This window comes from Dreissena polymorpha, chromosome 15 (assembly GCF_020536995.1).
Source record: "Dreissena polymorpha isolate Duluth1 chromosome 15, UMN_Dpol_1.0, whole genome shotgun sequence".
Taxonomy (NCBI): Eukaryota; Metazoa; Mollusca; class Bivalvia; order Myida; family Dreissenidae; genus Dreissena; species Dreissena polymorpha.
In genome coordinates this window covers 14,390,427-14,457,926 of record NC_068369.1, presented here as the reverse complement: position 1 = coordinate 14,457,926, position 67,500 = coordinate 14,390,427, and the positions used below count along the sequence as shown (strand labels likewise).

At 34.2% G+C, this 67,500-nt stretch overlaps 2 protein-coding genes and 1 long non-coding RNA gene across 3 annotated transcripts in view; 2 read left to right on the top strand and 1 right to left on the bottom strand.

Annotated features, from left to right (window-relative positions):
• Positions 1–19,461: 19,461 nt before the first annotated feature.
• LOC127860566 (fumarate hydratase class I, aerobic-like) lies at positions 19,462–39,997 on the top strand. The gene is made up of 13 exons (XM_052398686.1): positions 19,462–19,534; positions 21,279–21,451; positions 21,764–21,891; positions 23,128–23,266; positions 23,909–24,009; positions 26,090–26,296; positions 27,495–27,621; positions 28,046–28,236; positions 28,979–29,089; positions 34,037–34,243; positions 37,299–37,418; positions 38,340–38,457; positions 38,928–39,997. The coding sequence occupies exons 2-13, from the start codon at positions 21,286–21,288 to the stop codon at positions 39,026–39,028; spliced, it is 1,716 nt and encodes a 571-aa protein (XP_052254646.1). The 5' UTR covers positions 19,462–19,534; positions 21,279–21,285; the 3' UTR covers positions 39,029–39,997.
• A 16,950-nt stretch (positions 39,998–56,947) lies between these two features.
• LOC127860741 (uncharacterized) lies at positions 56,948–58,993 on the top strand. The gene is made up of 3 exons (XR_008039912.1): positions 56,948–57,108; positions 57,675–57,805; positions 58,593–58,993. It is a non-coding gene; the product is annotated as an uncharacterized LOC127860741 (long non-coding RNA).
• An 8,198-nt stretch (positions 58,994–67,191) lies between these two features.
• LOC127860909 (uncharacterized) overlaps positions 67,192–67,500 on the bottom strand; it is a 7,728-nt gene continuing 7,419 nt past the window's right edge. The window contains exon 6 of the mRNA XM_052399221.1: positions 67,192–67,202. Within this exon, the coding sequence (XP_052255181.1) occupies positions 67,192–67,202 (11 nt within the window). The remainder of the gene's footprint in view (positions 67,203–67,500) is intronic.

The window sequence follows — 67,500 nt, the reverse complement described above, 5'->3', positions numbered from 1 at the left end:
CAAATTTTATTAACGCGATTGAGGAGGTATTTAATTTGGGTCTTGCAATTTAATAACATGTTTTAAATTTATTGCAGTTTCTACTGAACACAAATTCAAAGTATTTTAGCATGAATAAGGATACTGTTTATTAACATATGTATGTTGTATTCATTCTTGACCTAGAGTGAGTTGTGGCTCATCTTCCAATTGGTTAAAACCCCAAATTATTTTAATTGACAAATCATGCATGTTTCTGGAGTTTATTTTTTCCTGTCTTTTTGCATTTTTTCACACTTTAATTGCCATTGAAAAGTATTGTTCGTGTAATAAATAAGTTTATGTATATCTTAAATCAAAAAGGGCGCTTCAATATATGACCCCGTTAAGCATCACTTTAAGCGCGATTTTGTATGTCCACATATTTTGCTTTTGACTTTAAATAATTATAAATAACGTTCAAATTGCTATTGCACGGTACATTTGATGAAGCGAGCTATTCATATTCGATAATTATTTATATCTTAGTTACAAATGCTTTTATTTGTTTTTGTGTGTGTGAAGAGTATATTGATAAATGTCTTATATGACTTAATAAAATGTGTCATTTATGTTAAAGTGTCTATATCTATACGGAACAGTTTAACTCATATAAGGTCCATATTACGTTATTTAATGACAAATATTATACTACTAAATAATATGATATATTATGGTAATTATTAGCTACAATAATATATAATAGTATTTATTTTATCCCGTATAAATGCTACCAATTTTTGGTGTATATCAAAGATTCTTCATGAATAAAAACAGAAAATCTTAAAACGCAATATTGATCTTTAAATTACCTAAATATTGCGATAGTTATTTAGATAAGAAAGTGACTAACTTTTTCCGGATTCCTTTAGTGAGCCCCACACGATTGTCTTCGTTGCAAACACAGTCGTTACTGTCGGAAATTAAATACAAAAACGATCCACCCACTTGTATTGTCATCTATTATATCAACCAATCGCATTAATGCACATAAATCATGCCGACCACTCGGTAGATTGTTGTGTATTTATACTAATGAACGAGAATGAAGATAGTTTCTCTTGATAATCTGGCAATTCATTTTAACCGTCAACAAAAGCATACATCATGATGTCTCACAAATAGATAAGTCATCAGTTTTAGTTATGACAGACCCGCATTTGACAGTTTTGCAAGCAATGTAGGAGTAACTTGCCTGGGGATAACACGATATAGTTAAAAAGTATCCATTAACTTCACATTAAACGTAAAATGCATGCATGCGTAATATCTCGTTTCCCTTGCTCTTGATTACCAAAACTAAATCGTATGTTGATTTAAACAATTTGAAGTTATTTCGATGTATGACCGAATGCCACGAGTTCTTAGAGAAAAGCAATCATTAAGGGGTGTAGCCACGATAAGAAATGTATTCTTTGTATAACTATGCCTTAAAATTGTTTTTGTCAAAATATTTATCAAAACAATAAAAGTGAGGAAAAGACGCTCAAATGTCATACGTCTGTGTACAATGACGTCATCACAATGTATGTGTCTTAACAACACCATAAATGCGTATGATGAGAAAAAGGTAAACGATGAATGTGCTTGTTTATGATTAAATGCTACATTTTAAAAACATCTTTTTTAAATTTATGGGAATCACATTATTGGATATTCGTCATACATTAAATGTTGTTGGGAAAGGTTACTGACTATGTAAGACAGAAACAATAAAAATAAACATATTGCGATTTTTGTTTTACTGATTCTACTTTTGGAAGATTTTAGTAATAGACACCCGATATTCGACTTCTGCAGATATATGGAGGTGATGCATACTGTTCTTATCACATTAAATATGTACCGGTATACCAAATGTTGTGATCATTTATTTTCTCACCCACTTTTCAGTCATGAATATATATGGTTTTGTTACAATTTTATTTCTGCGAACGATCATTTGGCCTCTGCTGCACTAAAGTTTCAGGCATAACGCTTAACACGTCTATCGATAAGTATAGTAAGTTTCTTTTATGTATAGTTATTGTACGTTCATTTCGAGTTACGTCCAATCGTTCGGACATGCACACGGATATGAATACGGACGAAAAGAGGATGGAAATGACAGAAATATGGAAATAGGTATTGCAATTACCTTGATAATACTTTAGGGTGACCAAGGAATAATTCTGTGTGACACATGCAAAGTTGGAAAATCAACAAGAGATGATATATGATGCGAAATAATGCATTTGATACCAAACAAATGTACACCGAATGTTTGATTCATTGTACTGTGTCGATCGTCCACGAAATTGATCTTACACAATCGTAGTAAAGATAATATTATTGCTAACTGCGTGGTATTTAAGATCACATTTGCAAAATCAAATACCAATGAAACTAATTCTTGCTACTTGATAAACATTTTTTTATAAACGATACCTGAGTAGTATAATCACTGTTCATCTAAAGGCCAATACCTAAAACGTGTACGGGTCTATGTAAATCGAAATCATTTTTACAAGCCCATTGTTTGTATCGTTAATCGTTAAAGGGCTGTGTGTTGGCCATAAACATCCGATTTTTTATACTAGATTACTGGTCCCATAATAAATTAAGTGTCACTAAACTGGTAATTTAGCATACACAATAAAACACTTACCGGGGTATGTCGGTATTGCCATGGCCTGAGTGTTAACTCAGTAAACATACGTTATAAGCATGTAAAAATGCTCCTTTAACTTTTATTTATGAGATGATTACCCATGATCTTGTAACTGTAAATATCTTTGTACAAACAAAATCATCCACTTTACTTTTACATTACTGGCCCAACAAATTAGGCAGAAACATGCATTTGTTTCCACTAACATTGCCAAAAAAATGACGGTAGGACGGCTGACCTGTTGTGTCTTTCAATTAAATAAAGATATGCATGACATGCAGAAAGATTCCAAATGTCTATATAGACGCATGTCCTCATTTTCAATCTTAAAACAGACATGCACTGGAAAAGCGGATAACCTACCCCGAATAATAATAAAACGTTTTTAAATGAAAAACCCAAATTATTGTTTTCATTCTGCGTTTAAAAGACAATTTCTATATCCAAATTTGACACATGAGTTGACAAAGATTTTGTGTCATGGCTTGTGAAAAGTTTATGGCGAGAGTGTGTTATTGTCTTTACGAAGCTGCACATAACCAACTCTATCACTATGATTACGCAATAGTGATTTTAAAATGACCATGTACTTTATGTTTAGCCATAAGGGCATGATTGCTTTATCAAGTAGGCAATATTTACTTAAACCAATATAAAGTTATAAAGCTTAAACAATCAAACTTTTCTCGACATTTTTAATTCACCAAAATAAATCACATTGAGATTTAGAACGATCTTGAAGAAATGTTAATTTTGTGTTCAATAAAATGTGCCAGCGCCTATATTTGTGTCGCAATGAGTCTCATATAATAGCCCGTAATCGATGCCATTTCGTCCAATGATACCATTGACAACTCAGGGGCGTTTTAATATTGGTCATATCTCTTTGCAAAGAGGTTTAAACTCGTTGCAGTATTTATTCAAAGGTGGTTTTTAAGTACAATTTCAACAAAAATCGTGTATCTCGGCAGTGCCATATTTTTCCCAAATGAGGCGTAAATATTATTAATGTTAAGTCAACCACCAAATAGAGATATGACTTTTTATGATCTTAGCCCTGTCAAATACCTGTCGCCATTGCGCACCATGTGATGATGGTCGATTTTTTTTAAATATCATTTCAAGTGTCTGCCGTAAACCTGCGTTTTGAGGTAACCACTTCGAGAGGTATATCTTAATGTTATAGATCGGTCAGATATTACCACTGTTTCTGACTTGTTTTTGCAAAACTAACTAATGTTAAAATTACTTCGATTGCAACCCGGATTTGTTGCAAGAATTTTCCCAGTTTAAAGTTTTGTTTTTTTGTTTTATGTGTATAATGTTTACCTGATTTATGTTTTGTGTTTTTAAGTCGGAAAATAAAGTAGCTTTTACTGAAGTTTCTAGTTGTTTGTGCTTTAGTAATTCGAAGACGTTATTAAAAAAACGTATTTGTTGTTAAACTATTTTTTAATTTAAGTTCGAACAACCTCATTTGTATTAGTTACTTCAATACATATAATAATAATAATAAAAATAATAATAATAATAAAAATAATAATAATAATAATAATAATACTAATAATAATAATTTAGTTTACATTTTTAGATGCATGTTCCATTAATAAACATGTCTTTAGATTAGATGACATTTTATCTTACACGTGATATATTAGTAGACCGATACAACACAATTATTGATTAATCAGATGGAGGAATAGTTAAGAATCGAACCCACAAATGCATCAAAAACTGACAAAGTATTTTAGGCGTTATACATTGTACACTTGTATAGCAAAGTATTCAAAGCCTTAAGGTCTTTATTATTTGGGCATCAATTTTAACTAAATTTTATTTGAACGGAAATGACATTGACGTTAATGTTGTTCTGCACTTTCATGTCAATACGCGCAATTGTTGTCGTCTCTTAATCAATAACGAAATTGAACTGGTACCCAGTAATCTGTCAATAAATGCACAACGTTTCACATATCGTTTAACTTGAAAACGAGTGATCGAGCAGTAATTCTAGAACTTGAACATTTTTAAATGCGCAGTTTAGACAAATATAACAAAATAGTTATCATTAATTTATTGTTATTGAAATGGCTTAATATTCTGATATTTACACGGACTGAGTATCAGTTCAGAAGAACGTTCTGTTTTAGAGCGCATGCCAAATATGATTTATTTTCATAATTTACTTTAACCACTTTTGTCAAATATTAAATGATTATAAACGCCCACAAGTATGAAATATTTGTAGTTGGCATACTTAAAGCCACAATTGCAAGCCTGCATTTCTTGAAATCAGAACAAATGTCTTACAAGTCAAAGTGAGCTTAACAACAAACCATACTGATTTTTGTAAATATAGCTAATTCAAATAACATATATTTAGATGTGTTGCACAATAACTCGGTGTATAGAACAAATGCTATCTTTGTATGATGTATTGAAACAAGTAAGGTGTAATAGATGACTTTCAATATACCAATAATAAACACACAAAAAATGGGTATTTTAAGTACATTTATAGTACCTAAAGTGGTCATCGCTTGCTAAGATTGCGATTTCAAAAGCAAGACGAAAAACACAAACTAAGAACAAAGTTTTATTTCTGATAAAAAAAGTATTACACACGTGTCAGTTGAAAACAGATCATAAAACAGGTAATACACATTAGCAGCCATATACTTATCAAATAATGATGGACAACTATATCTTACAGGTCATGTGATCATATAAGCCATGTTTGCAATGTCACGATGCATTTTTTGTTTATTGTTGAATACATACATTTAAGGTTTATTAACAAGAATTATTTTTGTAGCCCTGACTTGTCAAGCAAACGAATACTTATTTCATCCCACATAAACCTGTCGTTTTCAATTAAACAATACTTGCACATAAAATACTATGCGCCTTTCTTTTTGTGCAGAAGTATAAATATATCACACGAAATAAAACAAAACTGTCTCTTACATCTTTCTTATGGATAACTTGCCGATCAAAATTCGAAACAAACGTATTCAAAAATTGACAATTCAATATAACAAATTGAATTTCGTTGTAAATAGTTTCGGTATGTTATAGCTGGTGTAGACTGTGGAGAAAACGGAGATTCGTTTATACTCCGTTCATAGAAAGCAATGCATTGCAAACATATATTTCGTATATTTCGTATATTTTGTATATTTTGTATGCATTTCTTAAAATTAATGTTATTAACTTTCTTTCATTAGAACCCTCCGGTATGTCAATTTCGAATAAATTGATTTGAATTATATGAAATATGATCTGTTTAAAACATGGTTCATAGTTTTGTTGTTTAAATAAACACACAACGGCGACAAAAGAAAAACACATTAACAACAAAACTACACCAACAACGGACAAGTGATATTGTTGCACGCACTTAGTACTCAACAAAACCATGTAGCTTTGCAAATAGATTTGGTATTTGAATAATTTGTATATTATGTTTCAAAATTTAAAAATAAAATAGTAAACCCTTGCATCAACCTCCTCAATATTTTCTAAAACTTTATAAATACAGATTTGAATTCAGCAGAGTTGTTTTAGATTTTTTTATCAATTCAATCAAATCTATAAATAAAAGCTAAAGTTTGGAATACATGTACAAAGATGCACTGTTCTTGGTCTAAATATAAAATATTGATACAAATCGATACAAACAGCAATAAAAACAACAAAAACAACAAAAACAGCACTAACAGAAGTAACAACAACTCGCTGAAAATAGAATGTTAAAACAAAAACCAATGTAATGTGCTATAATATAATTTTGGTGAAGTAAAGTAGTATCACTTAATAAATAATACCTGTAAACAAAACGAATTTACCGAAGTATTGAATTGTAATAATAAAAGCATTTCCACCGGAAAGTGTTATGTTTTTGATTTACTTAAGATTGAAGTTCTATGATTGTCATTACTTTTTACTTTTGATGTATGGTCTTGTAAAGTTAGCTAATGTTGTAAGTTGATCTAGTGTTGTCAGGTATGTTTTAGAATTGTGCCGATAGGAGGCAGACAAGGAGCAGTACCATAGAGGCAACACCACCAGCTGCACCTGTCAAAAAAGGACATGTGTAAGTCGCGAAACCTCACCTTGGTTGAAATTGAACTTGTTTTTTGACACTGAATGACAACAATTACGTAGGTACATGCATTATTCGGTAATTAATTTATTCAAACTATTTTATGAATGACTGTCCAAACTCAGGTAAGCAATTATAAAAAAAATTGCGGTTTATTATCTGAATATGAACTCAAAAAGTAATGTAAGGAAGTGAAATTTTTAAAATTATAATTACTATACATACGAATATTTAAATGAGTCAAATGAGGAATTTCTTACTCACTTCAATGTATATAGTGTAACTAGTTTTATAGTTCCAGCATTGCATATACATTTAAGAGATTTACATGCAAACTGTATTTAAGTAGATAAACAGAAACCATGCTTATTGAAGTGGGGAAAATATTTTGTATTGATTCGTACATGACGAATGAATATGTCAGTTATTTATAAAATCTACAAGAACTAGCTCTTCTATAATGTTCAATTTACCGCTACAGTAATCATTGTTAAATGTTATTTTTTGTTGGATAAAGTGGAATTAGGATTGTCTGTATACTTATATATTTGATTTGTGGTATGCTATTTGACCAGGGAGGCGGAAAACTACAACGGGCGAGGCATGGTATGGTATTGCGCAAGGGGGGGTTAGAGGGTTAGGGTTAGGGTTTGGGTTAGTGTTATGGGTCGGGTTAGGGTTATGGGTTAGCCTAAACCCAATCCTAACCCTAATCCGACCCCTAACCATAACCCTTACCCTAACCCTTTTTTGGGGTTATCACCCCTGACCATGCCTCGCCCGTTGTAGTTTTCCGCCTCCCATTTGACCACTATTGCTTAAAGTGATATAATGGGCATCTAACAGTTTTTAGGTGTCTATCGCAACCGTTGATTATTTTTTGTGTTTTTTCACTTCATATACACTTATATTTGTTAATGCATCATCAACATACTAAAACAATATCATGGAAAGATAAAAATAATGCATTTGAATATCAACCGTACTTTCGTTTTGACAACTGACAACAGAAATGATTCGATTTACGATGTGTATCTTATTTTAGGTTTAGTGCAGATTCGTTCATACGACACAAAGACACTTTTTTGTTGTACGGATCATTTCGGCTTAGAAGACTCACCAGTCATGTAAAATATCGAATATAATATATATTTTGTATAAACAACTGGTAGCAATATGAGTTACAGATAATTGGTCGGTAACCACATTTTAACTAACTCTTTTGACCTGTTAATTCTGTTCAGGTCAATTCAACAGTGAAAAATGCCCCTACTATCACTTTCATTATAAGCAAGAAGTTTGATTGACAAGCGGTCCTTTAAACTTGTGTTCATATTGAAGCATGTTTGAGTTTTAAGTACGGATATGAATAACATTGATCATCAAAAACGAAAAAAATACCGACCGGAATCGGGACTAGCAGAACACTTTCCACTGCTTCCAATTGTCTGGCCCGTTTTGCATCGACATTTGGTGCCAAAGCATTCAGAGTTGGGGTCGAGAGATGTGCACGTGTCGTTAGCAGTGCATGCTGAAATCCAAATAAAACATTTTATGTTGTTCGTTGAATTTTTTTTACAAGTGAATACAAGCATTCATTAACATCGTGTTTTTCTCGGATATCTATAAATAATCGGGAATGTTAATCAGTCATAAGATCACAATGATTATGATGTGTGAAAAATAAGTGTAGATCCTTTACCTGTGAATGTACAAACGTTGGTAGTGACCGGTGCTACAGCTGGACATTGGCATTTCAATGAGGTTGCGTCACAATAGCTGTCGGTGGCCGTAGAACACTGAGATCCCGTGACGGTACAAACTGTTGTTCCAATGGCTGCAATGCAGTTTACATGATCAAAATACGCTTTTAAAGGGGCCTTTTCACGTTTGGGTAAATTGACAAAATTGAAAAAAAATGTTTAAGATTCGCAAATATTCGTCTTATTTATGATATTTGTGAGGAAACAGTAATGCTGAACATTTACCATGCTCTAAAAAAGCCATTATATTCATACTTTGCCGATTTAAAAACCCGAAAATTATAAAGCGTTGCAACGCGAAACGAATTAATAATTTTGATAGTTATGTTGTTGTCGTTATATTTTGGGAAACTACGAGGATTGCTTATATAAAGTATAAAATAAGTGTGTTATTGTATTTAGAAGGATGGTCGAGTGGTCTAAGTGGTAGACTTTTTACTCCAGGACTCCAGGGGTCAGAGGTTCGAGTCCTGCTGAGGGTTGCCTTTTTAAAAAAAAATCTTGATTTTTTACTGGAGCATTTAATAACCCGCTTCAAAACATGCCAAAATCTGGTAAACGGCCACTTTAAATATCCCTGTTTCTGCGGCACTATGAATATTTGTTTTACTGTAAATATGAACCTTACACAATAAAGAAATATTAATATATAACAAATATCGTTAAAACATTATCTATTCAAATGATTAATATAAACCAGCGTTTGTGACGCAAATCGCTGGAATTGAATATGTTTATATGGTGTAATTTGTTTTCAATGATTGGAAACTACTTACATACATGTAATATGACAAACATAACACGTCTCCAAAGGAGAATTTGCGAATACGTCGGGTAAAAACTAATGATGAGAAGACTTCAGGTATATTGTTTCATGTTCTTGACAGGGTTCTTAAAATAATTTAATACAGCTCAATGTGTTCTAAAAACGCTTATCGTAATAATTATCTATCTATATATATACTGCCAAGCGCCCTTTAGAGCATTATAGGCAGAGGGACATTATCGAGTCCGTTTCCTGGGAAGAACCAGTACTAGGTGTCTATGGAGTAGATAATGAGAATGCTCCCCGAGTGGAGAGCGAACCCACGAACTCCCGATCGCTAGGCGGACACCTCATCCACTACACCACCGCGATCTCGGTTATTTATTAAAAATAGTTATAAAAACGTTAACTGTAAAGAGTTACTGAAGTATTCTATTTTTCTATGTACGTTATTGCTATATTAATTACTAATAATAAAAAAACATTGTTCTACTGTGTATATGCATAGTAATTATTTACAATCACACTAGAAATACGTAATCGGAAAACTTACTCGCTCTACACGTAGATGCATCAAGAACATATGTCGGTGCACACACGCATGCTTTCGTCGTCCCCGTATTCTCGACCCAAAAGCCCTTCGCATCACACACGCATTCTGTCTTTTCCGCATTCTCGACCCGATGGACCTTCGCATCACACACGCATTCTGTCTTTTCCGCATTCTCGACCCGATGGACCTTCGCATCACACACGCATCCTGTTCCTCCCTCATTATCCACCCAGTGCTCATTAGTTTTGCAAAAACATTTTGTTTCTGAGGTTTCCGTTCTACATTCTGTTCCAGGGGCCGTGCACGTATCCGTGGTAATTACACAATCATCCTTATAACCTTCTGAATGTACATAAAAACACTTCCTCGCATGTTCATAAACATAAATTATGATATTGGTATATTGAAAATTTAATAAAACAACTACATGTATATGGTTGCCCGAACTCTTTGTAATTCCCTTGTTAGACAAAATTATTTTCGCGATTGCACTTTTAATACAAAAGCAATACAATTTTTACAGGTGTATATACTGACTAATAACTAAATAATTTCTCTCTAAATAAACACATGGATTATGATATTTTTTTATTTTTATATATTTTTTAATTTTATATATTATACCGATGAATATTATAAAGGAACTCATTTTGCTTTGGTAAAATTTTATTCCCATATACGCGTGCTGTATCATAAGTTTTAAGCATTGTAAAAGGGTATTTAACCTTGTATGATAATTATCGGCCATACAATTTGAATACCTACTGTCAGCTCCTTTTATTGCTTGCATACTGCACAATGCTATCCACGAAGTTAAAACAAACTTGTAGTGCATCTAGAATAGAAACAAACTAATACTATATGAAACGAATAAAATATAACATATGTATAGCGAAGCGAATAATTATGTTCGTGTTCATAGATACGTACATGGTTAAAAAAGAAACATTTGGGAATTTTTTATTCGAGTTATTGTATTCAGAGACAAAATAAGATAGATATTACAAATTGAGAAAGATGAAATTTTAATATTACATTTTGAGCAACAAAATAATATTGAATAACCTTCCAATAAAATAACAGTATGTCAAAACAACTCAAAACAAGTATGTGTAATTATCATATCAAAGACCTATATCTTTATTAAGTTCCGAACTTATCAACAGATATACATCCAAACAAAAATAATAATTGTAATTAACGTTGATGACAATTAAATAGAAATATAGAAAGCAAAACGGAGGTGCACGTATATTCATTAATTATATTATTAAAGTGCTGACATATGAGGTAAACTAACAGTCTTCAACCACAAAGATTATAATTTGTTAGAATTAAAGTAAAAAAACTAAACTATTTCAAATTCAAAACATCAAACTATTTACGTTATAAAATATGCATTTGTGCGAATCGTACTACATGTCACTTTAAACCTTTACTATTAAAACATTATTCTGCACACGTGTATTGCCGTTCTTTAGTTGATAGCATAAGTTTCTAAATGTATAAAACTATATGCATTTTTTTCAGCGCTCGTTGATACAACAATTGCAATTTATGTGGAAAGGGACATATAAACAAAAGTATGGAAGTCAACATTGGAGCTTTCGTTGTGTCTTGTATGTGGTATTTATTTAATGTGTTGACAGAAATGAGAACAATTCACTTGCGAACATAACATATGGCTTCATTCAACCTCAGCAAATAGTTAACCATGAATCAGCAATCTGAATAAAATTGGAAAAACACATTGAAATAAATATATTAAGCAACAGCGTATACCTTTGTTTGAATTTTGTGAACTGCGACATAATGATTTGTTTAAATGACTGAGTATGCTTAATGTAGTATCATAATATTACCTATGTCACATATTTTCATAATTCATGTATCGATGTTTCGAAAATCGTAAATGTGTGCTCTATTTATTATACATTAATTTCATTTTAAAATCAAGGTTGATTATTTAATAAGGTTTCAATATTGAAGAAAAATTGCTCACTTCAATAAATAAAATAAATAAGTGTCCTTATCCTCCTTTCTTCCCAACTCGCTCCCATATCTTTTTTAATAATATGTTGACAAAGTAGTGAATTTTGTTTGGCCTTGCAAAGAAAGCACAATTATTAAATTTATTGAATTTACTTTGTTTCAAAGTCCCCATATTTTGCTTTTAAATCGGAACTATTTGTTGTAATGTTTATTCAAACGTGTGTGAGTTGTGATGAATGCTGGACTATTTAAATGGTTTGGAATACCGTTCAATTGGTTTAAACCACCCTCTAACTTTATTAAGTCTTCTCCTTAAAAACGTTTCTGGATTTAATATATTCCTATTTTATTAATTCATGTATTTTATCAGTTACTTCAGTTATTGCATATCGTTAGTATGAATTTCAATTTCGGTCTTACTAAATCGATCATGGTTCTTATACTACCTTTTAGGCAATTTATAAAAACATTCAAATGTTTATTGTGACGAACATTATATAAAGGAAAAAAATCGATCCTTTCTTATTTATTTTTATATTATTTAAATGTTACACATTTCTTTGTATTCATTGTTTGTGATATTTTGATAAAAAAGTATATAACTAAATAAAATTGGTGAAATATATGTTAAGTAAATGTTCAAAAACATATTCAACTAATATATGTGCCGTATTAAATAATTTAAAATGGTAATATTATTATACCAAATGAAAAATATTCATATTGAATTAATCCTCTTGGTATACTGTATAATATGTACACTAATATATTGAAATAAAACAAACTATAATAATTCGCTTTATATACCTTTACATCGCAACAGTATTAAATTAAAAACTAGAAATAAAACTTACTTTTTCTGGCTGTTCTAAGCTACGTTGTTTCTTAACGCCCTCCTTTGAAAAGTCAGTCGATACTGTTTGCCATTATATGCAAATAAGCCCATCCCTCTTCCATGTCATCTATACCATCAACCAATCGCATATATGCCTTCAATTCAAGCACAGCCAAATAATGCATGATCTCGTATGTTACTCTTGTGCGTGTATTGATACTATTAAGACCTCAAATACTGATAAGTGCGCAAATCTGTTTGACTGTAAACAACATACAATATATCACGATGTGTCATATTTAAATATTTAGGCTATTCATTTTCAATAATGAAAACCAAGGCAATGCCATTATTTAAAGCAATACAGTAATTCCCTACAGGCAATTATGAAATTGTACATTACCATAATACTATACTTTAAATATATATTATACACGTGTAATATCTCATAATTAAAGTCAATGTCCATTTGCCACAACAGCATTAAGATTGTGTTTAACCTTCCAGAGGCGTTTTACCTCTAGTGCCGAAATGATGTATTTAAACCACACGTAATTTGTTCGCGAGTGTTAACTACTTCATTATTTTCCGTGAAGCCACGAGTTATATTTTGTTTGTTCATAACCACGAGTTATTTGAATGCTCGACCATTTACCAGAATCATTTTCTTTTTATATTATATACAAACATACACAATAGAAAATAAGTTTATAGTCTAGGGTTGTGTATAATGACGCTACTAAAATGTGTTGGACAAACTTCATAAATGATTTTGAAAATGTGGACACATACTATGTTTGTCGTTATTAACTAACGGTGTTTTTATCCCGATTGATGCAGATGATGCGAAATAAATTCATACCCAATATTTGTTTCATAGATTGTACTGTGAGGTCCACGGTATTGATATTCATACAATATTCGAAAAAAAAAGCTTTCTGCTAAATGATTATTTTAAGATCGCTTTTGCAAAGCAAGTGCCAAGGGAACTTTATGAAAACAAATTTTGTAATTAATCTTAAGACGATACGCGAAAGTTGCTACAAACTATCACTAGCCCACTTTGTGTGGTGTACCAATCGTTAAGGGCGGTCGGTTGGTCATAAACATCCGATTGGTTTATACTGTATAACTGGTCCCACATCATTATCATTATTTATAAACTGGTAACGTAGCATAAACAATAAAAATCAATCTAACGTTGGTACCGCCATGGAGTGCGTGTTTATTCAGTAAACAGAAACTGTAAGCAAGTACAAAGTTCTCCCTTGACTTTAATTTATGAGTTTACCAATGATCTTGAAAATGTAATTACACTTGTAGAAACAAAATCATCCACTCTACTCCTCTATAAATTGCCCAACAACTTAGGCCAACTTTTCACTTAAATGCAAAACAGATATTTATTACGCGAAAGAACGATTATATTGACAAACTATTCGACATTTTTGCAAGAGGCCAGTACATAATTTTAAGAGTTTCATGCATGTTGGTATCAAACGAACATAAGATATATTTTCACCATTTTAAAATTATCCATGATTGCAATTGCATTGATGTCTATTTCTAATATGCAGATATTTCACAACGACCTTGTGTTAAGAATTGTGATAAAATAAAACATGCAAGCAACAATATGATATTGATTGTACTAGGCTCCACATAGAGGTATACATCGCACTATGATTACGCAATAGTTACTTTAAAACGCCCATACATGTTAGGTTGAGCCTCAGTCATAAGGGCATAATTGCTTTATAAAGTAGGCAATATTTACTTAAACCAAGAACACGTTTTAAAGCTTAAACTATTCATTTTTCATGACATGTTGAATTCACCAAAATAAATAAAATTTAGATTTAAAACGATCTTGATTATATAATGTTCATTTTTTGTTCAATAAAATGTGCCAGCTTCTAGTTTTGTTTCGACAATAAGTCTCCTATAATGGTCGTTAATCGATACTTAGCCTCGATGCCATTTCGCCCAATGACAACTCAGAGGCGTTTTAATATTGGTCATATCTCTTTGCAAAGAGTATTAAACACGTTGCAGTATTTATTCAAATGTGACTGTTAAGTACCATATCAACACAAATCTTGTATTTCCGCTCGGCCATATTTTTCACAAATGTGTCGTAAATATTATTACTTTAAAATTCATGTCAACAGAGATATAACTTCGTACGATCTTGGTACATGTAGATCGAATTTCTGTCGCCATTGCGCACCATGTGATGATGGTCGATTTTTTTTTTAAATTTATATCATTTCAAGTGTCTGCCGTAAATCTGAGTTTGGAGGTAACCACTTCGAGAGGTTTACCCTGCAAGGGGCCTTTTCACAAATATTGTTATGTATTGAAGTTTGTCATTAAATGCTTTTTATTTGCTAATATAAACATTAGATCAAAAACGCTCCAGTAAAAACACAAGAATACAATTAAAGACAGAAACAAAGTTACCCTCAAACCACTGACCCCTGGAGTAAAAGTCTATCGCTTAGACCACTCGGCCATCAGTTCTCCTACAATGAGAAATTTTATACTTTATTTTATACTATATATTTAGAATTCTCCAAATTTTTAATCGTTCGCTTGGCAACGCTTCATACTTTTGAGGTTTTTAAATCGTCAAAAGATGCATATAACGGATATGTTAGAGCATGGTAAATGTTCAGTATTACGGTTTCCTCACAAATATCATAACTACATCGAAAATTTGCGAATCTGAAACATTTTGTTTTTGTTAATTTACTATAAAACGTGAAAATGTTTTAGATCGGTCAGTTATTACCACTGTTTCTGATTTGTTAATGTAAACATAATTAATGTTAAGTTCACGACGATTGCAAACCGGATTAGTTTCAAGAATGTTCCTCAGTTAAAAGTTGTTTTTGTATTATGTGTATAATGTTTACCTTTTTTATGTTGTGTGTTTGACAAGTCGCATAATAAAATTACTTTTACTGAAGATTCTAGTTGTTTGTGTTTTGCTTATTTGAAGTCGATATTTAAGTTCGAACAACCTCATTTTTATTAGTGAATCCAATATAATTATCATTTACACAAAGAGACGGTTCAGAAGAAAAGAAACCCTTTGATATAATGCGGTGCTTTGTCTATAATTTCAAGGGACCAAGAAATAATGTTCGTTGTTTATGAAGAATTTTCTTTTGTAAGTCAACTTTGGGCTTTTGTTGCCGTTGTGATGACGAATATGAATTCAGACTGCTTATCCCGTGTATGTATTTTAAGTATACATATGTCATATGGTATTTTGCAATCTAAGACTGAAACCAAAGAGAATATTACACGGAGTTTATTACCAAAGAGAATATTACACGGAGTTTAGTACCAAAGAGAATATTACACGCAGTTTTTTTTCAGTTAACATTTTACTATGCGTGTTCATTACATAAACATGGCTTTGACCTCAATGACCCATTGTAAACTTACAGATGATCTAAAATAATATTTGGTTATTTTAATTATTAAGTAAAAGCTAATGAACAGGAATTCAGCATTTAACAGAGCGAAATATGTTCCGCATTCAACGGAAAGAAAAAACACACACTAATTTTGTGCGTAATGTATCGCAAATATTCGAAGCGTTTCAAGCGATATTAATTTTAGTCACGCACATTTCCCTTCTGAATTGTGTATTTCATACCAAGCATGCATGCGTGTCTCTTTTTGTGCACATGATCCGATAAAACAAATCCTTAATTAAAGACGCCTTTTCGCAGATTTTGGAATGTATTGAAGTTTGTCATTAAATGCTGTATATTGATAAATGTAAACACTGGATCTAAAAAGCACAAGCAAAAAAAAACAAGAATAAAATTAAAGAAAGAAAAAAGTAACCCTGAACTGGGCTCGAAACACTGACTCCTGAAGTAAATGTCTATCGATTAGACCACACGGCCATCTGCGCTCATACAATGAGTGATGTATTTTATACTTTGTATAAGCAATCCTCGTAGTATCACAAAATATAACGACAACATCAACTCTCTATATTATTTAATCGTTTCGCGTTGCAACGCTTTATAATTTTCAGCTTTTTAAATCGTCAAAAGAAGCATATAATGGATATTTTAGAGGATGGTAAATGTTCAGTATTATTGTTTCCTCACAAATAACATAACTACAGTGAAAATTTGCGAATCTAAACATTTTTTTCTTATTTTGTCAATTAACCAAAACGTGAAAAGTCCCTTTAAATAATAAGTTTTTTGGGTTTGTATCGTTAGGAGATAAATAAATGAAATATTGTATGACGGTGGCGTTCCTTGGTATTGTATCGCACTCGGTGATTACGTGACACCGCTTTTCATTCGCCATGTCAGCCCGTTGGATTCACATAAAACACATTTACAGGGATATATTTAGTTCCAAATACTCTGAAAAAGCATAAATTCAAAAACAAAATATGTCATGACGCAAGTTTTAGCAAAGCTGATAAACACACTTCTCATATTAACAAAAAAATACCTAGATAAAAATGGAATTGAACAATATTTTTTGACAACCCTATCTAACTATTGTACGTAAATACAAATATGAACAATAACCACGGGGTAATATATAAATTAAGCTTGATATAATACTAGATCGATATAACACAATAATTGAAGATCGCCGTGGCGGATATGGTGTCCGCCTAGCGATCGGGAGGTCACGGGTTCGATCCCCACGGTGGGAGCGTTGTTTAGATCTCCCCCAAAGACACCAAGGAAACTGACTCGAAAACGTTTCATATAAGCTTAGGCTTGTTATGCAATCGAGCTTAAATAAATAGGTTTAAAAAAAAAATATCAGAGGTAGTTAGCCGTCCAGGCCTTAGAAGAGTCCGTCATTTAATGAGAATGACATTTATCATGCCCATTTTGATACTGATACTTTTAAATCTATATGCATTTATATACAAGCAAATTTCTGATTTCAATACCCATACCTATACTTAGATGCTCAATACAGAATGAGTGAATGTAATGTAACCGTCGTGCAAGAGATTGCATATTTCGGTCAAATCCTTACCGTTATAACCAACAATGTGATGGCAGCCGAGTCACGTGTTACAATAATTTTTCCGTTGGTATGTTTACATGTTTTTAAGTAAGGTATTGTTTTATTATTAACCTAAATGTATACACTCAAATTATCTACTTCAAAGATCATGTTATAATGTTATAATATGATACTTAAACAAATACAAACTCTTTCCAGATCTTGAATTATTTTCGTATGATTGCAGGGATTGTATGTGAGAGTGGAACGACAGCTCTGTGTGGAGATTGCTACAGTGGTTATTTTTTCCACTGCACGAGGTCACATAACCCCAAACCGGAACTCCTGTTTGCAGTGTTACATGCAGTCAGTTTGATACATAACACACGTTCGTTCACGTTCAGTGCCACTCCCTTACACTGCGGTTCATGGTGAGGAAGGTCATACTATTTGAGCCCAAAATGGTCGCCTGCACAGCTGTCAAAACCACAGGTGGTTAGCGTGTGGCTATGATATTAATTAGTGAAAACATCATTTTAAATGATAAATAATCATATTATAACGAAAAATTAACTTTTCTGAAAAAAAAAATTCACTATCATATATATATATATATATATATATATATATATATATATATATATATATATATATATATATATATATATATATATATATATATATATATATATATAACAAGGTATGCAACTCAAAATCACCCCAAAACGGTGTGCATCGCTTTGAACAGCCATATCTTCATCAATTGTGCAGCGATTTTCACGCTTGGTCTTATTCAACGCAGAAATGAATTTCCTTTCTGGAAATGTATATGTCTTGCAATATTTTTACAAATGCTGGGTCAACTTTTAAGAAATAACACGATACACAACTCGCATGACCCAGTTGACAATGATCATGCAGTCTTTATGAATGAAAACTCCAGTTGTAAAGACACACCTCCGCATTGGACCAATGAAATCACTCGTGTGTTTAAAATGTCAGTTAGTTGAAATGTATGTAAACAAAGGTTTCAAACGGCGCTGGACAGTTAGTCTTGATGCATTATGTAACGACAAGAACGGTAATAATGTTTTTTCATACGTTTTATTGAATTATGGTATCGAGGTACATGAACTTTGTAGGGAAGTTGCCCTTTACTCCGTGAAGATTTTTGTCTTAAAGACTGCATGATCATTGTCAACTGGGTCATGCGAGGTTTGTATCGTGTTATTTCTTAAAAGTTGACCCAGTATTTGTAAAAATATTGAAAGACATATACATTTCCATAAAGGAAATTCATTTCTGCTTTGAATAAGACCGAGATCGTGAAAATCGCTGCACAATTGATGAAGATATGGCTGTTCAAAGCGATGCACCCCGTTTTGGGGTGATTTTGAGTTGCATACCTTGTTATATATATATTTGATAGTGAAATTTTTTTTTTCTCATTTTTTTTAATTTTTCGTTATGATATGATTATTTATCATTCAAAATTATGTTTTCACTAATTAATATCATAGCCACACGCTAACCATCTGTGGTCAAAACCTGTTTGCCTGTACTAAGGTGAATATTTTGAATTACAACGTATAGAATTTAATGACATCATTTTTTTTAAAAAGATTATGCATTTATCTTTCCAATGATGTATTATGATATAATGGGTCATTGCTTTATCATGGTAAAAATTGATATCGAACTTCAACTATTTTATATGTAATATAGAAGGAAATTAATTGCGCATGCGTAACCACGAGGCGACTGTGGTACGAGTCGAAAGGTGACCAATACACCGGCGTCCTTGACATTCATGAACAGTTGACTAGTAAACTTGACCTTTCGGTTTGTATTGATATTGAAATTTGAACTGTTAAAATGTTAAATAGTAATACAATTTCGAAAATGTGATTGTTTAAATGATACTTTAATCGAAACAATGTGTTTGCTAACGTGGTACATTTCAAACTAAGAAGTTAATGTCCATATACATGTTTTCGGATACCTTTTTTCGGACATGACTTTCGAAAACGTTACGTCAAATGATGAGTGTTTAATACACAATGAGTAATACTGTTATATATTGTCAACCCGGATCATTCGGCAAATGTTTATCAGTAATGTCACCGAAAGAATGTTTTTTTTTAATATACACAAAATTTCACAATATGGTTCTGTGCTAATTGTTTTATATTTTTCAGACTCAGACTGTAGTCCAACTTGTTGACGCTCTCAAATATTAAGCTACTTTTTATATTGGTAATATTTGGAGCGTACAACGGTTGAACCATTCGAATAATGTTGGAAATTTTTCCTTTGTCCATATTGTTGCGCAAGGATTTTGTGCGCAACATTCAAGCCCCGATATCAGACTTAATATCAACTGATTGCAATAACATTTACATACCTGTGTAGATAATTCATTTCTCGATAATGTTCCGTAAAAATTATGTAATGACACTTTGAATTGTGCATGCCTGAGCAATTTAAATCCAACCACTATTCAATTTTTCAATATCTCTCGATTCGCTCGCTGTGTAGATATAAATTGATAACACGACCTCAATGTAAAGCATCTGGTTTAAATGTGGGAGAACAAATGGCGTAAAATACAGTTTACGTTCGTCTGTTGTGGTGCATAGTAAACAAATGTTATTATACTTTTCTGGATTAATTAAGCATTGTTTTTTTTTCTAAAGTGACAATTAAAATGTTCTGAAATAAATTACATCTTTTATTTTTTGATACAGTAAATAAATAATATTGATACAGATCGTACAGTATACTGTCCTATGTAATGTAGAATGTAAGTACATAAAACAACACAGACAGAGGTGCGAAAAAGAAGTGCTTAAAAAGTTGCTGATACTTAAAACAGTGACTAGAAACTGCACGGTGCACCATATCTGTTTTTGAACATATGCTTATTAAATCTACAACGATGAGCATACTAGATCTAGTTAGGTAAAAGTCGGTGTTAAAAGCTCATGTTCAATAAAATTACACGTACACGTTACACTGTAATGCCTTCTTCTGATTGGTTGTCGATATTTCAATCTGTTTCATAATATAGCAAGAGGTCAGTGATATTGATGCAATTTAAGCAGAAGTTTAACTGAAGAATTAATGCCTTTCTAACTTCAATTCGACAATATTCGAGGTAAAAATGGACTTCTGAACTAAAACTGAATGAGTTAGTAATGTTATTTCGCAATTTTACGCAAATTGATGAAAATTTAAACTTTCTGGTGTCCAACATATAACAGGTCATTCACCGTTGAGACGTTCCAAAGAATTTAGCCCATATAAAAAGTATCTCTAAATTCTTTGCGTGTCTTATAAATGAGACTAACTCAGACTGTGTATTGTTTATGGAATAAAGTTTTGTTCTATGTTTGTTACTCACATTTAATAATTGGAGGAATTTATAAAGCAACTTTCAAAGAATGATTGTTGTTACTTTAAATAATTCTGTATAGCATTTTAATTATGTTGTTAATGTTATAACATTTAATGTTTGCATGATTTGAAAATTTTCCTTTACATGTTTATAATGTTGATACCTGAGAAAGAACTTTATGACTTTCAGTAAAGGGATGTTGTCAATCCGGTGCCAGAATCTGTTGCGACTGGCACAGAGGTCTAGAGCTGCCATTGAAAAACATCTTGCTGCTGCCGCCTCCACGGATGTGAATCCATTTAAATACCAAGACATTCTTGAGTTAGAAAAGAAGCCAGATATAAAATGGAGGAAACTTACAGGTTGGCTTAATTTTCAACAAGTTTGAGGTTATATTTTTCTGCGGACATTATATTCCCTGTTTAATGTAATTTAAAGCTTGTTTTGAACTTAAGCATTTATATACTTATATAATGAGATCAACTATATATTTGATTTATACTGTAAGCTGTACCTAATCCTGTAACTTTAATTATCTGCTTCCATATTAAAAAGCTGCTTGGTTAGTTACAGAACAGCTAAAACTCTTGTTCTTTTGTGAATTTGAAGATTTGATCTGAAGGGCCTTTTGAAGGTGATTAGTGAAATCATCTACTTGATCATAAATTTTGCAGGGGATTTTGTGTCATCTTTCGAGGTGAAAGGCCGCAAGTGTATACAGGTGCAGCCTGAAGCCCTTACACTGATAGCTGAGCAGGCTATGATTGATATTGCACATCTTCTTAGGCCTGCACACTTACAGGTATTAACAGACAATTTGGACATTATGATTGAAGTAGGAAAAGTATGAAACTTTAGTGCCATTGAAATTTTCATTTACATGTAATAGATATTTGCAATTACTGGTCTTTTGCGTGGGTGATGTTATCATATGTAAATGTTTATATGAGATTCAGAAATGCTGTCAGAGTGAAAGTGAAATGGTGACTGTTATTGATTATTACAATTTTAAACTTTTTTATTAAGAAACATGTGTCTCATGTGATTTATATATACTACAACTGTAGTTGCATAACATTGATGATTTCTGATGTTCTCATTTTTGTTGTTTGATTAGTTTGTTGAAGTGTACATTAATTTATTGGACTGGGCAACACTGCAGTTATTAACAAATGAAATTTTCAAAATTCTTGAAAAAAGGGTATAATTCCACCACAGCCCAAAACCAGACTGTGCATTGGTGCAGTTTGGTCAAGAGCTGCCCTTTCCGCTATAAAGTCACACTTGGTGTTCTGGTCTCATTTATGGACATAAGGACTCCTCATGTATACAGATTCAAAGGTATATCAGGAGCTACACTGTTCAGATATGTACTTAGGTCCATATGTCAGGAGCTACACTGTTCAGATATGTACTTAGGTCCATATGTCAGGAGCTACACTGTTCAGATATGTAATTAGGTCCATATGTCAGGAGCTACACTGTTCAGATATGTACTTGGGTCCATATGTGAGGAGCTACATGTACACTGTTCAGATATGTACTTAGGTCCATATGTCAGGAGCTACATTGTTCAGATATGTACTTAGGTCCATATGTCAGGAGCTACACTGTTCAGATATGTACTTAGGTCCATTTTTACACAATGCAAGTTAATTGATTTATCTTTTTTTTTTTTAATGACAGTATCTACATGTATGTTATGGTCGTATATTAAAGATAACAATGAAAGACTGTATATGAATTTATCTTGTCACATGATGACTGTGTATTTTTCCATATAAGTTGGGTAGCTTTTCATATTAAAGGTTTGTAATGCTAATGTAATTGAAGCAGACAAGGTGTTACTATATAATGCAAAATAGCAATATTTCTTTTATTTATTAAGGAGAATGAATGACACTTGTTAAGATAATTTTGATGCATGTCTTCTTACTTGCCCAAAACGGTGTGACTGGGTAATAGATAAATATTGGGCCCAAGCTGTGCTCTTTAATGGTACTGGTTCAGTAAGAAGCTCAGCTGAGAATTATTACAGCAACTGTCCAACATATTGAAAGACCCCGAGGCGTCCAGCAATGACAAGTTTGTGGCCCTGGAACTACTGAAGAACGCCTCTATAGCGGCCCACATGATACTGCCAGGGTGTCAGGACACAGGCACTGCCATATGTGTGGGTAGGTGGATCTGAGCAGAAATAACATGAGACTTGCTTTGGGAAAACTGGGCTTAAAGCATACAAGTTTAGTGTAATCCCAGATTAGCCTGTGCAGTCTGCACTTGCTAATAAGGGATGACACTTTCCGCTTTTATGGAATTTTTCTTTTAAAGGAAAATCTATTTTTTGAGGATAGTATCATCCCTGATTTTCCTGCACGTACTGCACAGGCTAATAGGGGAGACCCTTTACGCACATGCATAAGCCCGGTTGTTTTAAAGAACTGGGCTCAAATGTCTTTCACTCTGCTTAATAGTGATTTTATTGGCCAACTTGACATATGAATTTGTTAGCATGACCTTTTCATGTTTATCTTCTAAAAGTGCCATCAGTCTCTTTCTATACAACAATTCAACGCTATAAAATACATGGAATATCATTGAATACTTTAAAATATTGATAATACAATGTTAACTGATGAACAAGCTATTGCAATTTGTCTTCTCAAATTATTCGAAGGAACTTAAAATGATAATAGTCTTATGAAGTGAACCATATGACTCAAAGGAAAGAAATATCGTAAATGAAAATTACCATGAAGCATGACTAAAGCCTTCCACTTTAGTCCATCACTGACATGTGATTGGTTTGCATTTTTCAGGAAAAAAGGGTCAGTATGTGTGGACGGATGGCAACGATGCTGAAGCCATATCTCGCGGTGTATACAACACCTACACACAGAAGAACCTCCGCTACTCCCAGGTAACACTGGAATTGAAAGGCATTTGACATTAACCCTCTACCACCTAAATACATATTTTGATGCATTTGTAGTCCCTTAGAAAGTTACATTTTATTAAATACCATTTTTACTAAATTTAAGTTTTAAACGCTTAATTTCCAACCCTTAGTTACCAATGAGCAGCAAACAGCATAAAACTTGAGCACACTGCAAGTTACTTGCAGTCTGTTCTGGTTTTATGCTGGTAGAAATAGCTACATTCACTTTGCTTCTCATGGGGGATAGGGTTAAACTAAAAACAATGGGGTTCAATATTACAAGCTTAACTTATTTAAAAATTGTATTTGAAGATTGTTTTGATCATACTGTAAAGTTATTAATATCTGTATTAATACAATAAAATATGATGATTTTTAGCTCAACTATTATATATGAAATATATATAGTGGAGCTATCCTACTCACCCTGGCGTCGGCGTGACCGTCTGCGTTACCGTTAGCGTCTGCGTTAGTGTGCAAATGTTAGAGTTTTCGTACTACCCCAAATATTTTTTTTGTCCCTTGACATATTGCTTTCATATTTTGCATACTTGTTTACCAACATGCCCCCTACCTATTAAGAAGAGCAGACAACTCTATCAAGCATTTTGTCATAATTATGGCCCCTTTTTCACTTAGAATATGCAGCAAATGTTAAAGTTTGCGTACTACCCCAACTATTTTCTTTGTCCCTTGACATATTGCTTTCATATTTTGCATACTTATTTACCAACATTACCCCAACCTATAAACAAGAGCAGACAACTCTATCAAGCATTTTGTCATAATTATTGCCCCTTTTATACTTAGAATATGCATATTATTGATAAATCTTTGTTAAAGTTTGCGTATTACCCCAAATATTTCCTATATCCTTTGACATATTGCTTTTATTTGTTGCATACTTGTTTACCAACATGACCCCAACCTATAAACAAGAGCAGACCACTGTATAAAGCATTTTGACATAATTATGGCCCCTTTTACCCTTAGATAATTTAACATTTTGCTTAAATTGCCATAACTTCTTTATTTATGATTACATTTTATTATTACTTTGGCAAAACAACACTTACCTGAATACCATAATGGATTCCTCCAAAACAATACCCCACGCCCCTACCCAGAATCTCTCCCCCCCTAACCTACCCCCCCCCCCCCAAAAAAAAACATTTTTTTTTTTAAACATCATCTTATAAATGACCCCACCCCACATTATACCCCCCTCTCACCCCCCTACCCCCCCCCCCCTTTTTATTTTTGAAAGATCGTCTAATAAATTATTGAATATGAACAATTTCCCCATGATGGCTTACGTTATACTGTCAAGCACTTGATAAGTCGAGCGCGCTGTCCTCTGGCAGCTCTTGTTTGTTTTTCTGTATCAAATTAGTCATTTAGACTTAAAAGATTGACATTGTTCATTCACTTTCAGTTACAGTAAACATTTTGGTTTGCATATAATGGAATGGTATATAAGAGCAATTTACACAATATAATCAAAGCCCGTGTTTTAAATTCAAACTATTTTCACAGGTGACCCAAATGAATATTTTCCATCCAGTCACTTTTAAGTAACAATATTCATTCTGGTTTCCTTATAATGGTAAAGCATTTGGCACAATTGTCATACTACAGTGAACACATTCATTCCAACTATTGCCAAAAGTGGCCTAAATCAACTGAACATGTCTATTCACTTTAAGTTACAATATTAATTTTGGTTTGCATATAATGATATAATGAATTTTTCATTTTGGCATAATTTGTTCAATCTTAAAGAAAGCCCATGTTTTACATTCAAACTATTCCCGTAAGTGGCCCCAATAAACTGTAAATGTTCAATTTGCATTCATTTACAATATATATTTGAGCATATGGACTGTCATTATATAAAACACCACATTAATTGGTGTTCATTTTCACTATATGTGCTGAAATTGTCAAAGTATGGAGAAAACAATTTTTCTACCTTAAATCTATTCCTGCAGGTGGCACCATAAAAACAATGGTTCCCCTTAGGTAGCCACAATAAATTTGTAAATTCAAACTTTCCCCTTAGGTGGCCCCAATGGACATGTACAAGGAGGTGAACACACGGACCAATCTTCCCGCCCAGATTGAGATCTATGCCACGCCTGGTGGCCAGTATGACTTCCTGTTCATCGCCAAGGGTGGAGGCTCTGCTAACAAGACCTATCTGTACCAGCAGACAAAGGCCTTACTAAACCCAGAGAAACTAATGAAGTTTGTGGATGAAAAAATCAAGGTAAAATTTAAAAACAAACATTGAGTTTGAAAAATCTTGGTTATTTTCTAGAATCAATGTCATGTTTTAGAATCAATCTTGAATTTAAAGTATAACATAAAGGTTAAGAATAAACGAAAACTTGGAAAAAGTCAGAGATTCAAGGTCATGTTCAAAATTTAAGTTTGAAAATCAGACTATAAAAAGGACAAGTTTGAGAATGATGGTAAAGGTAGGCGGGTCAGCAGAGCAAGACCATGCTTAATCCGGACAAACTTGTGAAGTTTATGGATGGAAAAATCAAGGTAAAGTTTAAAAACAAACACAGTTTGAAAATCAGGGAAAACTTTGAGAATCAATCTTCTGAAATTCAATATTAAGTTTGAGAATCAAGGCAAACTTCAAGTTCTTGAATCAAGGTTGAGTTAAAAATCAACATACAGTTAGAGATCAAAGTAAAGTAAAGAACTATAAATGTCCAGTTTGAAATCAAGGTTAAGTTTGAAAACCATTTAAAGTTTAAGAAACAAAAAACATATTTTAAAATAAAGTTCAAGTTTTAGAATTTATGACGATTGTAAAATTCAGGGTAAAATTCCAAGATCAGGGTCGTTGTTAAAATCAAATTTAGGACAAGTTGAGAATCTTTGTAAAAGTATAAAATATGTCTCAAGTTTGAATGTCTAAGGCAAGTTGTTTTTAGAAAGCAGATGCAATACAAATTAAGTAATTGCATCAGTTTGGGCATGATTATAGCCCTCTGTCTGTTTTCTTCACTTTTAATTGGGCACTCAACCAAGTCCTGTTGGTGTATTTTGAATAAAGCATGTGCTCCATCAAATATGTATTTTATACTACTGTATTTTTTAATCCTAGCAGGCGAACTTGACCTTCAGGTGAAAATGACTGCAATTTGCTGAATAATGCTCTTTTGTCTTTTAGTCCAATGTTGAATGTAAAATGACTTGGTCTTTGTTCAAACATGTGTTGTGGGTACAATGGTGTCCCTGACACATTTCTAGTTTTCCCTTTAAAACCATAAACCATTTACCATCCTTTGGAAAAAGGAATATGTTGCCCCTGAAAAGTCTGTGCAGACTGCACTGGCTAATCTTAGATGACACTTAATGCACATGCATTAAGCCCAGTTTTCACAGAAAGAAGACTGTGTTTATCATCCTTTATATCATACTAGCCTGTTATTCTCCTTGGTTTGCAGACCCTGGGTACAGCTGCCTGTCCTCCATACCACCTGGCGTTGGTTATTGGAGGTACATCAGCAGAGTTCACACTGAAAACGGTGAAGCTGGCCTCCACCAAGTATCTGGACACTCTGCCTACCACTGGTAAGGTTAGCCCTTTCCAGCTCAGAGACAAAGTAAAATTGCTTTATGCAACCAGCAACCAGCATAAAACCAGAATAGCCTGTGTTTAAGCATGTTTATATCATGAACTTATGCAAAATGCTTCCAAAGACTAGTAGAAGCAATGATTTGGAACTCAACAGAAAAGAGTTTTGTCTTATTAAATCATTATAATTGTAGTCTTAACATGCATTTTTGTGCTTTGATCTTTTTGTGGAACCGTATATAATTATGTATATAACTTCTGTTTTTATGTACATGTACTAATTTAGACAGATATGTTTTGTGGTATTTTTTCCTACTTTTTTTTATAACTGTTACTAAATGCTTGTAGTTACGTTGTATTTTTAATCAATTAACACATATAAAAACATCACTCTTCAGTCTAAGTATAAAATCCTTGCAGGTAACGAGCATGGCAGGGCATTCAGGGACCTAGCCCTTGAGTCACAGATCCTAAAACTGACCCAGAAGATGGGCATAGGGGCCCAGTTTGGGGGCAAGTACTTCTGTCATGATGTGAGAGTGATTAGACTCCCCCGCCATGGGGCCTCTTGTCCAGTGGGACTCGGCGTGTCCTGCTCTGCTGATAGACAGGTTGGTTGTTTTCGGCATATAAAACTTAGTCCTCTTGTATCGATTTACAAAATAAAATCCCCAAAGACACCAAGCACTGGTTCTAATTAGTCCAAGGAAACAGACTCAAGAGCCTTTTAATTAGCCTTAAGTTTTTGATGCAATCAAGCTTTAATAAATAAGTTTACACTAAAAAAAACACTAAATCAAACAAGCATTTTTATTTAAAAAAAACAATGCCTGTTAAAAACTGAATAAACTGATCATGAAGCTTGGTGAAGCAGTCCATACCTTATTGCAATTGAGTAATATCAGATGTTTCTAATTCATAACTTGACATAAATAATTTAAAAACAATCATTTAAAGTTATAATCAAAATTTCACAGATTACTTAAACAATAATTAATTTAAAAATAATTGAAGAAGTAACTGTTTTGTAAATAATTAACTGAATAATGAAATTTATTAAGATACACTTAACAACCAGAGATTTTTCATATTGGTGAACATATTAAAAAGCAATTTCTCTGTGATGAAATACAGTCATATAGTGTTGATAAAGATATATAGTAATGTATATTAATAATAGTTTTTACTAAAAAGCTGAAACATTTTGAAAATCCAAAATAATATGTTTTACTGGTCAATTTTTCTTCTATATGTTTTGTTTAGATAACACCTTCATTGAGAAAAAATTAACAACATAATTATAGTGTATTGAAAAGGTTAATAACAAAGCTAATTTGCTTAGCACATGTTCAGATTAACGGAAAGATCACAGCCGAGGGGGTGTTCCTGGAGCAACTGGAGACCAACCCAGACAAGTACCTGCCGGAGATAGAGGCCAAGGATCTTGGAGGGGAGGTTGTCAAGGTAACCAAGGGTCTGGGAGGGGATGTTGTCATGGTGACCAAGGGTCTGGGAGGGGATGTTGTCAAGGTAACCAACGATCTGGTAGAAGATGTTGACAAGGTAATGAGTATAGAGGCCAAGGACCTGGGAGAGGATGTTGTCAAGGTAACCAAGGATCTGGGAGGGGATGCTGACAAGTTAATCAGTATAGAGGCCAAGGATCTGGGAGGGGATGTTGACAAGTTAATCAGTATATAGGCCAAGGATATGGGAGGGGATGTTGAAAAGTTAATCAGTATAGAGGCCAAGGATCCGGGAGGGGATGTTGACAAGGTAATCAGTATAGAGGTCAAGGATCTGGGAGGGGATGTTGACAAGTTAATCAGTATATAGGCCAAGGATCTGGGAGGGGATGTTGACAAGTTAATCAGTATAGAGGCCAAGGATCTGGGAGGGGATGTCGACAAGGTAATCAGTATAGAGGTCAAGGATCTGGGAGGGGATGTTGACAAGTTAATCAGTATAGAGGTCAAGGATCTGGGAGGGGATGTTGACAAGTTTATCAGTATAGAGGGCAAGGATCTGGGAGGGGATGTCAACAAGGTAATCAGTATAGAGGTCAAGGATCTGGGAGGGGATGCTGACAAGTTAATCAGTATATATGCCAAGGATTTGGGAGGGGATGTTGACAAGGTAATCAGTATAGAGGGCAAGGATCTGGGAGGGGATGTCAACAAGGTAATCAGTATAGAGGTCAAGGATCTGGGAGGGGATGCTGACAAGTTAATCAGTATATAGGCCAAGGATTTGGGAGGGGATGTTGACAAGGTAATCAGTGTATAGGTCAAGGACCTGGGAGAGGATGTTGTCAAGCTAACAAAGGATCTGGGAGGGGATGCTGACAAGTTAATCAGTATAGAGGCCAAGGATCTGGGAGGGGATGTCGACAAGGTAATCAGTATAGAGGTCAAGGATCTGGGAGGGGATGTTGACAAGTTAATCAGTATATAGGCCAAGGATCTGGGAGGGGATGTTGACAAGGTAATCAGTATAAAGGTCAAGGACCTGGGAGAGGATGTTGTCAAGGTAACCAAGGATCTGGGAGGGGATGCTGACAAGTTAATCAGTATAGAGGCCAAGGATCGGGGAGGGGATGTCGACAAGGTAATCAGAATAGAGGTCAAGGATCTGGGAGGGGATGTTGACAAGTTAATCAGTATAGAGGCCAAGGATCCGGGAGGGGATGTTGACAAGTTAATCAGTATAGAGGGCAAGGATCTGGGAGGGGATGATAACAAGGTAATCAGTATAGAGGTCAGGGATCCGGTAGGGGTTGTTGACAAGGTAATCAGTATAGAGGTCAAGGATCTGGGAGGGGTTGTTGACAAGGTAATCAGTTTAGAGGTCAAGGATCCGGTAGGGGATGTTGACAAGGTAATCAGTATAGAGGTCAAGGATCTGGGAGGGGATGTTGACTAGTTAATCAGTATAGAGGCCAAGGATCTGGGAGGGGATGTCAACAAGGTAATCAGTATAGAGGTCAAGGATCTGGGAGGGGATGCTGACAAGTTAATCAGTATATAGGCCAAGGATTTGGGAGGGGATGTTGACAAGGTAATCAGTATAGAGGGCAAGGATCTGGGAGGGGATGTCAACAAGGTAATCAGTATAGAGGTCAAGGATCTGGGAGGGGATGCTGACAAGTTAATCAGTATATAGGCCAAGGATTTGGGAGGGGATGTTGAAAAGGAATTCAATGTAGAGGTCAAGGACCTGGGAGAGGATGTTGTCAAGCTAACAAAGGATCTGGGAGGGATTGCTGACAAGTTAATCAGTATAGAGGCCAAGGATCTGGGAGGGGATGTCGACAAGGTAATCAGTATAGAGGTCAAGGATCTGGGAGGGGATGTTGACAAGTTAATCAGTATATAGGCCAAGGATCTGGGAGGGGATGTTAACAAGGTAATCAGTATAAAGGTCAAGGACCTGGGAGAGGATGTTGTCAAGGTAACCAATGATCTGGGAGGGGATGCTGACAAGTTAATCAGTATAGAGGCCAAGGATCGGGGAGGGGATGTCGACAAGGTAATCAGAATAGAGGTCAAGGATCTGGGAGGGGATGTTGACAAGTTAATCAGTATAGAGGCCAAGGATCCGGGAGGGGATGTTGACAAGTTAATCAGTATAGAGGGCAAGGATCTGGGAGGGGATGTTGACAAGGTAATCAGTATAGAGGTCAGGGATCCGGTAGGGGATGTTGACAAGGTAATCAGTATAGAGGTCAAGGATCCGGTAGGGGATGTTGACAAGGTAATCAGTATAGAGGTCAAGGATCTGGGAGGGGATGTTGACTAGTTAATCAGTATAGAGGCCAAGGATCTGGGAGGGGATGTTGACAAGGTAATCAGTATAGAGGCCAAGGATCTGGGAGGGGATGTTAACAATGTAATCAGTATAGAGGTCAAGGATCTGGGAGGAGATGTTGACTAGTTAATCATCATAGGGGCCAAGGATCTGGGAGGGGATGTTGACAAGGTAATCAGTATAGAGGCCAAGGATCTGGGAGGGGATGTTGACAAGTTAATCAGTATAGAGGCCAAGGATCTGGGAGGGGATGCTGACAAGTTAATCAGTATATAGGCCAGGGGAGGGGATGTTAACAATATAATCAGTATAGAGGCCAAGGATCTGGGAGGGGATGTTGACAAGGTAATCAGTATAGAGGTCAAGGATCTGGGAGGGGATGTTGACTAGTTAATCAGTATAGAGGCCAAGGATCTGAGAGGGGATGTTGACAAGTTAGGCCAAGGATCCGGGAGGGAATGTTTACAAGGTAATCAGTATAGAGGCCAAGGATTTGAGAGGGGATGTTGACAAGTTAGGCCAAGGATCTGAGAGGGGATGTCAACAAGGTAATCAGTATAGAGGCTAATGATCTGGGAGGGGATGTAGTCAAGGTTACCAAGGATCTGGGAGGGGATGTTGACAAGTTTATCAGTATAGAGGCCAAGGATCTGGGAGGGGATGTTAATAAGGTAATCAGTATAGAGGCCAAGGATCTGGGAGGGTATGTAGTCACGGTTACCAAGAATCCGGGAGGGGATGTTGACAAGTTAATCAGTATAGAGGCCAAGGATCTGGGAGGGGATGTTGACAAGGTAATCAGTATAGAGGCCAAGGATCTGGGAGGGGATGTTGACAAGGTAATCAGTTTAGAGGCCATGGATCTGGGAGGGGATGTTGACAAGGTAATCAGTATAGAGGCCAAGGATCTGGGAGGGGATGTTGACAAGGTAATCAGTATAAAGGCCAAGGATCTTGGAGGGGATGTTGACAAGGTAATCAGTATAGACGTCAAGGATCCGGTAGGGGATGTTGTCAAGGTTTCCAAGGATCTGGTAGAGGATGTTGACAAGGTAAGCAAGGATCTTGGAGAGGATGTTGACAAGGTAACCAAGGATCTAGGAGGGGATGTTGACAAGGTAATCAGTATAGAAGTCAAGGATCTGGGAGGGGTTGTTGACAAATTCATCAGTATAGAGGTCAAGGATCTGGGAGACAATGTTTTCAAGGTAACCAAGGATCTTGGAGGGGATGATGTTAAGGTAATAAGTCTGCAAAATAAATATCTTGCTGGATGGCTGATATGGTGAAATCATAACTCATGTTATAGAAAAACTGGATTGATTGCATGAATTGCAGTGAAAAGAAATCTGAAAAGACGGCTAGATTGAACTTTACCGGTACGCAGTTGTTTACCACTATCCACAAAGCAAGGGTTTTTGGGCGGTAGCCCCCAATGCTTAGGAAATATATAGTATAAAAAGGATTATTAGATGTTCCCTTAGGTGTTAGGTGTTGGGCGCTTAGCAACGATAAATTATACGCTTTTCCATTCTGATTTACGTTCCGGTAAAGTTAAATCGTCCTGAAAAGACTTAAAGAAAATTAAGCAACAAACAATCTGTAAAAATATTTCAGAAGAAAAAGTTGACAGTAATATTGTTTGAAGTTACTTCGTTACCTATTTTCTGTCAGGATTGGTCTGCCATAGATCTTTGAGAAAGTGTTAAATCCCGCTCAGTGCTTTCAAATTAACGTAAATGTTTGATACGTCACCTTTTATTGCTCACCATTACACAAAATAAAATACAAATACAAGTGTTAGGTTTTTAATAAAATAAGTAAACAAGTTGTCATTTTGTTTTTTTGTGTCAAAGAACTTATTCTAACTTATTCTGAACCATTTCTCCCGTATTATGTCCACATCAAATTGATTAAAGAAGCAAAGTGAAAATGGCTATGTGCACACAACATAAAACCTGAATAGCCTGCGAGTTTGTCTGTTCAGGTTTTATACTGTTTGCTGTTCATCAATAACTAAAGGTTGGGAATGAAGCCTTTTAAACTTGAATCTAGTAAAAAATGTATTTAATTAAATTATTTTCTAAGGGACTACAAATGCGTTAAAATCCATATCTAAGTGATACAGGGTATAACAATAATAAGACAATAAGACTTTTCTTAGGTTATTTGACATTATTTGAATGCTTCTAGTACAGATTGCAAAAAGGCAATAAGCAAGTTTACCCTTGTTTATTTCCATTTCTTATAATATAGCACATTTCATTTCAATATTATCCAGATTGCCTTAGGGAGACTGATACAACCAAAGTATTTAATTACTAAGACATCAATTTATTGTGTGGCTTCTTAACCCATTTATGCCTAGCGTCTAGAAGAAAGGCCTTGGCAAACAGCGTAGACCCAGATGAGACGCCGCATGATGCGGCGTCTCATCAGGGTCTGCGCTGTTTGCTTGAAGAATTTCTGAAAGAAATATTCTAAATATAGAAATAAATACACTAGACATCCTTAATTTTTTAAATAAATTGATCCAATTTAGAAGGATGGGAGAGTCCACTAGGCATAAATGGGTTAAGCTGATATAACTAATATAATACACAGGTGGACCTGAACCAGCCGATGTCTCAAGTGCTGAAGCTCCTCAACAGCTACCCAATCAAAACTCGCCTAAGTCTCACGGGGACCCTGATAGTGGCGCGAGACATTGCCCACGCCAAACTCCAAGAGAGGCTAGACAAGGGGGAGGCAATGCCAGAGTTCATGAAGAATCACCCTGTGTACTATGCAGGGCCTGCTAAGACACCTGAGGTAAGCATTTTTCGGGGCTTAATGCATGTGCGTATAGAGTGTCAACCCAGATTAGCCTGTGCGAATTGTAAGATGAGTGTCATGCTTTGAAATTTATTCATACAATTTTCACTATGTCCTTTAAAAATGAAACTTTTGCACAATACATCATATACAGAAATTAAGCTGATAAATAGTTTAATGCAATTTTCTTGATATTTACCAGTTTATCCTAATATTAAGATAAATCTTGAATTATGCTTTTATTATGCCCCCCTTCGAAGATGAGGGGGTATATTGTTTTGCACATGTCGGTCGATCGGTCCGTCCACCAGATGGTTTCCGGATGATAACTCAATAACGCTTAGGCCTAGGATCATGAAACTTCATAGGTACATGTACATTGATCATGACTGGCAGATGACCCCTATTGATTTTCAGGTCACTAGGTCAAAGGTCAAGGTCACAGTGACTCAAAATAGTAAAATGGTTTCTGGATGATAACTCAAGAATGCTTAGGCCTAGGATCATGAACCTTCATAGGTACATTGATCATGACTGGCAGACGACCCCTATTGATTTTTAGATCACTAGGTCAAAGGTCAAGGTCACAGTGACTCAAAATAGTAAAATGGTTTCCTGATGATAACTCAAGAATGCTTACGCCTAGGATCATGAAACTTCATAGGTACATTGATCATGACTGGCAGATGACCGCTATTGATTTTCAGGTCACTATGTCAGAAGTCAAGGTCACAGTGACTCCAAACAGTAAAATGGTTTCCAGATGATAACTCAAGAATGCTTTCGCCTAGGATCATGCAACTTCACAGGAATATTGATCATGACTGACAGATGACCCCTTTTAATTTTCAGGTCACTATGTCAAAGGTCAAGGTCACAGTGATTCTAAACAGTAAAATGGGTTCAGGATGATTACTCAAGAATGCTTACACCTAGGGTCATGAAACTTCATAGGTACTTTTATAATGACTGGCAGATGACTCCTATTGATTTTCAGGTCAATAGGTTAAAGGTCAAGGTCACAATGACTCAAAAAAGTAAAATGGTTTCCGGATGATAACTCAAGAATGCTTACGCCTAGGAGCATGAAACTTCATAGGTACATTGATCATGACTGGCAGATGACCCCTATTAATTTTCAGGTTGCTAGGTCAAAGGTCAAGGTCACACTGACTTGAAACAGTAAAATGGTTTCCTGATGATAACTCAAGAATAATTAGGCCTAGGATCATGAAACTTCATAGGTACATTGATCATGACTGGCAGATGACCGCTATTGATTTTCAGGTCACTTGGTCAAAGGTCAAGGTCACAGTGACAAAAAACATATTCACACACTGGCTGTCCCATCAACTGACAGCCCATATGGGGGGCATGCATGTTTTACAAACAGAGTTATTTAACACTCTCAATAAATCTTGTAAATTGTGACCCATAAATGATGGCAAATGGTATGTTTACCTGGAAAGATCTCTATTGATACTGCATCAAAATAAACAAAGCAAGAAAACAAACAACATGAACATTTCCTGAATTTTCTGTAGAAAAAGAGCACACTTGCTATTGTTTAACTGTCCAATTATACACAAAAACAGTTCTTGTCCTTAATGCAGCTTAATAGTTTCATGCTACTTATTTCAAATGCAAAGCAATAAGTCAAAATGTGTAAGAATAACTTTTTTTGGCATTATGATTGTTCATTTAGCAATAGAGCTATATAACTAACTCTTTTTGCTGGTTTAATCGATGAGCATCTAAGCAGCCAACAGTTGTTTATTGGCTTTTTAGTTATAATAATGCAAGCAGTTTTTCTTTGATAAGCATTTAATGTATGAAGATATGCTTGGTCCTGTTAACTTTATCCCTAACCAGGCTATTGCTTATGCAATCTTTTTAAAACATGTCCATTCAGTTAGCCTATTCATATTGATAATTTCCCTCAAAACTCTTTGCCAATGGCTCAATTCAGCTCTAACATGACCCAGCATATGGACAACTTTGTTATATATACAATGTACTGTGAAAGCAGTATGATTTGCCTGACACTTTTTGTGTGGATTTGTGTCCCTCCTTTCAGCCACCAAATGAAATGTTCAAGACCTAAGTCTAACATCACACATTAAAAAAAATCTACTATTTTTAGTTAGAACCAAGCCATGAAATTTCATGTCCATGAAAAAAATGGATCTAAAGTATTCAGTTATTATGCTTAGAGCAGTGTTCTGAATCCTTCATGTAATACAAAGAGACCCTTATTCTACTCATGCATTTGCTTGTTGTTCACTTGGACCGCCTTGATGGGCAGCTTTGAAATATTAACCACATTCTAGGAAAACGAGGCTTAATGCATAAGAGTAGCGTCATTCAAGATTAGCATGTGCAGTCTGCACAGGCTTTTCAGGGATGAATCTTCAAGCTTTTATAGATTTTTGTTTGTTTGGAGGATTTTTTTTCTATAAAAAAAATACAGTTGGGGCGAGGTGTGTTTTCCCTGATAAACCTGTGCAGACTGCAAAGGCTAATATGAGACCACACTTTAGGCACATGCACTAAGTCCAGTTTTCCCCACTTTAGGCACATGCACTAAGTCCAGTTTTCCCCACTTTAGGCACATGCACTAAGTCCAGTTTTCCCCACTTTAGGCACATGCACTAAGTCCAGTTTTCCCCACTTTAGGCACACGCACTAAGTCCAGTTTTCCCCACTTTAGGCACATGCACTTAGTCCAGTTTTCCCCACTTTAGGCACATGCACTAAGTCCAGTTTTCCCCACTTTAGGCACATGCACTAAGTCCAGTTTTCACAGAAAGATGATCATTGTATGTTTATTGTCTTTGTCTAACAGGGCTATGCAAGTTGTTCTTTAGGTTTGTGGGGTTCCACCACTGCAAAAGGTAAGGACTGTCACATTATTATATGATATTAAAATTATGTTAATGGTCTGTTTCCCAGGGCTATGCCAAAGGCTCATTTGACCCGACCACTGGTGGGCGTATGGAGAACATCAAGCTATTATATGATATTAATATTATGTTAATGGTCTGTTTCGCAGGGCTATGCCAGTGGTTCGTTTGGCCCGACCACTGCCGGGCGTATGGACAGCTATGTGGAGACCTTCCAGGCAGCCGGGGGCAGTATGATCATGTTGGCCAAGGGAAACAGAAGCAAACAGGTCAGAAATTATATAAAATATACAAGCCTTGCTCTGTAAAAAGGGGTTATTGTGTGTGCGTATAGTGTCCCAAATTAGCCTGTGCAGTCCAACACTGTCTTTTGTATGATATTTTTCATTTGAAGAAATTCTTTACCTTGAAAAAATCTAGTTTAGGCAGAAAGTGTTGTCCCTGATAAGCTAGTGCAGACTGCACAAGATGATATGGGGTCATACTTTACCTACTTGCTTTAAAGTGATTTTTCCCTGAACAAGATTGATTGTCAAGTTGCCAAGGGAAACGCGAGCAAGCAGGTTAGAAATTTTCAGGTTTTGAGGGCTGGAATGAGGCCGATATTTTAGTCCTATTCCCTTGTTGAAAAATGTATCCTTACATTTTCTTTTACATTTTGCACAGAATGTAAGCTATTTAATGTATTAAATCAGGCCTAAATCAAATGTGATTTCAGTTTTTTTAAATATGACCAGCTTTGTTCTTGGTACAAAGCTATTATATGTCAAAACAAGCAGTTGTTTTCGAATATTAATACTGGGTTAATTTCTTCAGAAAGTTCTTGCCGCCCATGTTGGTTTAAAAAGCCATACTTCACTTCAGACTATCAGTCAGATTATCAAAAATTACTTTTATTAAAGTAAAATACTTGTGTTTCAAAAATAGCCTTATCAAGAAAATTAAAGGCATAAGAATTTCATTGGACGACTGCTAAAGAATGGTTCAAGATCATTCTTTAAACAGTTAATCTTTATTTTCATAGGGAAAATATAAAACTGTAGAATTTCTTTGTTTGTAGAAATAAACCATTTTCATTTTTCTCCCCCAACCTCCTGGAAAATAAATCAATAACAAGTCCCCTTCCTTAAACAATGCTTGTAACAACTAGAACAAAGTAAATCTTTAAGAAGGTCCATGTTTGCCTACAGGTGACAAATGCCTGCAAGAAGCATGGTGGGTTCTACCTTGGCTCCATCGGTGGCCCTGCAGCCATTTTGGCACAGAACTGCATCACAAAGGTGGAGGTGTTGGAGTACCCAGAGTTAGGTATGTGTAACTGATCTTAATCATTTGCGATGAATGTCATCCCTGATAAGCCTGTGCAATGTGCACAAGTTAATCTTGGAAAACATTTTTTTTTAAGCAAGATCTTGTAAAAGCGGAAAGTGTCGTCCCTTATTAGCCTGTGTAGACAGGCTGCAAGGCTTATCGGGAATGAAACTTCAAGCAAATGCATTAAGCCCAGTTTTCCAATTTCATGTACTACCGGTACCTCTTACCTGGCAGTCAAGAAGACAGGGTTGTGACCACTGCTCTTTTCAGCCCATTTCCTTCTTTAATGTGAAAGATTGTTTAATACACAAGTTAATTTTACTGTATCATCTTAATAAAGGAGAGTTTAAGTGACCCCAGTAAGCTGGGTTGGTTATTTTCCAACCAAGATACACCCTTGAGTACAGGGGGTACTATACTGGATTCATTGTGAACATCCATCACTTCTGTTTATTATATTTAAGGCATGGAGGCCATCTGGAAAGTGGAGGTGAAAGATTTCCCAGCTTTCATTGTGGTCGATAACAAGGGCAATGACTTCTTTAAAGAGTGGCAGGTGGAGTAACTGTGAAGAGAGCCAGTTTGAAATTTGATCTACTGGTATTTAAATTTTGTGGGCAGTGAATTAGCTAAACTCAAAGGCCATGACTGTTAAAATGTAAATAAAAATAGTGCCTTTGCAAGGCTATATGGATTAATTAATTTGGGTAAAGAAGCAACAAAGATAAAGAAGCTGAAAAATGTATTTGTTTCATGATTTTGTTTATTGTTAATGAAGTTAATTATTGTTCAGCTTCTTATACACATATGAGTTATGTATGGATAATATAATAACATTCTTGTTTATGGATTTATTATATGCTTCTATTGTCTATTTTGCTTAAGAATCTATATTTATAGACTTTGCCATTTGTTTTAAGTTTCAAAACATATGTATGGGCTGTTCAATGCATAAGGGATAAACAGGCATGAAGTGAAATCAGTTATCTATAAAAATAAACATCTTTATCAGTAGATTGTTCATCTGGATTAGCTGTCAATATTTCACCCTGTATATACTATAATACATTGTTTAGGCTATATTTATATTATGTTGTTTTAGAATGTAAAAACTGTTAATGGATATTGTCGGTTGTTGCTATTCATTAAAAAGGCATTGTATACTTACTAAAATATGAAGAGGGGTGATTTACTAGATTGCTTTTGTCCATGGAATAACTTCAAATCATGGGGTGTTTGAACTTAACTTGAACACGGATTTGTGTTTATATTTAAATGTCCAAATGAAAGATATTTGTGTACCTTTCAATGGATTTTGCATGTATTTACATTGATTTGTTTACAATTTCTTAGTTGCCTTATAAAGTATGTTACTTTGTAGTGCTTCAAAGCTGGTATTTACTTTTTAAATATTTTATTTCATGTTATCATTTCTCTGGCATAGCAAGTGTGTGTAATCTATGCATTGAATGAAAATTGCAGAAAAATTTATACTTTGACGAGACATTGAGCACATTAAACATGTTGTATTACATGCTTGCATACTTTTTTTATGACCCTGAAGGAGGGCATATAGTGATCGCACTGTCCGTTTGTCCGTCTGTCTGTCTGTCTGTCACACTTTACGTTAAGGTTTCGAAAAATGCTCATAACTCCTATGTTGCTTCAGATGTAACATTCATATTTGGTATGCATGTGTAAATGGACAAGGCCTTTCTATATGCACACAAATTTTTACCCCTTTGACCTTGACCTTGAACTTGGGGTCCGTGTTTAGGTTTCGAAAAATGCGTTTAGGTTTCGAAAAATGCTCATAATTTCTACCATAGTGTTTACCGGGGGCATATGTCATCCAATGGAGACAGCTCTTGTTTTGTTTGCAATAGTTAAGTGGTTTGACATTTCAATTCGTGTGTCCACTTTGAGTTTTAAATAAAATCAATACATGTAAGAGGATAATACAATTTGATTAATGTAGTAGTTATTAAAAAACCTATAGACAGTAGATCTTTAAAGTTCCCGTTCATTGCTATGTTTATGAGCAGAATAGTAAGAAAACGTGTTTTTATTGAGGATATCACTGAAAATCCGGTTGAAATCGGTTGAAAACAAACAATATAGCGATATTTATCATGGGGTCGAGTACGGTAAAGTACGAAAACCACCTAATTAATATTCATGATTCGACACGTTAATTCAAACCTAAACAAACAAAATTGCGGATAAGGTAAGAACAAATGCAAATACATCTGGTACAGACGAAAACTGAGTTGCAACGCTATGTTTTTGCTAAATCTATGTATTTATCTTCCGTACGCTAATAATGTATAGCAAAAGTTAAATATAGACATAATTTGCATAACTCGCGACGCTGCAATGATTTTTGCCTATTGCATGTATTTATGGACATTTATATATTTATCAAATCAAAACCGATTTTGATTAGGTTTTGGTGTCAACCTTGATACAAAATATATTTCAATGAATTTATGTAAAGTTTTTTTCGCTATACGATTTATATGCACATTAACGATCTATTCTGCGAACTGGGACATACGTTTTGTATTGGTGGAATATTTGAATGAGACTGATTGCTCAAAGAAAAGGAGCAATTCAGCTAATGATGGATACTTAAGAAACATATGGACCGCGTTTTGTGAAAAAGGGGTTTAATGCATGTGTGCACAGATTTATCAGGGAGGACACTTTCCACTTTTAATGATGTTTATGTCCCCACCACTATAGTGGGGGACATATTGTTTTTGCCCTGTCTGTTGGTTTGTTGCTTTGTTTGATTGCACAAACTTTAACGTTTGCCTTAACTTTTGCAATATTTAATATAGCAACTTCCTATTTGGCATGCATGTGTATCTCATGGAGCTGCACATTTTGAGTGGTGAAAGGTCAAGGTCATCTTTCAAGGTCAGAGGTCAAATGTATGGGTCAAAATCCCTCATTTAATGTTAACTTTTGCAATATTGTAGATAGCAACTTGATATTTGGCATGCATGTGTACTTCATGGAGCTGCATATTTGAGTGGTTGAAAGGTTAAGGTCATCCTTCAAGGTTAAAGGTAAAGTATATGGGGACATTGTGTTTCACAAACACATCTATATGCAATTAAAACGCAGAGGAAACTCAACCTGTTTTGGAAGTTTTATTGCAATGTGTTCAGTTAACACCTGCAGGAAATTGTTAGACTCTTAAAGGTGGAAATAGCAGGTGTGAACGCTAAGAAATGAAGGCTATGCGATGTTTGAAATGAAAAAAGTGTAAGCGCTATATAATGTTGGTTATAAAACTGTGTAAACGAATGAATTATAAGACTATGAAACCACTATGAAGTTTTGACATGAAAATGTGTAAACGCTAAAAAATGCTTGCTATGAACATGTGTAAAGCTATGAAAGGTTGGTCATGAACATGTTACATTGTGTAAACACTAAGAAAGGTTGGTCATGAACATGTGTGAATGCTAAGAAAGGTTGGTCATGAACATGTGTAAATGCGAATAAAGGTTGGTCATGAATATGTGTAAACACTAATAAAGGTTGGTCATGAACATCTGTTGAACTCTAATAAAGGTTGGTCATGAACATGTGTAAATGCTAAGAAAGGTTGGCCATGAACACGCGTGAATGCTTATAAAGGTTGGTAATGAACATGTGTAAACGCTTAGTAATGTAAGAAAAATAAAAAGCTTTCAAATGGTGGCCAAAAAAAACTATAAATGCTAAAAAACATATGGCTGTGGTTTGTTTGAAATATAATCGAAAACATGAAACGTAGCGCTATGAAATGTTGGAAATTAATAATTTAACATTGAATATAAAACAATTCAAATAGTGATATACTATTTAAAATAAATAAATAGACAAAATGCACACACCGACACAAACTAGTCAGTTCGTATTACATACGCTAAAGAAATGTTTCACCACACAACTAGCTCTACTCTTCAAGCAGAACTAGGACGTATCTAATATCCTAATGCATAATATAATATCAAGAGGCACACTTACGACACTTTTAGAGAGCACTGCCTGTTTTGTGATCGTCAGATTAACGCCGTGCACTTGCATAGATACAAGGAGAACCAAATGAAACTGTTCTTGTAAAAGTAACCAGGCATATCTTAATAACATAAAAAAGCACGTCACTGTCATTATTATGACACAAACACTATTTTTCCAACACTGATAATTAGCTTCATATTGCAAATAGTTTTTCGTAATAAAGTTTAACTATGGAAAGCACCGCATGCCATTAATGATTACCTTCCAATAAGCATGTTAAAAAATATTCATAGAAACAAGACAATAAGTGAAAGTAAATTTCGTATGTGAACATGTGCCTGTGTTTTAAAGTATCGTTGATTAAAAATAGTATTGAAATTCACAATTATTTTACCGGTTTTATAATAAGAGAAAGGAAATGCATTGTTATAATGTTTTCTCTGTGGGCATTTACGCGTTGACTAATTGAACATAAAACATTCCTGGTTATTAAAATATTAATTTTTGTGTTTGAAGCTGCAGGAAAACTGATTCTGGTATCATACTGGGATCATTCTGGTATCAAAAGTCAAACGTTTGAACCACATCATCGCAAACTTAATAGCATGTGTGTTGGTTTCTAAGGGAAGACGCGTGTATAATCAATATACTGAAAACTACGAAAGACCAAGATGGCATATGAATTTATATTGTTGTTAGTTAAAAAGATTGATTGGCCCGTGTCGTTATCCATCCGTGCGCCATGTATAAAATGTTAAGCTCTCGTGACCAAACATGTGCAGTGTCATGTAATTTATTCCACTTTGTTACTGCAACGTGGCTGTCTCCGACATTTCTCTATTTCACGTTGTCATTGTATGATATCAAGTGTTTGCAAAGCATTTGAGTCAAATAATATCTTCAATAACTGTTATCGCTTTCGAAGTCATCATTTTGCTGTGTGAATTTCCTGGAATAGCAGCTTTCGAAAAAAAAACTTCAATGATTGACAGCTTAATTCATATCGGTGTTTTACCGGATAAGATTCCAAAATTAACTGTATTTACAGTATTTGGAGAATTCATATTTCTATACTTTCGTATCAAAGTTGTAGTATAAGTACTACTATACAAGCGGTTAGCAAGTATGGCCTATATGAGAAACCGTTATGTTACACCAATGTCAAACTTCAAAATATTGAGTCACCGAACGTCGTACAATCCGGAGAGCAGACATAAAAGACTTGACAAGTCAACAACGAGAACTATACACATTGTTATAGGCACAATACAAATAATATTATAACGAATTTACATCAGCTTTATATACTGAAAAAGGCGGTAAATGTTTGCCAACGAAATACAATTAACTTCAAAAGTCGACTTCAAAACGCACTGTTGTTAGTTCCAGCTGTTCTCATCGTATTATGGTTTAAAATAATGATATTTCGTTCGGCTACATCGATAAAAAGAAACGTGTAAATCAACTTTTTTCATATGTTGATATATTGACCTCTTATTCTACTTGAACACAGCTATATCCAAATCATGTTCATCCTATTTAATAGCACTGTAAGGCAGGAATTAAAAAATATGGCGAGTGTGTGCAAATCGGGTTAAAATTGCATTGTTTGAGCTCATGATATATTAATATTCAAGCTATCAGTTAATTCTATAAGAACATCTGCAATCTGCTTAACCAGTTTTAGAATTAGGCCTCATATATAGCGATTTTGTTTATAGTCAACCTTTCAAGACATACATCAAATGAATGCCAAAATACACAAAACGCGTTTTGTTCGAGTTGAAATGTTTTAGTAGCATTCTTCACCTATATGAAAAGAATAAGCATCATGACATTTCTGTGTAATCATCAATTGTTTTTGATATTCACAACGAGTACTTTTGTTTGTCGCAACAATGATGCCCATCTTGTTTAGATACATGATGGCTATCAGATCGATATAGCTATTAAGTGTATGGTTATTTACTGTTCATTGTAACTTAAATGTATACTAAAAACACCGTTGAATACATATCTATTTGTTCTTAGTACAAATGCATACATAATATGAATTTAAATAACCAATTGAGTAAATGGGTATGGGGTATGCCGTAGTATCCTGAAATTAAGCAGAACGTTTTATGAAGTATAAACATTAATAATTAATATCATTATAACACCATGAGTGCGTGAAATGATCCCCTTTGACTGGAATAAAATAAAAGGATATACACTTAGTAATTTAATTCTAAAAATATTCAAAGCATTCAATGTAAAGCACAGCTTGTTTACGATCTTTCTTACAATCGCGTATAAACGTATGCAAAAGTCAAACAGATTCTGTATGATCGGGTCCTCTCTCTGCTTTAAAAGCAAATCGAATCAAAGACAAGCGCACAATTTTCCTGCATTACACAGATAATTGGCGGATGTCTAATATTTTTCATGCACGCTTGTAAATGAATTGTAGATACTGAAATGATACCATTTACGTGAAAACGTATCGGAAAGTTCATACTATCAAAGTATTGAGATGGAAGATGCATATCACCTTTCTTCACGTGTCCTTTTATATTGAAAGCAATGAAGAGTTTCCTGTTAGACAAAATCTGTCCCGGTTCAAACCAATAATTTGCAACTACTTCCTTTTCGATGTTAAGACGGAGAATACGAAGCAAATGCATGGATATTCAATCATGTTCATTCTTTCAAAGATGATAGTCAACTATTTTAACATTATTCAATCGTATGACCATTCCGTATGCCCCGTTGCGAAACTGTTTCTATTCTTATCGCAACTTCAATAATTCATCAACTACCACTTTGATCTCTTTCATACTACGTTGAGAATATTAACAATTATAACTGCAGAATGTAAACTCACTGTTTTTTGTTTCGCTATCTTGTCTATTCTTACACGTTTCGTGTTGAAACTTTTATCGTTTTACAATTCCAATTCTGATTTTTTTATAACTTTTAAAGCACTACACTATTTATAGATTTGAATTTGTTATACGTTGGGGCTACAAGTGAAGTTTTTTTAACCATATTAGTCGGACTTTCAAATTTCAGAAGATAAGATATACTAGTATACACTAATATTCGAACTGTGTTTATCAATTTGTTTCACTGTACTTTGAAGTCGTAATTGTAAGCACATTTTGTCAAAAAAAGTATGTATATGTTCGTTTGCATCGTATTTTTTACGTGTGTTAACGAATATCTAGTATGTATACTATATGTTGAAACAAAGGCAACTTTGAGTTATAAACATATTTTTCCTTTTTATAAGGATGAAGTGTTTTAGTGATGTCATTGTGTGCTGTACTTTACCCTAAGGAAGAAGACGTTGGGCGTTTTCATGCGATTCCGTTTGAACACAGCGTTGAAAACTTTTAGTGATGTAATAATGCGCCTTAAAATAGAGAGGCAAACTTAGAGTGATGAAAAGGTGCCCTTAAAAATAATTAAGAACACTTTTATTGATACAATAGTGGGCCGTACAATAAGAGGGAACACTTCCATTGGTGTAAAGATGTTTCTCATAATAAGGGAGGAGACTTAGATGGGTGTAATAGTGTTCTTTACAGACCTAAGCTCTGGAATGTCATGATAAGCAAGCGATCTCTTTATATACAATTTGATTTTTTTAAAGAGTTTATATAGTTTATTTTCGCAAGTTTCGTACGTTTAGTCCTTTCTGAAAGAATTTTTCGTTGGTGATTACGCATTCGGTATCTCTCTCAGAATAGCGAATTCTGTATTTTGAATAATATTTTCGCGAATAATTGTTAGAGTGTGAAATGCATGATAATTATGATATTAAGTTGTTACATTTAATCAAAAACATGTATAATCACTGTTAACATTGATGATTGGTTAAAAACCATGGATATTATTTAAGACACGGTACAACACGATGAACATATATTGTTGGAAGTAGATCCTTCGCATTTGAAAAAGCAAAAAAAATGCCATTTGTGACAAGGTATGTGGGATACATTCTTGTTTTTAACCACTTACTTTATTACAAAATCAGTCGCGCATCTTAAACAAATCCAATCAAATGTTCATTTAGTGGCCGGTAATGAAAACATGCATGTCATACTCTTCTTGTACTGGAATCGTAATTATCGAAGATATAGACAAAACGGAAGGGAAGGTTTTGATGTTATTTGAATACAATCACACATAGTATATCTCAAACGATATTAAATCAGGTTAACGATGTTTCGAAAGAATAGCGTATTACCTTTCCTAACTTATTTTTTAATATTATACTTTTTATTATTGATATAGTGTTGAAGCTGAATAGTTAAATAAAATTGGTGCAAATATACCACCTGCTACCTGCGTTATACCACTTGATTATACGAAAAATGTAATTCAAAATGACAAATGTAAAGAATTTATGTAGCTATTCATGATAAAAAAGGGTATACTCGGAATAACGCTGACTACATCGTTGTATCGACCTTTGCCGCAAAAAACATATAGTTTGCTGACAAAATGTTTTTTTGTAAATAAATTCACAGTTTAAATATACGAGTGCTCTGCAATTTAACAACACTTTCATGGCACTACATATTATGAGCGAAAATCTTGCATAATCACAAAACAAATGGTTGTAGCTTTATAAAGTTGATGCGCATGGATTTATGTAGAACTGTACATACTATCAATCCTAATTGCACCGTGTCTTTTTTTGGCATTTTATTTCAATCTTTAATTAATATATTATTATATGTTATAGATGGACAATTGTGACCAAAAATTAAATGTTATACAGCTTAACCAACGTGAAACGAATGAATAATTTGCAGAGTTGTGTTGTTATTGTTACATTTTGTAAGTATACATTGCTTGCTTATATGAAGTATAAAGCTTTTCCTGTAGCAGCACGAATGGCCGAGCAATCTCCACGCAGAGTTGTCGTTCCTTGCTCTCGCATACAACTCTGCGAAATGCTCAGCTTGCCATTTTGTCTATAAAATAGGTAAAACCGAACAAACGCATTCAATGTATATTTGAATGGATATTTAAGATCGCATGCATTTAATTAAGAAATATGACTTTTAAATGTACGATAAATCGTGCAAAAACTTGCGAGTTTTAATGCAACTCTTTGGAACTAATTTATTGCCCATTTACGCAGATGGAATCATTCCACGCACTTCACAAATGTAAACAATTGAACATATTTTTTTGAGTGACGTTAGGAATTGCTTCGACGTGTGTATGTATGTTGGTTTCTTAACATAAAAAAACCCATATCAATTTTATAATAATGAATTAAGACTGATATAAGATATCATGGTATGAGATGGTTTTCTTTAATGCAGTAAATGCAATGTAACCGTCGTGCAAGAGATTGCTTAGTATTCTGTAACCTCAATGATGAACGCTTGGAATGATCATGACATAAATGAGACGCTTTCATAACAATAGTCTGTTCTGAGCCCAACACTGAGGTGAATGTAATGTAACCGTCGTGCAAGAGATTGATGGCCGAGAGGTTTCAGCGTAAAAATTTTACTCCAAGGGTCGATAGTTCGAGTCTAGATGAGATTAACTGTGCTTTCTTTTTTTTTAATCGATTATTGTTTTATACTTGAGCTCCTTAGTTTCGATGTCTTCATTTCTCAATTTAAAGCAATCAATGACACATTTCAAAACAAGTCGAAATCTGTGAACGATTCCATTTTAAGAGTTCATTTATATACTTGTTAAGAATGGGGTTAAAGTATTAAAGAAATTTCTAAAAATATTTGGATCTGATATGTCGCCACGTGTATGTTTTGTTTTGATCGCCTCTAAGTCTCAGCTGTTTTGGAAAACGCATATATCAACAGTGTAAAACACAATTTCTAACGGCTTGTCGATGACATAATGTTGTTTCATTGAAGTATGCATACGCTCATTAATTTCACCATGAACTAACTGATACGTGTAAAACGCATGCTTATATATTGTGTACAACCCAACAAATGTGTTACGTCTTCGACCGAAAAACATTCCATATGGTTTGATCAAACCAGTTCTAAAATTGTCAAGAAATCAATGTGCTAATACTCAAAGAACAAATAGTATTTTACGAAGTTAAGTTCTGTATAATGGTACAGATTCAACATGATTAACAAGAATTAATGTTAAATCATATTACAGGCTAACAAATTGGAATGTTAAAGGGGCCTTTTCACAGATTTTGGCATTTTTTAACTTATTCATTAAATGCTTTATATCGATAAATGTAAACATTGGATCGTAAAAGCTCCAGTATAAAATCAAGAATAAAATTTAAAAAAGGAAAAGAACATTGCCCGGACCAGGTTTCGAACCAGTGACCCCTAGAGTCCTGCCGGAGTCCTGAAGTAAAAACGCTTCAGCCTACTGAGCTATTCCGCCAAGTACACATGCATGACGTATTTTATACCTTATATAAGCAATCTTCGTAGTTTCACAAAATTTAACGACAAAAACAGAACTCTCCAAATTATTCAATCGTTTCGCGTTGCAACGCTTTATAATTTTTAGGTTTTAAAATCGTCAAAAGATGCATATAATGGCTATATTAGACCATGGTAAATGTTCAGTATTACTGTTTCCTCACAAATATCATAACTAAAACGAAAATTTGCGAATCTGAAACAACTTTTTTCAATTTTGTCAATTTACCAAAGCGTGAAAAGATCCCTTTAATAATGAAGTAAATATAGAAAAACAATTTGAAGTAAATTCAATGTTACCCTGTAATATGTTTAAACATATAAGAGATGTTGCATTTACTATGAAATGAAACGATACTTTACATGTATCTGCAGCTCATCGGAAACATAACATCAAGTCTGTATACAGACCTACACAGTTTTCAATTTAGTGTAAGCTTTTAAATGCCATACCAAATACAATGCGCATACCATATCATAAGTTAACACTTACGGCTTATCGCAAAAGTGCAATAATAAAATCAAAATACGCACGCATGCGTTGGAAAAAGTGCGTTAAAAAATATTTATTACTATATTTTAGAATGCAAAATGTGTATGAAACGGCTCGATTTATCTATAGTTATGTTATACAGATGTTTTCTCATTGTTGGAACGGGACGATTGGAAAGTCCATGTAGCACGTGTATTAATCAAAACGAAAGTCAGTCGTCACCTAACTCATATGACTCATGTCATCGGCGATGTTTTTGCCTTGTATATAATATTGTACAACGAATTACGTGGCATTAACATTATATTGTACACAATTTATATAAAAGTATATATTTATATAAATATAATTCAATGCCATAATCATGTACTTCATGTAATGCTTAATCAGTTCATACACTCATGTAGTAAATAGTATTGTGCATAACAGAATACACACTCAATTCCACATAAAGCTACGCTGTTATATAATGTTTACAGTTTAAACACATACAATTGGATGTCCGGTAAGGACAGACAGAAAGACAAAAACAGTTTATTCAGACTCATACACAAGTACATCGTCTTCATACCAAAATATACATATTATTTTTCTTCACGTAACTAGGTATAACAAAATAACTTTACATAACGTAAAACAGACATTTAAGAATACGCATACTAATAAACTATCAAGTTTGAAGCAGTAAAAACATTATTAAACTGAATTATTTAGAATCGCATTTCTTATCACAAGAGCTTCTTAGATATATTTACAAACATTATAAATAACTGTTTTGTCAGATGAAACTAATAACTTGTGGAATTTAAATACATATGGGTTTATATAAAATTTATGGCTTATACATTGTTTCCTTAAATCAGTGTAACATCGGCATATACATATAAAATATTATTAATCTTCTAAATCAAAGTCTTACAACATAAGCAATAAAGTTCATTACGTGGTATGTTATTCTAGGCGTATCTTCCAGTTTGGATTCTCAAAGGATATGCAGAGACTCATTGTCTAACAAAAAATAATCGCAAACGTCTAGGAAGTAAATCTAAATATGTTTCACATTCAATACAGCTTTTACAAAACTTTATACATATCTAATACAGTACTATTATTCATTTTACCGTACCGCTGTTGTTTAAAATTGTAAACAAGTCTACAAGGTCAGGACATAGCATCTCACCATGGCGACCCGATGTCAATCCGTGGTTCGAAGAATTTGTCATTGGTTGGTGGTTACCATACCGGAAAGGTGGGGTTTCCACCGGGTACCCTGGCTTTCCACAAGGGCACAGCACCACACCAACATAAAACATGTATTTAAGTACAAAAGCGCAAAATCTGAACATTACAACTGTAATTAGAACTTCGTCCTTACTATTGTGAGTACAATCGTACATAAGGTTGGAGCGCTGTGGCACTCTCAGGGTCCTGACATTACGCTGACTCAGGAGCGGAAGTTCATAATACACTTCGAAAAACTCAAACACATTCTTAAACGAGTGTTATTATACACACCTTAAAAAACTAAAACTTTTTCTCAACACAGATTTACATTCATTTCGAAAGTTTCTATTTATGATGGTATAAATTATAGGGTTCGCAGCGTTGTTGAGGTAAAATAAATGGTGAATAAAACTACCGAGTACTCTTTTAATGTGTGTGTCCTCCTTCAAAATGTCTCCGTGAATTGTAATTGCCAAACGAACAATCAAGAATGGCATCCAAGACAGAAAAAGAACACATGTGACGCAAAATAACACTTTAGCAGCTTTAAGACGTCTTTCAAAATTGTTTGTTCCCGTTATCTCGGTATTTCCAGTCGTTGGTTCAGTTGTCAAATTTCCAGTATTAACGAATTGAGATGGCTTATAATTGATTGTTTCCGTTTTTGTAGATGACGCAATATTCTTGTTAGATATACCAATACTTTGTTTATTCTTATTAGAAAAGGCATGGTTTCGGTTATTTTCGAAACGTGGGACCGTTAAAAAGTCAATTTTGTTGTGATTGGTGTATGAAGACCTGACTGGCTCTCGGGAGGTGCTTGGATATACTCTTGCGGCACTGGTTGACGCTATCAGTTGTGGTCGTATGGTTTTGCGTGTTCTATATGCCGCGACAGCTACTTTCCAGTATAGTATTACCATTGCGACAACCTCTGCTAAGAATAGGCCCATGATAATTGCTCCAAATACCGCAAGAATACATGATGTTTGGTATTTTACTTTATGGTGACAACGATACGTAAACAAGATTACATTATCCATTCTAATTTCATAAGTTGTCGATCCGTAAAATTCAAATAATGGTAAACTAACAAAAAGCGAAAACGCAGTTATCGATGCAATGCCCTTTCTTACGTGATCATCAAACTTAAGGTATTTCAAGGGATGGCATATGGCCAAATACCGGTCGATTGCAATAAGAAGAAGGGAAAGTCCAGATAAAGACAGATTCCAGTGAATAAAGAACTCGAAAAGTTTGCACGTGATCTCCCATGTTTGGTTGTGTGGATGAAATAATTTATACAACACGTAAGGGTGGAGAATAGCGCAGGCAATCAAATCCATAATAGCGAGCAGCAGTATAAAAAGTATCGCCGACGTCTTATTACCCCGTTTTCCGTACACAAACAACACAAGTGTATTACCCGTGAGACCAACTACCATGAACAAAATCATCATCACAATTATGGGTGCGTTAACGAGTGCGTCATTTTTGTTCAGTTCCTGTACTCGTTTGTCCCAGCATGTCATGTTGATTGTTTCACTGCAAGTGAACCATGTGTCATTGTCCATTCTTGTTTAATAAGCCTTTATGGCGTTTGTGTTCCGATGACAATCTTGAAGTCTTCCCTAAAATACAAGTGAATATAATGAATAATGGTAAGCTAGACATGAATAGATAAGATTAAAACAATTTGTCTCATCAAGCATTCATTCAATGTATCAAACGTTTATTTTGTCACGTGCGTTTTAATTGTGGTTGAATTCTTTGGTCATGTCTTTGTCAACAATGTGCTTACATTATGTTCAGCTGGCCGTTGTTTAAAAACACCGCACGGTCAGTTGCTATTTCCCGTTAAAAATTGGTTCTGTGTATATGTTGAAAATAAGAGAAGGTCGCCACTTTCTAAATTCATGTTTGAAACCACAAACCAAGCGATTTTATTCTCAGTATGTAATATAGTGTTGCGCTCTTTTGTTCAATTCAAACTCACGTGGTCAACACTGACCTCGAACCATGGGTAACCTGAATAATGCAGCCTTAAGTTTCAATTTGTTTAAACAAAACGCAGGATTTTATTAAAACTGTTGTCAAGACACAGTGACATGGTGAATTGTGATTTCATATTTTCTGTAAACAATATTTACTACATGTATGAAATATTATTTGTATAAAACACACATTTAACGCATACTTTTAAACTACACTCGCATCAACTAGACATGACATACACAAATATAACACACGCTTACACATGAATTCAACAAGGGTACGCATTAAAATGGTCAATGCAATGAATTTGGAGTGTTCACTAGTTCAAGGGGTTCCAAATCTCAAACCTGGCTTAGAGTCATTCACTAGATATTTACAAGTAAAAAAACATAGAATATTTGTTGGATTCAGTGGAATATCGATTTTAATTCACGAGTGATCATAACAAAAATATGTTCACGAGTGGCGCATTCTATTTTCTATGAACGAGTGAATAAAAATCGATATTCCACCAAATCCAACACATTTTCTTTTTATTGTATGCAGGGCCGGATTAAGCACTAGGCTGCAGCCTTGGGCCCCCGATTTTAGTTGCCCCCAACGGTAGGCCAAAGTTTCCTATGTATACTCTTTCTTTATTACTACATTTTACGTCTCTATGGGGATTGCAGTAGAAATGTTGTGTCAGATTTTAGCAGTATCCCGATGTATATCACATTGCAAACGTTTAATTCGCTTTGATGTATTATGCTATCAATTTCTTTCTGTGTTGTATATACATTCAGAACTGTTAGTTTCTCTGTTTATTATACGACTTGCCCGTATGATCATGACAGCATCTGGTCCGTTTAGTTCGCTTTTATTTACTTTGCTGGATGCACCAGTAGGGATATGCAGCAAACCATTGCTTCTTTGTGTTATTGGGCCCCTGATGTAAATACACTATTAACGGAGCCAATCACTGGCTTCCGATTGTTGTTAATACCGTTTCACGGTTTCCGAGCTCAATTTACCCTATGTTCATAACCTGCACAATTTTGTTTATGCATCATTCCTCGATAAGTGTACGGCCAGATTACCACACTAACCTATAAGATATTTCACTGACTTATCAGATTCCTGACACATGCCACAAAGATTTATCTCAATTCCAGTTAATAACTGTCAAGGTGGGGGTTATTTTTAACATTAACACGCGTGAAAAACTATCTGAGGAACACCAGGAGTCGCGAAAGGGTGACAGCATTGTGGCTACTGTCTATTGAATTTCAAGTCCTCCGAGAACTAGACTTCACACAGCTGATCGTTGACTATAGCCAGCTGAAGTGTCGTAGAAGTGACTTATAGAATGGAATCTATTACATGCAACATAAGTATTAAGTTCAGTTAATAAAATAGTTATACATTATTTAACTCGTTTTGCTTCAAATATAATGTAACTGCCAACTGTGTACAAATGAAAGTTTTCTGATTTTTGTAGACGTAGTATCAAGCATGATTTCCAATATACAAAAGGGGGACCAGAGCGAGGGGGCCCCCCCTGTAACATGTGCAGCCTTGGGCCCCAAAACAGCTTAATCCGGCCCTTATATTTTATGCTTTTTTCAACTTTTATTATCCCCACGCTTTTCGGAGAAAAAGTGGGGATATTGCGGTGATGTCCGTCTGTCCGTCCGTGCGTCCGTCATGGCCACCTGCTCCTCCTACACTATAGCACTAGAATCTTGAAACTTACATACATGGTAGCTATGAGCATATGTGCGACGGTTACAGTGGCGGAATTTCGACCTGACCCCTGGGTCAAAAGTTATGGGGGTTGGAGCGGGGCCGGGTCAGAGATTTTCCTGCGATCGTGATTCGAAAAAGGCTCATAACTACTGTGTCCCTTCAGATAATGCTTTCATATTTGATATGCATGTGTATCTAGACAACACCTATCCATGTGCATACAATTTTTGACACCTGTGACCTTGCTCTTGAATTTTGTGTCAGCTTTTAGTTTTCGAAATCTGCGACCGCGAAGCGAAAAAGACTCAGAACTACTGTGTCCTTTCAGATATTGCTTTCATATTTAGTATGCATGTGTATCTGGGCAACACCTATCCATGCGCAAACAATTTTTTACCCTGTTACCTTGACCTTGAACTTGAGCTCAGCGTTCAGGTTTCGAAATCTGCGACCGTGATTCGAGAAAGGGTCATAACTACCGGTCCCTTCAGATATTGCTTTCATATTTGGTATGCATGTTTATCTGGACAACACTCTATGGGCATAAACATTTTTACCTCTGTGACCTTGAACTTTGGGCCAGTTTTCAGGTTTTGAAATCTGCGACCGCGATTTGAAAAAGGCTCATAACGTCTGTGTCCTTTCAGATATTGCTTTCATATTTGGTATGCATGTATCTGGACAACACCTTTTCATGCGCATAAAATGTTTGACCCCTATTACCTTGACCTTGAACTTGAGTTCAGCGTTCAGGTTTCGAAATATGCGACTGCAATTCGAAAAAGGCTCATACCTGTTGTGTCCCTTCAGATATTTCTTTTATATTTGGTACGCATGTGTATCTGGACAAGACCTTTCTATGCGCATGAATTGTTAATGCCCCCGGTAGGATGGCATATAGCAGTGGAACTGTCAGTCAGTATGTCAGTATGTCAGTATGTGTGTATGTGTGCATGTCAGTCTGTCCGTCCGTCCGAATAAAACCTTTTACGTTGGCCATAACTTTTGCATTATTGAATATAGAAACTTGATATTTGGCATGCATGTGTATCTCATGATGCTGCACATTTTGAGTGGTAGAAGTTTAAGGTCAAGGTCATCCTTCAAGGTCAAAGGTCAAAGGTAAAACATACTTTTTTTTTCAAAGCGGCGTTCTCGTGAAGCTGCACATTTTGAGTTGCGGAAGTTCAAGGTCAAAGTCATCCTTAAGGTGAAAGGTTAAACAAAAAATTCAAAGCGGCGCAATAGGGAACATTGTGTTTCTGACGAACACATCTCTTGTTTACCACTGTGACCTTGACCTTAAACTTAGGGTCCACGTTTAGATTTTTAAATCTATTATGTGGTTATCTACCCAATCAGAAGAAGTGCAAGCATTTTCATCGGACAAAGGAATTTTCAACAATGAAGCTTGTGTATTGAAAACACAAATAGAGTTACACAGTATTGGCGCAGAGATGTAATTGTAGTCAATTCTTTGTGTTAACTCATCTGTGAAATGGTTTAGCTCATCCATCTAATGTTTATACAAGGGATTATAAAATATTGACGCAAAGGGACACCTATATATGAGAGAAGAGATAGAATGCAGTCAAGCATAAAAAGCATGAGAAACTGATGGAATAGAGCCTCAAAAATCTATAAACGGGCTGAAACTTTCAATTTGTTCAAATACACTTTTAGACTCATTACTGAAAAGTTCAAGTAGGAAAAATGTGAGAAACAATTTAAGGCAAGATGGACTTTGAACAGGCACATCAAATTCGGACATGAAATTCAACATTTTCATTGTTGTGTACAATATTGCGAAAGAAAATTTCTGAGACGCTACTATTAAGTCAACCATTTTACCTCAAAACATAACTTTTCCAAAACAGAAGCAAGAAGATTGGCTATAAGAGAGCATGTTCAGCCATCTCTTAAGTCATTTCAATGAGGATGACATGTACATGATGGACGTCAGTGAAGTTGATTCAGTATTAGATTTGTAAGGAGAGCAGGATGAGGAGGAGAAATTAGGGCATATATTTTTACTCATTTTGTAGGTTTATTTTACATTAACTTCTTTATTTCTACACCGAATTACATCAATTTTAAACTGAACATCTCTTATGAAAATACGGTCAATCTCAACTATGCATGGTCTCATTAACAACCCTTGGGCGCCCCTGGGTCAAACATGCGGCGTGTGGATACGCGTCGGCCTCTGCCGCGCCATTTCTAGTTTATATTGTTAAAGAGTTTTACTGGAGAATTTCGCTGGAATTATGACGTTATTTCGTCAAAAAATGACGTCATCTCACAGTAAAAAGTCAATTGAATTGTCGAATTAGAGTAGTCTCCCATTCGGATAGGTATCGCTCACTTCCATTATGTTAAAAGTAAACAGCGCAAAAAGTAAACCATGGAAAATGCTATTGTCGTATGGGGACGATTGAACTTTACCGGTACGCAACACTTAACATCTAACAGCGTACCCTAACCCTAACCCTTAACACCTTACACATAACAACTGATCTTTTTTATCCTATATATTTCCTTAGTATTGGGGCTACCGCCCCTAAACCCCCGCTTTGTCGATAGTGGTAAACAACTGCGTACCGGTAAAGTTCAATCTAGCCGTCGTATGCCTGAATGTTAAAATTTGGGACACGTTGGCAGATATGGCAAGCCTGTAACGCTGCACAAATTGAAAAGAAATAATGCCACGAAAACCGCATGGATTAGAGCTATAAGCAGGCAAGATAGGAAGCCAACCGGGTAGGTATCATTAGTGTATCGACATCTTATATGTCGATGTACATAAATATCGTATTTGTAGGAGTGGTACACCATGTACATGAATAGCAGTATAATTATAAACATTTTGTTAATATTAATCGGTTAATAAACTAATTAAATTCGATTTAATATGGCCTAATGTTTTGACATTTTACACCATGGTTTGCTAATCTTAAACTTGAATGATTACTGTAAATTGAGCAGATTGTATTGAATATTTATGTTTCCAGACCAAACCAATGTAAATACCCACAATCAGCTACTCTATTCCGTGAATGCCTGAAATTGTATTCTAATGAACTTAAATGGCATTTATAATGAAGAAATTAATACAACATAGAGCTATTTTTTATCTATATTTCTTGGTACACTTACAGTGGATTAAACACCACCACCCTGCCCCACTTTGTATATTAATTTATTTGCCATGTTACACACAAACATGCATTTTTCATTTATCACTATGACAAATTTAAGGTGTACTGGCTGTTTATTTTATTTTTTCGGTATCAAGTTTAACCCGTTTGTGTATATTGATGTTGCAGATACACCAGGGTATGGTATGATCATTTGTGGGTGGAATTGGTTAAAACTCCATGAACAGAAACAAGGTGCTAACAAAATACCTTGGGCAGAAGATCCTTTCTAAGTAAAGATATGTAAATCTCTAATAAAGGTAATGAATTACTGGTTCAGCCTTTCATCGCATTTTAAGTAATTTATCACTAAGCCATTTGGTTATTTGAATTTTAGAGTGATGCACCTCCTGTGTATTAAAACTGTATTGTTATTTGCATTTAATCAGTATATTTGTTTGTTGTTGTATTTATATAAAATGCACACAAACATGAATTTATATCTTACTGTTACTTTTTTGTTGTGTTTGAAAGTGCTGATCAGTCGTAATGATTCTTCAAGTCAACAGAGTTAGAGTCATTTCTGGGATCAGATTGAATTATTTTATGGGGAATGATATCAATATGTATTGTCTCCAAAATAAATATATCTTTGATCTTAACATTAACATGTCTTTAGTTCAAAGACTTTTAAGATTAACCATCCCTTTTTTAATATGGAAGTGAATTGTCTTTTTTAGAACAAAACATAATATACTCTATTTGAAAGGAATAGGAAATTAACATTAACTTCAATTGAAAACCATTCAAATAAACATTAAGATGTATGTATTTATAATAATAAACATACCTTTACTTGTTTTAGCTAGATTGCATCCAAAGCCTTAGGCTTATTGAGATACTCTCGAGTCTGTTTCCTGGGAAGAACCAGTACATGGTGTATTTGGAAAGATCATGAGAACGCTCTCCAGGTAGGGATCAAACTTACGGCCTCCCAATCGCTAGGCAGGTATCGTTTCTAGTATGCCACAGCGAGATTATTAAAAGATACAATATATATAAAATAAAAAATTTAAAATTCATTCATGTAAAATTTATGTATTTTAGCTATGCCAAGTCACATGCTGATGACACCAGTGTCGGTAATGGCAGCTCTGGAAGTGTCGGTGAACAGGCATCTCCTGACAAGCGTGAAATCTCCACATATATCCAAAAGATCAGAAATAACAATGGAAGACATTAATGCCTTATACGATAAAATCATGTTTTATACTGGCCTGTCAATTTTCGTTATTTTTAATTCGTTGTTTTTAGATTTTAAGAATTTGGTGCCGACAAGTTATATACTAAAAAACTGAACATTGTTGAGATTAAGACAGTGCGTAAAAGAAAGTTAAGACCTGTTGATGAGTTTCAATGACATAGTAAACAAATTATTTAATGCAACAAAATGAAAATAAGTCTTCAGTGCTAGTACTGTATTGATAAATAAAACATTTTTTTAATTTTGAATGAGTTGTATCTTTTAATTGTGTTTTTGTTCTTTGAGTGCTATGCACAGTCACATGTTACAGTAAACTATTCTTTCAAATCACATATTTCATAGGCCATATAAGTATAGATTGATATATGTATAATAACAGTATATCTTCATTTCCCAATTGATTAAAACTAAATAATTGGCCACGTTTAAAAATATTTAACCAAAAAAGACTTGACTTGCTTGAAGAATAATATGAAAATATTTGTCATTGTTATTTTGCCAAGATGTATTTATAAGTATATTTCTTTGATGTCAGAATGAAACACTTCAGGTAACTGTAAAAAACTGACGGACACTTATTTGGTTCATTATAAATGAACATATGTCTAATTACATAATTTTGCAGACCATTCTAAAAATTATGGGATAAAGAGATATTGCTCATTTTGAGAATTTTCCACTTTTACCACAATTAATTCCACCAAGTGTAAGTTATTTCTTCTTTAATTTTTTTTATTAATAGTTTAAGAACATTATCTAGACACCTATTAACTCTATTGTGCGAACATGATTTGAACCATATTGCTGAATGAACAATTTAATCATAAAAGGCATTTACTTCTTTTGTTAAAAGGTTTACACTACTAACAAAGGCTCAAATGGAATTGAAATAAATGAAACTTCCCCCAGATTTGCAATATAAATGTAAAATGTAACAAGATTCTTCTATGAAAAAGACAATACAATTTATCTCTAGCTATACTATAAATATGAAAAACTAAAATTAAGGAGACACTCATTGAAAATATTCATGAAAAATAATCCAATCAATTTAATTTCATGTGATTAAATCATTAACAGTAAAACGCGTTATTATTAATCGACTGGAAATGAAATCAGAATCTTAAAGCAAGCAGACGAAAAAGGCACTTGCTTAATAAATCAACTCTAATTTTTGGGGCACACAATCTTTGTTCTAGAAGGAGTGCAGTATCCGAAGAAGAACTCGGTCAATTAATTTTGTCAGTGGACATTGAAAATAAACAACACAACACTGAACTATGACCAATCACTACACCCTCACACAGTATTACAGTGGAAACCCTCTAAAACCGGATCCTCTCTATACCGGATTCCTCTTTAAACTGGACAAATGGTCCGGTCCCATTTTTTCCCCTTTAAAACCATGCGTAAAATATCTCCTCAAGACCGGAATCCCCTCAATTCCGAATACCGGTCATTCTTTGGATCAACATTGGGTAATTCCATACGTAATTGTATCTCTCTAAACCGCTCAGGGCCGGTTAATTGCACCTCAGACCTAGTGTCAAAAAGTTGTGATTAGCGGATTAACGCGTGAAATTAATTAAGGTGGTCGAAAAATTTGCAAACTGTAAAAATCGCAAATCAATTTTAAGACATTTATACATCACATGTATATAGAAAATATTTAAAATCAATTCAAAAACATCATAATTTATTAATCGTAAAATCAATAAATTTACTCTTAACTGGTATATGAAACTGATAGTCAAGTGTGACAGTGACAGAAGAATATCAATCAATATTTAAAATAAACCCACATTAATGAGGTGTATGAATCAATGAAAAACCCTTACAGAAACGTAATAAATGTTGGGTATGAATTGAATAATGCAACTGACACAGTTTTAAAAGCAGAATGCTATTATCAGTGTTGCTAATCTTTTACTGATGGAAAGTTCTGGGTCGCGAAATTATATTGCAATACAACATTAAAATGCTAATGTTCACAAACTAGAACGATAAGTATATCAATCAATGAAGAAATAACTGTATACGTAAATTTTGATTGAAATGAACAGTAAATATTACAATTTCTGAGATCTGAGATGCAGCACTTGTTTTAGTTTGGTTTGTTTACCTTTTACCCGATACCTTCCCGAATGGGAGATAACTCTTGATCGCCCATAGTTTCGAAAAGACCGAATTGATAAGACATGGTTTACATGTTAATGTGACTTTTGATGTATGCGTTCCAGCGAAGAAGCGACATTACTCGCTTAATACATTTCATTGATGTAAAATACAAAACATTTACTTTATTCTTTTATATCGGAATATCAGTTGCATGCAGTTTTTGAAAATTGAATAAAACAAATCGATTTTTTTCTTGACACAACATATTTAATCTTTTTATAACAAACTAACATAAAATATTTTCTTCGTTTTAAAGAATGTCCATATATATTTATATAATCTTTAGTACACATTATATTGTTTCGTATTTATTTCATATATCTTTCGAAAAGTCAAAGTTTGTAGACAAATATTAACTGCTGTCTTCAACCATTTTTGACATGGTAGTTTTAGTAATGAAAATAATAGTAATAATTCGTCATATATAGAAACATATCGCATATATGCTTAGAAATATAAATATATCAAAGTAAAAATCTTATAAAAATCAAAATTACACTTACCGTAAAGCTTCCGTTCGCTGTAAAGTCTCTTGAAGCAACTGATATTAAGGCAACCGTAATAATGATATAAAAGATTCGCGATTGCCACTATCAATACACCAGCGTCTACAGTGATTATTATTTTTCCTGGCAAAAGCCTAAGTTACTCTAAGGAATCGATATCAAATGAAGTGAAATCGCACTGTAACAAATGACAAGTATGCAATATAGATATCACTCTTAACTAAATAATTTCTTATAAGTAGAAAATAAATATATATATTTTGTCGTAATTGTTGAATATATTTCCATATAAATACTATAAGTTTAACACTGATTATTATATAAACAGTAATTGCTATTCATTGGTTTTTGTATTACCATGCGTGAAATAAATATTGGATCATTCACCGAATACAACAGTTGTTATGTTTTGTGCGTAAGTAGACCGATGAAGTTTAAGGAATAATATTCCGAGTTTTCTTTTTGAAACTATAGTAACATTATTCTATATGCTTGTTGAAAAATAATAACATATGGTTATTTATAAACTACAATAAAACTAATTGTGTCCGTAGTTGTCGCTTCTCAACTAATTAGTGTGCTTCTATGCTGTTGTTGATTAAAACAAATACGCATGGGAGCATTTTTCCGTAAGTATATTAAGTCTACGATTCAATGGGAAGATATGATCAATGTGAAACACGCTTAATCGAGTAATTCCAATCAAAAGAACTTCAACTAAAGGGGTTATTTCTTCTTATTAAAAGATAGCAAGATACTTTCAGCATTTGCTTTTCACATACTGATTAGTTTTATGCCACAAAAGTGCTTCAGCGAATCTATGAAAGCCTTCTTACTAATTATATGACAGTGTCTTTCTAGAATCACGAAACTGTCATGTTGAGTTAAAAAATAGTTTGGTTAAACTAGTGACAGAAGCACTCTTGATTAAATTGCAATAAACAAATACTCTTGTGAAGAGGAGGTGCGAAAACGAGGAGGGTCTATTTTCAGTATTTCAAGTCTATGTAAAACACACAAAAAAGTTGCAAACAAAATAAGAATAACATAAAATAAGCGGAACAGGCGCCCGTTGAAAATATGTAAAGAGAAACTGAATCTCGATCACAAGATGACATAGACGTGGAAATTAAAATGAAGCTTGAGACATTGAGTCTGACAATTCTCATTGTCAATTAAAACACAACATAGGCGATTACAAACACGAGAGGGTCGATCAGAATAAAAATTCGACGATTTTTCAAAGATATGAAGCAAAATATCCATAAATCTGTTATTCATAAGATAGAGGTCATTGAATGACCTCTATGTAACAAGACCCAAGACGTTATAAACATGCAATATTGTGTTGTATACCGGGAATGCTAGAAAATGTATAATACATATTGGTTGCCACTTCAAATTTTGTATTTAAGACATAGTTCAGCGTAGTGTTCCCATTTACAAGATTTTTTTCTACCGTTTCCCAATCGTTGTATAAGATAAACTGTTACTTAACTATAAACATGTTTCTCTAACTCATCTGTTTTGTTATTTAAACGTCGTTGCAAAAGTACGTGAATAGAGTAGCATGTATTTATACACATAGCGTGATTTCACGGATGATGATAATAATCGGATAGTTGGTCTGCTAGTTTTGCTAGTGTTACAAATAGGGGTTTGTTCTTCTCTGATACGAAGAAATAATAGCAATCGTTTTGTTTCCAATTTCAAGTAAGATAACTGCATTACATGTAGCAATACCTCTATTTGTGCTATATTTTGTATTATAAAATTATTTACGTATATTTCTATTAAAGATTAAATCCCCCACATATTTTCCATATTAAAATTGTCCATAGGTAATTTTGGTAACGAATGTTTGAAAATCGACAAAATTAGGGGGCAATATACAAGTCAAAATTTAACATTGCACTTTATAGCCAGAATAAAGTTTTTTCTGAAAGCTGGATTCTCGGGAATGGCTTAAGTGATTTTATTGAAACTTGTAAAAACTATTTTGATTATTAAAATCATACCACGATCCAAAATTGGTTACTCTAGATTGAAAATGAATACGAAGTAAATGTTCACTAATTTCAATATAGAGGGTGAAGGCATACCAAATAATGTAGCTTGGATGTGTATGTATTTGCTTAGTTATCATAGGATACATACCACTCATCAGGTCCGTAGCCAGGGTTTTGAAAAGGGGGATGCGAATTTTCTCATCAATTATTGTTATTGAGCGACGAAGTGGAGAAGGGGGTTGGTGCGGAAGGGGTGTACCCCTCCAACAATGGGGAGGGGGGGGGGGTTGGAGGTCCTCCCCCTAGAAAAAATTGAAAAAGAAACGTAAAATCCTTCATTCTGGTGACTTTTTATCTGTATTAAGAGACTGAAGTTATATAGCATTGTGTATGAAATTTCACTTTCATTGACCATACTCAGTGACTGATCGACATGAATATGATATGACATACATGTATTGCCCACTACCGTTTTTTATTAACCACCTTTTTCGATCAATCACGGAAATACATTATGAATAATGTATAAAAATACGGTGTCTAACCCGAGACTAGTATGAGCGCACACAGTTTGTTTACATATATGCCATAACAAATTTGTAAAATGTACAATCAACAATAAGAACGGAATAAAATATCATTATTTATTGGAATCTTGGAAGCTTGATAAAATTGGTGAACGTTAACATTCCAATATTCTAATATTCAAAAATAAAAATAGAGGACATATTTGCCTTTTTTTCAAAACAATTATTTGCCTGCTACTATGGATAAAACCCGTGGCCTAGCATTGCTCTAAACGTGCTTAAAGTGTATTGTACAACAAACACTGATTAACGAAATTGGTCTTCTCCAACCTTCGTCAATACTAAACAGAAATCAAAAAATGTTATAATTTGTTCTTTTTTTTATTAAACTATTTTAAACAAATTTAACAAATCTTATTTTAAACGAATTTCAGAAACATATTACAATTAAGGCTAAGGTATAAGACCCTATACCACAAACTACTGGTCCTATGGTCACAACGCTCTATGTATACCAGGACGTTGAAGATATAAGATGGAGGTATGTGACCATTATTCTCAAGATTCGTCACAGCTGATGAACATTCAACGTTAAGCGTCCACCAGCTAATATGTTATATTGTTTTAAATAAAGAATAACAACTGTTTAAGAGTACGACATATTTCTTAGTGTCAAGTATGACACAGTAACACATTGTGGACATTTCTATTTTTGGAGCAGAATTGATGCAATTAGGTGTTTGTAAACTACAAAAAAGCTACATTAATTTTAAAAAATTATTTGTTTTCTTGCCACACAACAAACACGTTATCATGTCTTGAGCATAGCTGATAATTTCTTTGCTGGACAACCCTTTAGTTGATGTGAAAATGGTTGTACGGGGATATAACAAAACACAAACGCAGTCTGTCGAAATGCTGTGCACAATGTGTAATTGTTATAAATCATGGTATAATGCAAATTATTAACCAGTGACTCATTGGTCTTCCGAAATAGTTGGCAGGGTGTCCATTTGATTTCAGTCATTTTTTGTAGCTGGCATAGCATTCCGTTGATAACCATCTAAAGGTACTTTCTTTTTTTTAAGATTATTTATTCAAATTAATCGATGACGTAGGTTAAAAAACAATCATTCAGTATAAATATCTAAATTAATATTACGATTGTATACGGATAAGAGTGCCAGGTTAATAATTTTCCTTTATTCAGAAAACAAATATCTAATTATAACAACGATTTCAATTCCATTTTGCGTTGATGTAGGTCGATATATCGTGATATGATGTCGGGCAAGGTGTGCTCGAATCCATAGTGGATGTTTACACAAGTGTCAATCAAGAAAGGCGACTATGTGTCATAGACGCAAGCGGGTAGTGGGTGGCAGGCGCATAAGTGTGATAACTTATAATAAAAATCACGCGCTATCTTGGAAATGACTTCATCTGAGAAATAAATTATATTGTGACCTGTCAGTAGCCTATTTAAAGCAACATTATGGTAATGTTTAAATACGAGGACGCACTGGATTCCGGGAAAATGTTAAATAGCGTTTATGCGTCAATAAAGTTGGGTGCATCTTAAAAGTTCAATTTGGTTTTACTCGTCGAAAAATGTTTGGGTGCAAATGCACCCAACGCACGACACACCCCCCCTGGCTACGAGTATGCTCATATAATATGATGTTAATTTCCTAATGAACTTATTATTAGGTTTTATTCGTGCAATATATGTACTCTAAATGTTTCTGTAATCAAAGAACTAAAATTAAATGAATGACTTATGTTTTGCGAAGATAAAAGTAACATTTATTAGAACGTATTAATGGCTTCTTTAAGCACGAGTTACTTACATCAGGAAATATCTTTGTTGCTAGTGAATGTTGATGTCGACAAATATTGCAAATACAATAACATCAAATAATATGTTTGCAATTATACGTAATTGCACTGAGTGCGTGTTCTTTGAAATATAAGTATAATTGTTGTACATATAAAACCGTAATAATAATGTACGATTTCGTATGTATAACTATACATGATGTATTGTAGGGTTTACTAGATAAGGCAGTTCCAAATTTAGAAAAAAAACAATGATCAATTAAACACTTTGGTTGCTCTTATTAAGTTATTCGTTTATTCTTATGTCAAATTGCAATCATGTGTTCCGTTAAATGCTAATTATATGTGTTGTACTAAGATTATGTCAAAGCGTTACAAATGTTATGTATATTAGTTATTTGGGAAACATATTGGTTAGTTTTGAGACTTGTCACATATCATCCGCACAACAAAGTAAAAATCTGTCTGTTTCATAAACATGTAAATATCGCATCTATTTGAATATGAAGTTTTACGTAATACCATTGAAACCTTTCCATATATATATAAAAGTGCGTTTTATATTGTCCAGCAGTCAAACATAATTATGATTGATCCCAATTCGAATATAGAACTCAATACATTAAATTACCAGTGTTACTGTGACGAAAATAGTTTGGATTTGTCCAATAATTGTTATTTTAGCTTTTGAATTAAACGTCAAAACATAAACCAGTTCAGCTGTCATAAACATTCACATTTTAACTTTGATTACAATGATTATTCATTCTACTATAGAAGTCACGTTTTCGCCATTGTGCGCAAGTAATGTATTGTTGATATGGAATTAATTAAGCAATAGGAATCCCAGAATTGTACATTATAATGGACAAACATCTTTCTGAGTTTTCATTACAGAATGGTCACTCAAATCACTCGTTAAAATGTACGTAGTATGTACGATAGAAATATGACCACAAACATCATGTTGGTTGATTTTTTTAGTGTTTGTGGCAGTAAGCTGAGCTAGTTATATCTGATTCTCAACGGAACCGCTTTTTCGTAAGAAAACGACCTTTTGAATGCAATTCATCGGGAAACGTAAAACACTTGTAGCCTAAATTGTATAAACAGAACAAAACAGATAAAACTGGTGCGAGAAAATAAAGGTTAGACAAATGGCGAATCGACATTAAGATGACATTATATCGGGTTGCCCCCTACCAGCAACGTTCTAGAATCCAAATAACACACCGTTTTATCATGTAACGTTTTTAACATTGACTGCATTTGCTAGGAAAGGCATATACTTCCCGTCGCTAAAAGTTTTTTATTGTCTTTGATGTGGAATCCATTTCAAGAAGTTAATAACATATTAAAACCAATGTTCGGATTTGGTTATGGTCATTCGCAACCTAAAAGCGCAACATAAATGTTATTTAACGCTGTACTCTCGGAATATTTTGTACTCTCTTTTACATTCTTTATTGTTTCCGTCATTGGTACTTTTTCAAAACCTTTAAACACGGATGAAAGTAAACACTTAAGAAGTTTAGCTATATTTTGTGTTTTCTAGATGTATTAGTTGATTATTAGTTATTATACAATTGATCTACATATTTTATGTTTCGTTCAAACCAATTTTTATAGAAAAAGGTTTTATTGTTAGTAGTTATGTCTTTATATTCCATATAATGGTGTTACTGTTTGGTT

Coding starts and splice junctions, on each gene's coding strand:
- LOC127860566 (XM_052398686.1), top strand. CDS start 21,286: ATGTTGTCAATCCGGTGCCAGAATCTGTTGCGACTGGCACAGAGGTCT. Junction 34,244..37,298: donor GGCCTGCTAAGACACCTGAG/GTAAGCATTTTT, acceptor TCTGTTTCGCAG/GGCTATGCCAGTGGTTCGTT. Junction 38,458..38,927: donor GTTGGAGTACCCAGAGTTAG/GTATGTGTAACT, acceptor ATTATATTTAAG/GCATGGAGGCCATCTGGAAA.